The 72,089-nt window shown below is 42.5% G+C and overlaps 3 long non-coding RNA genes across 3 annotated transcripts; 2 read left to right on the forward strand and 1 right to left on the reverse strand.

Moving 5' to 3' along the window:
* Nucleotides 1-313: 313 nt before the first annotated feature.
* On the forward strand, nt 314-3,677 carry LOC308593391. The gene is made up of 2 exons (XR_014010941.1): nt 314-995; nt 3,430-3,677. It is a non-coding gene; the product is annotated as an uncharacterized lncRNA (long non-coding RNA).
* LOC308593392 lies at nt 3,427-8,882 on the reverse strand. The gene is made up of 3 exons (XR_014010942.1): nt 8,593-8,882; nt 4,009-4,109; nt 3,427-3,567 (listed from the first exon to the last, which is right to left on the reverse strand). It is a non-coding gene; the product is annotated as an uncharacterized lncRNA (long non-coding RNA).
* A 10,643-nt stretch (nt 8,883-19,525) lies between these two features.
* LOC308594056 lies at nt 19,526-58,513 on the forward strand. The gene is made up of 4 exons (XR_014011274.1): nt 19,526-19,845; nt 22,166-22,287; nt 53,564-53,633; nt 58,496-58,513. It is a non-coding gene; the product is annotated as an uncharacterized lncRNA (long non-coding RNA).
* Nucleotides 58,514-72,089: the final 13,576 nt, after the last annotated feature.

The raw sequence follows: 72,089 nt of genomic DNA on the forward strand, positions 1-72,089 counted from the left end.
GATGTAAAAAAAGGACTGGGTTTCACTCTCCATCACTTCATTTCATGGGAAAATTTAAATGGGATGCCATTTTTCAGTGTGAACCCCAGAGGTGGGATGGAAGGGGGCAATATTAATCCCTCTTCCCAGAGGAATCCCTGAGTGCACCCCTTTGTTTTCCCCATATCATTAAAAAAAATCATTATTTTTTTAAATCAGGAAAAATAAGTCAGCGGAGATGGAAGGAGGCATACCCAGCACTGCAGTGGGGTCATAGGAAAGCTAGCATGTCAAGAAGGGCCCTGAATCATAGATTCTGTGGGCTAGATTTCACAATTTCATGCTACTTTTGAAGGTAAATGAGAGAACGGTAATCACCAAGCTGCAATCTGAAGTGGTACATTCCAGGAATGGGTAAAACCAAATGGGATTGTCTCAGTTTCCGGATTGGGCTGAAAATCTGGCCTAGGCTGCAAGACTGTTCTTATCTTTTTGGGGGTGTTAATTTTATGCATGTTTTAGTCCCATGGTGTTCAGTGGGAATATTTCCAAGTAAGCATGTACCGGATGGCAGCCTTGGCAGGTGTAGATTAATCTTCTTAGATGCAATGGTTTTTCTGCAGGTAACATCATTGATTTGAATAGGTTTCATTCCCCTTGCAGTGGGTGAGAAGGCAGGGTTGGTGCTCAGCAGAGTGGAGGTGGCCAATTTGTCCCCGAGCAATAGAAAACTCATCTCAGCCACGCGCCAGAGAGGAGGAAAACTGCTCAGCTTCCTGAGGGAACCTTGGTAAAGAGGGGTGCTGAATGGGCATGCCAAACATTCAAGGCATGGCCAAGTCAACTGCATTTTATTTCTCTAAGCTCTTGCTATCCTGGAAGACAGGGAAGGACTTCAGTGCAGCAGGGTGAAAAGCAGGGCTTGCTTTGGAAAGTATAATTTGAATCCAGGAACATGACTTAACCTTCAGCTGTGGGTGAAGAAGGTGGCAATATCGTTTCAAGCCTGAGCCTGTGTGAGTCACCCAAAATAAGACGCTGCTTGCCAGAGCCGGTGGTGCAGATGTTTTACGATATAATTGTGCATGCTACTGACTGGTCCTTGGTGGAACTTATATAGGTCCCTGCAGTTGCTGTTATTCCTAGCATTAATGAGGAACATATAATTAGTACTGTTGAGAGTGTATTAACTTATGGTCTGTGTGTGTGGTTTGGGAGCTGCACGGTCAGGGAAAAAACAATGCTGTCCAGGGTTGTAAAGACTGTGGAGAAAATAACTGGGTGCACTCTTCCGACCTTGGATCAAATCTATGCTTCCAGGTGTCATAAGAAAGTTGCAGAGATAGTGCAGGATAGTACACACCCCAAAAATGATCTCTTTCAGCTTCTGCCTTCTGGAAGGAGGTACAGGGTTATAAAGACTAGGACTAGCTGCCTGAGAAACAGTTTTTATCCAAATGCGATTTTGGTTTTAAATGCAGTGTGAGGTAGTCTCTATGGGAGTATATTGTATTTAATTATGGGGTATCAGAGTTTTTAGGAGGTTAACCAGGCTGGGATAGCTGGGATAGCAGGCTTGTTGGTGTTTGAATGTCTGATGTAGATTTTTTTCAATTTCGTTGTTCTGTATGGGACAGTGACAATAAAGATTATCGTATCGTATTGTAGACTACACATGCATGCAGCCCATCCTCTGCTGAAGGACAGAATTGAATTGGAGGGGAATAGTAGCAGCACAAGTGTTGTAAATATTGCAGATATCATGCAGGATAATTCCTACATCGGGAGTAGGATATTGGTTTCACAGTCACTGTGCACACATTGCTCTATTGCTTGTAGGAGCATTGGTGGTGTGTATTTCAGGAAGTAAAATTTTGGACACAGACGTTGTTAAGCTTTTTTGGGGAATCACAGACATTTTGCCAATTTCCCACCACCACCCCGGACGTTATTCCGGATGTATAGTAATCCTGTGTAGGCAGTGTGTAAGCAATGATAGCATATACACACACAGATATGGATTCCCAGATTAAACAGAAGAGTGTCTTTGCATTACAGCGTGCACAACATTTAAATTCCTGCCAGTCTGATCACATCCAGGGTGAACTGTCATGAGCAGAATATCAGTCTCTGGAGGATCCAATATGGGCTTGTGCATGTAGAACAGGGGTCAGCAACCTTTTTCAGCCATTCAGCCACTGTCCCTCAGACCGTGTGGTGGGCCGGACTATATTTTGGAAAAAAATAATGAACGAATTCCCATGCCCCACAAATAACCCCAGAGATGCATTTTAAATAAAAGGACACATTCTACTCATGTGAAAACACACTGATTCCAGGGCCGGATTGAGAAGGTGATTGGGTCGCATCCAGCCCACAGGCCTTAGGTTGCCTACCCCTGATGTAGAAGCACCCAGCTTAGATTCATCACATAGGAGGTGGAAGTAGTTGGCTTTCACACAACAGCCTCAGCTTATAGCAAGACAGCTAGAAGTTGGACAAGTGCATCTGGAAAAAATAAGAGCTGTAAATAAAGGCCATATATCGTAACTACCAGACTCTGAAATAGTTTCATGGATGAGCTCGTCAGCAAACAGTGGCCTTGCAAAAGACCATAGGTAGGAGGGTGTCTGAACATAGTCGCATGTAGGTAATGCCAATTCATGTCAGTGGGATGGGAGACTGGTTCTCTGGTGTACCAAGTGGTTCCAAGGGCCAAATCAGATGCAACATTTGTCATCTGGTACAGAATGGATGCCATTTTTTTTTCTAAAAAGAAATAGCTAATTTGGGCCCAAGACATGGGAAGAGGGTGGGTGGGACTTTAATCTTTTGTCCATGCCAATATGAACTACCCCCATGCTTGTTATGTGCAATGTTATGTTATGTGCTATGAAGGATAGCTTCAACTGATGCCAATATATGGAAATTCTGAGTGGGATGGTGGCAAGGGCAAAGAGTTGAATTTCTCCACATATCATGGACCTGATCTGGCTCCCACCAGGAAATTTTCTTAAAATAATCTGCCAAGCCATGATGAGGTTATGGATGATTAAGTAGGATACAAATCCTGATAAAAAAATAAGAAAGAAAGAAGGCCAAACCACGTCAAAAATGTTATGTCTAGTTGACTCAAGGTTGTATGTGGCTTTGTGATGAAATCCACAGTTGGTAAATAAATATTTCAAAACTTCAGGATCATAGAGGGTTACATAAATGTTTGTATTTGAGCCAAACATAGATATTCAAGTACAGACATATCCAAGTGCAAGACTGTTATTAATGAAATTACAGATAAATTGCTAGATAAATTACTATTCATTACTTCTGTAGGCATGTTTTAAAAATTTCCCAGATTAAATCCCAAGAACAAGTGATTTCTCCAGTTGCTTGACATAAGATATAAGTGAAGTCAAAGTTGAAAGTATCTCTTTTTTCATTCCTCTACAGGGCCAATGTAGTGCATCACCAGCTCTTCTATGCAAGCCTTTTAGAAGAGGTACACAAGACTGCCACCTTGCTGAAGTTCAGCAGGCCTGGGTCTAATCCAGTTTCTGGAGGGAAGACCAAATGGGACCTACATGCACACTGTCTTGTACTTTGTGATGGATGAAAAGTGGGATATGAATGTAAAAAATAAAATGAAATGACTCTTCCTTAAAATCACAATAAAACCATCAACATGTGCAATGAAATAATCATGTTTCTGCCCAAGCTGAATTCTTTGAAGTCTGCTTTATTTAATTTTTTTTTAAAAAAATAATAATAATACCCAGATCTTCCTCCAGATTGGAGCACTGGAGAGCTTACAACACAACATACAATATCAACAGTATTACAAAATGTAATTGATTCCAATAGGAGAGTTAAGCTAATGCATTAAAATAGCTCCCATCAAAGTGAGTGGCCCTTCAAAGGGCTTAGCTTTGGCTGGATCCTGCTCAGGATTTTAAATATAAAACCAGCTAATTCTCCCAAGGCTTTATGAAAGAGCAAAGTTATGAACTTGACATATGTTTGCAAACTCACATTTGTTGCGTTCATACATTACATTTTTAAGTGCACAGTTGCCCTGTTCCAACAAGTGTGAAGGCCATGCAGTCATCTGGTAGAGATAGCAAGAACAGATGCTGAAAGGCAGAGAATGGGCAGTAAATCAAAATGCCAAGAACTGGAATTGGAAAGTAAGAATGGTCAGTGGCAGGTCTTTCAGAACCCTGGACAGGTCTCTTCAAACAGGTCCTATGGGGAAAACAATTTGTCCTAATGCATACTGGATGTAAACTGTACACCGTATTTTTGCTCTATAAGACTCACTTTTTCCCTCCTAAAAAGTAAGGGGAAATGTGTGCGCGTCTTATGGAGCGAATGCAGGCTGCGCAACTATCCCAGAAGCCAGAACAGCAAGAGGGATTGCTGCTTTCACTGCGCAGCAATCCCTCTTGCTGTTCTGGCTTCTGAGATTCAGAATATTTTTTTTCTTGTTTTCCTCCTCCAAAAACTAGGTGCATCTTGTGGTCTGGTGTGCCTTATAGAAAAATACGGCAATTCCTGACTTGGTCTTCCAAGCCCAAATCTTTTGCTAGAGAATGGAAATATTTAAATGAATAGCCACTTGGTTGTCAGTGCAACTCCATTAATTGAGCTGTGGTAAACAGGTTTGACCTGTGAGGTCTTTGAGGGCAAGGATGCTGGTTCCTCAGTACAGTATGTGCAACATGGGGCATAGCTGTCAACTTTTCCCTTTTTTAAGGGAAATTCCCTTATTCCGAATAGGATTCCTTACAAGAAAAGGGAACAGTTGACAGCTATGACATGGGGACTGCTGCTCCTGAGGATCCTGGTTTGGGGTAGGATCTTAGTTTTAGTCTTAATCTTAGTCTTTAGTCTTAGATTTAAATAGTTTTTGTTTACTGGGTGCAAGCTCAGTGCCAGGGTCCACAATGAGTGCTTCTGTGAGTTGTGCTCCTGATTCACTTGGCCCCGATCCTTCTAAGTCAATTTCCAAGGCACAACTCGTGTCAGCATCTTGGGTGCAGTGTGTGAGGCAGAACTCAGGTCATCACTTAATGGGGACCCGATGCTCAGGTCCAAGTCAAAGATAAGCCCCAAAGTATTTCTGCAAAAGTGTTTCCCTGTTGCCGGCTATCAACTTGTCATTTAACACCTCCATTTTTGTAGACGAATAGCACCAGTTTCTGTACACTGATGAGCTTGTTGGGGAGATGGATGTTGAGTCGAGCCTTCTTTTCTTATTTCAAACATACCATGAGCTGAAGGAAAGGCATTACTCCCTGCAGTAAGGTAGATCTCAGACCAACTATGCAATGCGGCCGCACAGAACACGAATCCTACTGTCAGAAGTGCTACTAATTATTCTAATCACTTTTGCATGGCTTCAGCAAATCCACTTTCCCCACTCCCCTTTCAGAAGCCATAAGACCAATGCTCCCATTAACCCGTTTCCTGGAACAATGCAGAGCTGGCAAATAAGCCCCATTATTATTCCGTTCCAGAGGAAATATAAATGATTTACATTTATATGCCAGCGTTTCCCTCCTTGTTGCCCCAGTAAGAGCTGTGAAATGATTTATAAGGATGCCGAAGTGCTGGCACAGATGTTATACAGCTTGAGCCTGTTTGCCTTGCACAGTGTGAGAGGCCATTCTGAGAGCGTGCCAAGGCACAGGTAGGCTATGAAATGACACTTGTGCCAGAGGCATCCGCGCAGTTGCAACACGAGACCAGCAGGGATCTTGATGGTTGTGAAAATATTTTGGCACTCTTCCTTTGAGGAGGGTGTTTCGGTGCAGGGCAAATGGAGGGGGGGGAGGGAGGATGCTTAGTTCTCATAATTAGCTGCCTCATTTAAATTCCTAATGGACTTCTGGTTCACGAAAACCATTCTGCTGTAGAACAGTAGGCAGCATTGTTGGGCCCTTCCTGAGGTTTCCTTTCATCAAAAGGAAGGTGAAAAGCTGATTATGCAATGGCTGCCTCCATGTCTCCTGCTGGGAGGAGGCCGATGGTACCAGGAAGATAGCAATTTTTGACAGGAAAGAAATATAGCAATTTTTGACGAGGAAAGCAAGGGCCTCAGACTGTTGCAGAGGTGCCATGAATGGTGCAATAAAGACTCTCCTCGCTGCAAGAGAGGGGAGTGGTTGTGACCGGGAGCCGGACTCCGCTTCAAGCAGGGGGCGTTAGCCCCCTGCCTCCCCCTCACCTGGCTGGCGCCCACGCCCAGGCACCCAACCAGGTGCCTTCAAGGGGGCGTGTACAGAAGCCTAAATTGCTGTGGCGCCAGCCTCCCGGTCTCACTTTTCGTCGTCCCGTCGCGAGTCACTCACCCTCCACTCCCTTAGAGCAGGGTTTCAGTTTTCTTTTGGCCTTGCTATGGACCTTAGGTTGGTCGCCCTGGTTGTCCGGGGGGCCTGGTAGGAATTTTTCCATTTGGCATTAGGCTTTTTGGTTTTTTCGCCTACCTCGTAGCAATCGTCACAACTTTCATGGTATTGGTGGGTAGGTTAGGCATTGGAATAATGTGTTGTGGTGTCGAAGGGCTAGGTGTGGCCATCGCCTACGCCTTCAATTTTTGGGTATTCCGTTAAAGGAATCTGGCGGTCGTGTATTCTGTCCGATGCCTGCGTGGCGGGAGGCCATGGCAAGACCCTTGGTGACTTCAGAGGAGAGCTTATAGTTGGATTAGCATCAACAGGCTCCACCTACTGGTGAATAAACCCCCTTGTTTTAGACTCACCCCTCTCCGAGTGGGTGGAGTCAACTGATGTAATCCAATGCCTAAGCCAATACCTTTTCACTTGCTGTAATCAATAAAGTTGTGGCCTTTTCTTGCCCATTAACCTTATATCACGTGTCCTTGTGTTTCATTCCCCTATGCGGGGATCGGGTCCTCGAACCACAACAAGTGTAAATGTTATCTTATAGTGCGGTGGCTTGGAATCTTATAGTGCAGGGGCCTAGCTGTCAACTTTTCCCTTTTCTTGTGAGGAATCCTATTCAGAATAAGGGAATTTCCCTTAAAAAGGGGGGAAGTTGACAGCTAGGGGCTAGGGGCCAAATACTTAACCTCTCTACCTGGTGCTTTGGTCTCTTCCCATCACACCCCCCTTCGCAGTCACATCCACTTTCCCCAGGCCACAGCCAAACCCAACCCTTACTTCTTACCCTTCCTGAGTGTTTTTGCCTGTCTAGAACATGTCCTTGGACTCTGATCATGCTTCTCACATGAAGCGTGGATGTGCGAGTGTGTAGAAATGTGCCTACTGTATGAAAGTAAAATGTCTATTTGTTCCTCCAGCCTCAAAATTGGCCGGTTTTTGCACCTGGAGAAAGCAAATATCCCATGGGTTGCATTCATTGGAGTGCCCTTGTACACGAAGAGCCTGAGCACAGTGTCTGGATTTAAAGAGCAAATTAGAGACTAGTGACTCTGTATATTGGTGTTCATTTCCCCCATGGGTCTCCCAAATAGACTATCTTTCTCATTCGGCTCAGAGAGATCTCAGTGCACCGGTTCGTAAGCAACCCAGGCATTTTAGTGCACTTAGATTTTTCTCCCAGGAGCTGCTCTTGGCTCGCACTGCACTCCCTTTATCTCAGCTTTAATCTTAAACAGCATGATTTGGGTCTTGTTTACATGTGGGCATGCGCACTCCTCACATGTGATTCCTAAGCTGACAGCTACCTTTTTGGCAAACTGAAAAAAATGTGCCCGAGCCCAAGTCTCACTATTCCTTGCATCTGCATATTTAATTATTCATTTTGCATTTTATTAGAGTGCTACCTGATCCATTTTTTAAAATTGTAGTTGCAGTGTACCAAAAATAAAAAGTAACAAAATAAAGAATGCTTGACCACTTCTGATAACTGGCTACTGGCTTAAAAAATAACCAGCAGCAGAAATGTGGGGCAAGAGAAGTATCTGTCTGTCTGTCTGTCTGTCTGTCTGTCTGTCTATCTATCTATATAAATCTAGTCCCCTTTTACCAGCCCTAATGGCATTTATAATAATTATTAATATTTATTGGAACTGTCTTTCGTCACCTTATATATTAAATATTCAGAACTCTGCTGTGGTGCTGAACGCCATTTCATCAGGTGGCTTTGCCTTAAATCATTCCCTGTTTAATTTTGTAGCTGGATTCTGCCCATCCACAGCCTCTCATTTACCTCCTTTTCCAGAATGACTCACAACACAAGACAAAACAGCTTGATGCCTTACCATAGTTTTCTTTTTCTAGCTGGTACCACAAGAGCAGGGAAATCCATTAAGAAAAATGTAAGCTCTCTTTCTCCTCCCCAACCCCGGCCACTTCTCCTCCTTCTAAAGCTGCATTTCAGGGAGAATTGGGCTGGCTGGCTGGGAATGGTTTTCTTTCAAAAACCATTAACCTGAGCTTGCGCCAGGGTTGCCACAAGTATGCATTGCTTCCCATCTCCCGTTCAAGACATGTTTCTGGTTTTGATTCTTTGTCTGCAGCGTTCCACGACAGATGGTGTTTTAATAAAGTCCAGTAGGAATATTACTGTGAGTAAACAATCCAGGGCATGCCAATTTTATAATTGCTGGGTACCGACGCAGCCTCTTACCTGCTGAATCCAAATTGGGAAGGAACCAACTGTGCACACACATATACCTACTAGAGGCAGCCAAATTCGCAGCTGTGGTATGCTCCAGCCCTGTGCTTCACCACGGAAGGTAAATTGCAGCTCCAATCAGGCGCCTTGGCACTGGGTGTGAGGAACTACTGCCATCTGGCTTGTCATCAAAGCGCGGTCACTGAGTTTTGGGGAGATGGAATGACTTGCTTTTAAAAAACAAAACCAAAAAAAACAAAACAAAACAAAAACCCAACCTTGACGAGCAGGGAGATTGCTATCTCCACCATTATAGATTCATTTTAAAATAACATTCTTGGCTTTCCTTGCTGATTATGGAACTGGGATTTTCTACTTTAAGTCATTCCCACGCCCTATGGGGGAAATGAGAGTCTAAACCTGTTATATGCTAATTAAGGATTCACACCCACATGACTTGTCAAAAAGATAAATCTTGCTCATTTGTTTTCATCATTAGCAGGGTTTTTCTTTTTTTTGAAAAAGAAAAGAGCACAAGGAGTATGTCCTTAATATAATATTGATCCAATAAGAAATGTTTCAAAAGATGCTTAGGTTTCATTTTCATCATCGAAAAGCAAAAAAGCAAAAAAGAAAGAAAAAAAAGGCAACAGTTACTCTTCATTCTTAGAATTTATTTCTGTGGCTTTAAGGGGAAAAAAGGGTTCTCATGAAGGCTTGGCAGCAAGGGCCCCATCAGAAAATATATAAAGAACCAGAGAAATAGAGATAATTTTAGTTTGAGCTGCAGATAATTAATGTAATTTCTATATCACTTTCATGAACGTGACAGAAGCCAAACGTCTTTGGTTGAACAAGCGACATTTGTTCTCTAATGTCTGTATTCGGGAACAGACCACCTCTAAGGAGTAAAATCTCAAACAAAATAAAATAAAATAGATGGGTGCTAGTGGAAATTATAATATTGGGTGTGTCAGGTGGAATGATTCTTGGTTTCTTTTCACCCACTTCTGTCAGTTTATATATTTTGCCAGGACACTTTCATATTTATCTCTGCAAGTGTAAGATATATAACTTGGGTCGGGAATGAGGATGTGGAATAAGTGAAAGGTGGGATTGTCATGATTCCAATAAATAAAATAAAACCATACATTGTTACTAAACAGTCTATACAGATGCCTCTTCAGTCAGCTAGCCTACAAGATTGTATAATTTTTGACCAAAGCCACTACCCAAAATTCCCCTACAGTACCATTTGAAATTAATGTGAGAATTCCTCTTCAGTTGAAGCATGGAAAGAATTTGGAGTTAAACCAAAAGCACTTCTTGAACGTGAGCAATAGTGCCTTGTTGGCAGGGAGAATGGCTATCTTAGTTTCCTGGTAGGTGGATCACTCTTGTTTATCAAGAAGGGTAAGCATGGTGCAAACATACTGGCAGGACTGACAGGCTGTTGATGCATTTGCACCACCCTGCCTCACCCTTCGCCTTCCAGTAAGCAGCCACAACCCACCTGCAGGGCGCAAGTGTGATGTCTCAGCCCCACCATGGCCAGCTGCTTTTGAAGATTAGTGAAGTTCCTGGAGGAGGGAAACTTTTGCACATTCCTTAGATGCTCTACCTAGTTAGTATTGTTGACACTGAAAGGCATCCAGGGTTTTAGAAAGGGAAGTTCCCCAGCTGGGAATTAAACAGATCTTTTGAATTGCAAGTATGTCCTCTCCTACTGAGTTATCCCTCCCACCCAAAAAAACATGTTTACTGGAGTAGGGCCATGCGGACCCCATCCCTGCAAAACCCCTTCCTTAGGCAAAATGTGAAGAATTTCAAGGGCAACTAAAGAGCCAATAAGACTGGTGAGTACAATATGTTCTGAATTCTATGTTGCTTCCTAAAAGCAACAGAAGTTATCTCCGTAATCTTGGCTAGCCAAGGCTATGATCCATCCTTTCTTTGCACTGAGGGCAGAGATGGAAGCCGAGAAGGCACCTCAGCAAAGGATGAGTGATGAGAGATACAGTGGTACCTTGGGTTAAGTACTTAATTCATTCCGGAGGTCCATTCTTAACCTGAAACTGTTCTTAACCTGAAGCAGCACTTTAGCTAATGGAGCCTCCTGCTGCCGCCACACCGCCGGAGCCCGATTTCTGTTCTCATCCTGAAGCAAAGTTCTTAACCCGAGGTACTATTTTTGGGTTAGCGGAGTCTGTAACCTGAAGCATATGTAACCCGAGGTACCACTGTAGTAGGAAAGGGAGGAAAGAGGAAAGGGAATTTGGGAATTTGGGAAGAACAAAAGCTATGAAGAGATGCAGGGTGGGAGGAAAGCATGAAAGAATGAAAGCTCCAAAGAGACTTTGGACTCTTTTGAACCTTGTGGAAGTTCAAAACAGAATTGTATTATTTATTCACAGCAGAGTGCTACATCACCGGATAGCACATTACCTCATGGGACCAGCTCAGCATAACATGATTTATTTGCAGATATGTAGTACACATCTCCCCTTCAAATATTGCAGATGGACACCTGCACACACAATAAATAAAAAAGGAAACACATATGTCATGCAAAGTGTGAATCAGCCCACTGAGTTTTCAAATGCAGAATTAAATTACAACGGGCTCTGGCTCTCTTCAGTAGAGACTGTCCATCTCAATGAACTGTAGCAGATGCTTAACAACATCTAAAAATTCCCCTGGAAAGAGAGGTTACCATTATTTAACACCAGCTAAGAGAGCTTCCATAACTCACAGAGGATCTGCCAGATCCAATCCTTTTTTGTTGTTGTTGCTAGAATGCCATTTACAAGAAGTGCCTTAATTATTCTCCAGAGCAGAATTGATACTTAAATAAGACTTTTTTATTATTATTTCTAAAAGAAGTGGATGTTATACTACTTTTCCTTTCAGAATTCTCTCCAACATCACTGTCAAATGGAAGTTGCTGGTTTTAATGGTCATTCAAACAACTCTGCTGACTTCTGAGATTTCTTTACTGGGGGGGGGGTCATCTTTGTGATATTACAGGATAGGCCTACCCACACATAATCTCATGCATCTCTATCATGTCCCCTGTTACTCGCCATTTTTTCTAAACTAGAAAGCCTCAGAAGGTTGTAGCCTTTCCTCACAGGGCAATTATTCCAATCCCTTGATAGCTTTTGTTGCCATTTTCTAACTCTGTATAAGGCTTTCCAGACAAGTGTGTCCCTTAGCATGTATGCTCCAGACAGGGCTGGAGAGGCCATTAGATGGCAGCACACAGGACAGGCCAAGCAGTCTGCCTCAGGAGGGAAGTAAGCAGTTCTGAGGGAACTTGTCCCAGTCCGATTGGCCCCTTCACATCACCTGGCTTCTCAGGCCCAGAGCATTATGGATGGTTGTGTCAAACTCTCAGCTGGAAAGATCTGTAGTTCCCTTCACTTGATGTTGCAGATATCAAATGATGTGAGCTATTTATAAGTCATAAACAATTGGCCAGTAACAGAATACTGGAATAAATGGGCAGTTTCCCTTCTCTTATAGCAGTCTTTGCACATCCCTGTTGCTTCAGATATTTCCCTTAGAAGGCTGTGTTATAACCTGATAGATTTTCTTTGCCAGGAAGCTGCTCTTGACAATCTGGCTAACAGGCAGTTTTCTTAATTTCACTTCATTATTCTTAATTATGAAACCTTGCCCCACCTAAAATGCTAAATTGCAAGCCTGCAATTATTACTACAAGCACAGTTCTGAATTAATGACTCTTATGTATGGAAATGTGGAGTTTTGCACATGGGTGTTTCAGGAAGAGCAGCATTGATTTCGAAATCCCATGTACTGACTCGGAGAAGGCTGCATGCTCCTCTTGAAATGAGCTTTCCCCCCCGAGTGTGCATAGGATTTCAGCAGTGAAGGCATACTTGGATTTACAGTTGCGGCTCCCACAAATATGTGGCCTGGGAGAACTGCTAATTTACTCCCACACAACCTAAGGAGATTAACATAAAAACACCAGCAATACTCTACCCTTTGCATCTACTTCCATCTCATAAATCAAGGAGACTCACTAAGCAAGACTGTTTTCCATGCGTAAATAGCAACCACCACCATGACTGCAGAAGTTGCCATGGACTAAATGCATGTACAGGCTGGTTCGCAATCTGCTGCCTTCAAACAATCCTGTATGCTTGATCATGCCAAGTTAAAAGAGCAGCTGGTTTGCATTTGGAAACGAGCCCTTTAAAAATGTAATCTTCCTCATGACGGGCCTTCCTCATTCAAGGGTCCCACTGGTTTGGTATTACATCTAGTGATGGATGAATCCCATCCTTCCTGTCCACACACACACACACACACGCACACACACACACACACACACACACGCACACACTCCATGCTGCATGCAAGTAGGATTTTGCTGGTTCTCTTTGCCCCCCACGATACACAATTTTTGCACTATTCATGCATCAATGTGAATTTGGAGAAAGGCATTCCTTAATACATCATACTCTAGAAAATCCATGCCCACGAGCATTTGGTGTTTTGCATTTGCGTTCTAAGTGAATAATGCGCACTATGATGACACTGTCATTTATTTCTTCTCCCACCCTTCATTCAAGGAATTTGCCGTATTTGAGCTTCCAGTTGTTTTCCCATTCAGAGAAAACCTGAGACCTGTTTCAGAAATGTTTCTGCCTAATGCGCCTTCAGATCAGCTCCATGACACCTGTGCCATGATAACTTCATTTCTTACTGTCTTATGTGTTGCAGATCCCAAGATAGGCAACATTTTTTGATGGCAGTAGTCAATGAAATCAACACAATCATGCAAGAAAGAGTACTATGTGCTTCATGTTTTGCTCCACTACCTTTGTTTCAAAATGATGCTAAAAACAACAATAAGAATACATTTTCATTTGGGAAGCTGTGAGACTACTTATCAGCACATATTGGAAGGATATTGATAACCTGACAATGGATCAACGTGATGCCAAAATCTGGCAACACGCTCTGCTAGAAGAACTTACACCTCAAGTTAAAGCAAGGAATAGACTGAGAGACAATGACAGTTTTGTTCAGATCAGGTTCTGTTTTAGACAGGATGTGAAGGAATTAGGTTTTGCTTTCATGGACTGCTTGGACGGACCTTGTTTTATGGAATGATATGGCAATGCAAATCTTTCTTGTCTGCTTGTCTGGAGAGTATAGGGTTATCTCGTGATGCCTGATCTGCCCTGGGGCTCAGATGGAAGGGCAGTACAACACCATTGTGGACGTGAAAAATGGCAGATCTCTTGTCTGAGGGCAGGAAAATGAAAAAGCTCCAAACTTCACAGAGCCTCTAACCAGAGGGGCAGGGCACGTGGTTGGCAGCAGGCAGATAGACAAATGATATAAAAACGGTAGTGAGCCTGAAGGCAAGCAGATCAAGGTGGATCTCAGCATGATAAGGAAAAGCTGGCAGAGAGTCAAAGAAAGAATAAAAGGCTGCTACTTGAGAGTAACAGTCTGGTAAGGAGAACTCAGGGGAAGTGGGTGGTGTTTTAATCAACTTTATTTTGCATCATTGAGGAATTGGCTAGATATCTTTTCCTTAATCCTCCCTATTTTCCCATCTTAATAAACTTTTTTACTTGTTTAAAAAAGCTGTGTCGTCTCAGGTCCTCCCAAACATCCTTACACCTGGAAGCCCAATGCTACCTTGAGAAGTTTCAGTTACACCCCAGAGAAGTATTTAGATTCATTGATGAAGGACATCATAAGAGAAGTAATCTCCCCCTTTATCTGCTGGTGTCAGAGTGTACCCCTCTCTTGCACCCTCTTTTTCTCCAGGGGTACGATATCTGATGTAACCAGATCTCCCTTCCAGACCTAGGGTGGCTGAGACACACAGAGCAACAACAGAAGACCTCCAGGCACTTGTGTCCATATCTGGACAAGCTTGTTTGCTGGACCAATGGAACCAACTGCAACAATGTTTTGTGTAACTATGTGATGGGTTTGCAGCAGACCTGGGACAAAATGAGCTTCTCCAGGCCTCTCTATCTGGGTCTCAAGAATCTCCCAATGTGACGCCCCTTCCCCAGGCTATTCTTAAGTGCTTTTCGTAGCTGAATTTTGTCTCTGAATTGTGATGTCTCTTGCTTCCCTAGATGGAGAGAAACCTCTAGACCAGGCTTCCTCAAGCTCGGACCTCCAGATGTTTTTGGCCTACAACTCCCATGATCCCTAGCTAGCAGAGCCAGTGGTCAGGGATGATGGGAATTGTAGTCTCAAAACATCTGGAGGGCCAAGGTTGAGGAAGCCTGGTCTAGACTATTACATGGCTGGAATGTTTCCTACAGCACAAGGGTAAGAGTTACATCTGCTGCTCCACCCACTTTTACCTCTGCCCCCAGTGATCACTGACATTTGGCCCCTGGAAAGCTGCTCATGAAGAATGCACCCTTGGGCTGAGAAAGGTCCCCACTCCTGGTCTGTAGACTCACGTAACTGGATATGACGACAAGCTGTTCCTGAAGGGGAGAGTGAATGTTACATTGCTTTGTTAAAGGTTTGTTGTCTATCTGATCTTTCTTCTGAAAAAGCAATAACAGTTGTTGTTCTTGTTTACAAAAGTGACTCTCAGAGCAGAACTAGATGTTCAACATAGGGCCACTGAAAATGGAAATGCCACAATAAATTATCTCCATAACTTCAGTTGCTTGCATTTGCCCAACTCTGCCAGTGATAGCCATTGATGTGAAGAGAAGAGAGGATATATGCAGTGCTTAAAAGTTGTGGGAAAGGGGGAAAACTCAACAATGGGTTTTCCATGCTTTTCAGCATCCTCATGGTGATCATTCATCACATGTTCGTTTTGCTAAGAGAGAGATGCTTCCCATAGGCGCCGACTCCATGGGGCTTGAGGGGGCCCGGGCCCCCTCAAAAATTCGTTTGGGGGGGCTCTGCCCCCCCCAATAATCTCTGGCGCCCCTCCAGCAGAGCGCCATCGCCGCCCCTCCCCCAGCCCAAAATGCACAGGGTCGGGCTGCATGCCTCCTGCCCTCCCTCCCGAGCAAAAGCTCCACCCAATTTCCTTCGGAGCTGATTAATAGGCGCAGCACGCTCTCCCCTATTCGCTCACGAGGAGGCGGCGCCACTTTATTTGTATATTCATGAGCTTATTTATTATTCATGAGCTTTCCCCCCCCCCCAATATTTTTTATAAGTCCGCGTCCCTGATGCTTCCTGGTGTTGCTAAGCTTTGCGAGTGGAGGGGGTACCCAACTACATGTTCTCAAATGTTCTCAAACTTGCCAACAATATTATTTCTGCAAGAATAATATATTTTAACATCTTACACACGTCATGATTCCGGCTGCACTTTTCCCATGTCAAAAATATGCAATTGTTCTTGTCCCAAGAATCCTGGTTTCTTCCGCGGTACTTTGTAAGGAACACAGTGCACTGACACAACAGTGACACAACACATTCAGCAGAGCATCAGACCCTTCACATTAAATCCCATCCCATCACATCAACTGACATGATTGGCGGAACCTGACATCTCATGCCACAATGGGAAATATCAGCCTGTGCTGCGAGGTACAAAGGCATATTTTCATTCCAGGATGGAATGAAATTGAGAGAGGTTTACTGTCCACAACAGCTCATAATGAAAATATTTCAGCTCGGCTGATAGTCACAATTGGTGAGAGGGATGCATCCAATTTACTTACATTATATTTGTTGCTTAATGATTCAAGGAGCTCTGTACTAAGGTAAACAAGAGGTGCTGTGGCAGATCTGCGACTAAAAGTGACTCACGTAACAGCCTCCTCTTTCACATGGTAAAAGAGAAAGCATTATATGAGGCCTTCACAACCCAAGTTTCCCCACCTATGTCTTTCTTCATTGGTTTCAGAGAACTTACCATATATCAATACTTAACCATTTTCAAACAGAATGTGATGTGTGCTTGCTTTCTCATTCTGTGGAAGCATCAGCCTTACTACCATCAATTCCTTCCTTTTATTCTGGTTCTTTCAAATATACTGATATGATAAAGATGGGATCCAGCACCGAGGAAATTCTGGCGGTTCCTGCACTGTGAGAAGTGATGTTACAGGGAACCAAACAGAGGGCCTTATCAGTGGTGGCGCCAGCCCTGTGGAACGCCCTCCCATCAGATGTTCAGGAGATGATATAGGATATAAGATTGTGATGCAATGTTTTTAATCCATAATGCAGTAATATTTTAAATTTACTTGCCTCACCACCTGTGACAGATCCATACTTTCAACGATTAGATGAAACAATACTATACTTTTAATATAAAAAATGGCAATCTTAACACTTCAAAGACTGATATATTTTTTGAAAAAGTCAGTCAATGTGAAAAGTCAATTAGGACTTTGCAACCAAATACCAACTGAAAAAATTGGGGGTCTAAGTATTTGAACTATGGGCTAGAATATTTCCCCGTGAGCATCACAAGGCTTTTTATTAAGTTAAAAAAACTTTGGCTATCTTATAAGATTAAGTGAAGTATGTAGCACCTCCCTTCCAAAAATTTCAGAGAAATGTCTTCCTCTCACATAATCTTTGGAAGGGTTTTGTTTCACCTCTACCTGCACAATGGATGGTTCATAAAGCCAATTTTAAAATCTGCAGTCTGGCTAACATTTGCAACTTTCTGCTTTAGCAGGTTGCTTTCAGCTGCTCCTTGTGATATCAAGGAAATCCGGTTGATTGTTAAAATGCAAATGCTATGACTGGAAAATGCTACCAGGGAAATAAGAAAAGCACATTCCAGTTGAACTTTATAAACAAGCCGGCTAAACCAATGTTAGACGGCCTTGTATCATGTACCAAAAAGTCGCCAACGGATATGATTGCATTAGTGCATATGAAAATAAGTTTTATTGTGATCATCCAACATTACAAGCATGCCTGGCAGCTTCTCATTCATAGTAGCTTTTGGTAATCCTTTAATTTATTTCTTACTTTATATGCTGGCACTGTCGTCCGTAGGAATGTTTTCTCTCTCTTCCCGATGCACATTTTTGTGACGATTGGTAATTTTAAAAGTTTTTGGCTGGCAGTCCTAGCTGGCCATTTCAGCGGCTCATCCCATGGACCTCGAGCCATCTGTTAAACCCAGTCCTGGATGCTCAGAATAACTATAGGAGAGGAGAGCAGAGCAGCTGGAGCGAGGCAAGTCAGCTGGAAATGCAGGAGCTGCTCTGGGTGTCGGGATAGTTGTATTTCAATCCAGAATGAGAAAATGATGCCTTCTTTCCAGACCTGGCCTTGCAAATTCAGTTAAGTCCCCCTCCCTGGCCTCTCAACATGATCTTGTCTAATGAATGTACTTAGCTGTACATTTATATAATACATTTATATAATAAATATAGGCACACCATACATTTATATGATAAATAAAGCCACACTATACAGCATTTGTATTTTTAACTTGCTTTCTCCATGTGTCTCTTTGTATGGGTTGGGAATTCTCATAAGATTCTTGAAGACCTGTTTTTTTAAAGTTAACCAATCCACACTATTTGTCTTTTGGGTGGAAATCTAGATAACCCTTAATGGGGATCAGTGGAGAAATGCCGAGCATCAGTTTTTCCTTTCAATATTTCCAGACTTTTAGCAAAGAGTTGATAGGGTTTTTAAATATACTTTTTACATACATACATACATACATACATACATACATACATACATACATTTGTATCCTGCCCTTCCATATGCTCAAACCATGCTTACAGCAGCTTACAACATGGAAAAAATATTACAAACTTCCCACACAACCCAAAATTCAGCTATCCTTCAAAACTACAATATTCCACTCCACTAATGCATATATTAAGGAGGAAATGTGGATAGAATTGAATATCTTAATATACTGATGAAAAATAACATACAAAAAGTAACATATTAAGTGAACATTGCATACAAAAAATGTGTTTATTAATGCTGGTTAATTGTCACAAGGACTTTTTTTATTTTTTAAATGCAAACCGGGAATGCGGATAACTAAACTGTAGCTTGAAAAGATGAGAAACCGAGATAAGTCAAGATTGACTCATTGCCAGGGCAGCACTGGGTTGGAAAGGCTGTCCCTACAGTTGTTGGGAAACAAGCACTCAATTGAGCAAGAAGCAGAGATGAAGGTTAAAATGTAACACTATTTTATTTGCAAACGAGGGTGAGTGTTAGTGAACTCGCAAGCTGTTTCACCATGAAACTGGTGAAATGAGATATGCGGCTCATGCACAGAGAGAAGGGATACATGGCTGCGAATGACATTCATCAATGATGAGGGAGCATGTCAGTTTCAACTGCTGTATCTTCTATTTCCAAGTGCCTCTCTTTGTTTATCCTTCAGATACAATCTATAAAGCAACTGCTCATCTCTTTGGTCCTGGGCAGCACATAGGAATACAGGAGTCAGTCCTGAAATTTAGTTTGTCATTTGCCTTCTCAAAAAGAGATGTGATTTATGTTTATGGTAAAATATTTGAAATGTCGTTTAAGAGGAAACAAATGGCACTCAGGTTTCAGGGAAAGAAAGTGTGTGTGGGGGGGGGGAGAATAAAAGAGGGAACGCGGAACTTTTGAAAAACGCATCTTTGTCTTCTCACACTCAAAGTCACATATTTTTAATTCTAATTGTAAAAATTATCTGTCTCTCAGCATGTCTTGCCCAGTCTCTTTTCCTTCAAGGAGATTCATCAACTATGTTAATGATGACACCAGATTTTAATATATACATTAAACATTTAAGTTATAATACGTTAACATGACATAAGATGTGAATAATAACAATGTTTTATATATGAAGCAAAAACATATTTTATGTTGGGAATGGGCTAGAATACTTGGCAAGTGACTTATATCCATAACAATTTCATTTAAATATTGCTTTTGCATCCCATCTATCTTAGATGCAATTTTATAGTCCCTTTTTAAAAATTCATTTTGGCATGACCTCTTTGAGGCTGCAGCTTAGTGCCTCTAGCCTACATATTCAATTGCACTTGTACTTGTTCCTGTTCAATTACATTTCAAAGTGCAGGAGCCAGTAAGTGCCCAGACATGAACTGCATTTACTATTCTGGGACTCTTCACAAATTATAACTTGCATTCGGTTATGCACAGAAATGCAGGCAGAAAGCCGAAAGGGAACCCATCACTTCATTCAAAATATGGCCTGTCCGATTTGACTTAGAGGTTGCACAGTTTGGAAATATACCTCCGCAAGCTGCAGCGTTCTGGAAATCTGTCTGGGTGAGTGAGTGTGGATTTTGAATAAATGTAGACTAGGATACAGCAAATGAATGCTTTCTCGAATGGCTGAGTCCCTGCATAGCTTAGGTATGCACCTCCGCCTCCTCTGCCCAATCTGTGCCTTGAAGCTAGCTCCGTTCTTTAAGATCTGCTCATCGTGGCTTGGATCGAGTTCCTGTGGTCTCCCACTGGAGGAAGTGGAGGCAGGCAGGGGGAGCTGAGTTGGTTTTGAACAATCCCTTCGTCCTGATGCAACCCTCTGGAAATTTGTTCTGGGTGATTGTGGCACCTTCTGGAGCAGCACAGGAGAGGTGGTGCAAATGGACCGAAGGAGGAATGGACAAAAATGGCCTCCTTCATACCTTCAAGCAGAAGCTTCCACTGTATAATAATAATAATAATAATAATAATAATAATAATAATAATAATAATAATAATTTATTATTTGTACCCTGCCCATCTGGCTGGGTTTCCCCAGCCACTCTGGGCGGCTTCCACAAAGACCAAAAATACACTAAGATGTCACACATTAAAAACTTCCCTGAACAGGGCTGCCTTAAGATGTCTTCTGAATGTCAGGTAGTTGTTTATCTCTTTGACATCTGATGGGAGGGCGTTCCACAGGGTGAGAAGGCCCTCTGCCTGGTTCTCTGTAGCTTTGCTTCTCGCAATGAGGGAACCGCCAGAAGGCCCTCAGCGCTGGACCTTAGCGTCCGGGAAGAACAATGGGGGTGGAGACGCTCCTTCAGGTATACTGGGCCGAGGCCGTTTAGGGCTTTAAAGGTCAACACCAACACTTTGAATTGTGCTCGGAAACGTACTGGGAGCCAATGTAGGGAGCCAACTGCAATGTATTGCAGTTCCCTGCACGAATGGACAGAACTTTCTGTTAGTGGTAGGCCTATGTAGAACCCAACCCATGGTCTTGCTCCATGTGAACCATAAGTTAATTCTGAAGTCTTGTAGACACATATCTTTCCACCCATGCTTTCCCTGACCCATAAGATTGGATCCTGTTTTTATAATAACTGCTTCACTGACTTTTATGTTGTATCTCTGTCTTTAATGACACTGCATGGTTTTAATGTTGTGGTTTTGCCTACCACTCAAGAGACTTTCCAAATACTAGGTGGCTTAGAAGTGCCTTATAAAGAAACAAACCAATAAAACGGCTCGTGGTCTTTTATGGTTTAAAATTTAGCTGAAACAGAAAGACTACTGGGAAAGAAGGTACTAGGCATTATATTGTAGACTGGGAAGTCTTCTGTACTCCCACTCAGCCAACCTTGGTTTCGGATTGGCTCAATATATAAATGGTTGATTTCCTATTCACCATGATAGCATTATGAATCTTAGGTCAAAAGACTGAATGTAGTCCTTCAGGTCTAATTATCTGGCCCTCAAGACTCTCCCTGGGTCAAACCACGATCTTTGGTCTCGCTCTTTGCCCTCCGTAAGTCCTTCTGAGTGGCTGGAATGCGTCTGTGAATTATGCATCTTGCTTGCTTAGATGAACGGTGAAGAGGTGTGTGTGTGTGTGTGTGTGTGTGTGTGTGTGTGTGTGTGTGAAAGCTGGCCCACCCATTAGGCAGGGAGAGGCAGCTGCCTCAGGTTCCAGAAGTGCAAGAGATGGTGCCCTGCCCACCCCACCACCTCTACCACCACTGGAACACCCTCCACTCTTGCTGAGTTACAGCGAGAGGGGGGCTTTCCCACACACAATGTTGCCACTCGTCTTCCCTGCCCCTAGGGCAGAGAAAACGAGCAGCAAGGCCTTGCAGAATGCTTCTTTCTTGCTGAGTTCACTGAGAGGGGCTGCATTCCAGCAGTGGCAAATGTGGTGGGGGCAGGGTGTGGTACATTTCTGTTTCATCTCAGGTGGTGAAATGGGACGGGCCACCTTTAGTGTATGACTACATTCCGGTCACCTTTGGCCTTTGTGTGACTGGAATGTAGCCTACTATACAATGATAAGTGTCACATCCTTTGTCCTGCCCACATTTGCCTCTGGACCTACCCACCACTAACAAATATCTCCCAGAAGGTTCCCCCGTAAGAGAATTCCATAGGCTGGAAAATTTCTCAGTCTCCAACCTAAGTGGTAGACATGGGTACAGAATATTAAAACTGCAATCAGGTAAGGCACAAGGCTAAGACCCATTCTGCAAAAAACCAAGACCAAACTTTCCCACCATTTGTTATTTGAAAGGTATTAGATATTTAGATGTGAAACATGTGCCAGGTAGATTAAATTTCATACCTGCCTTAAAAAGTTTTTATTCATTCAGTACAAAACCTTTTTTTTATTTTCTGTGAACAGCTCTTCATACTCTGTTCTAGAACAGGCTTGGGCAGAAGATGAACAAATAATAGATGACTTGTGTGTGTGACCAGGGGAACCAAAGACCTTTTCATCCTGAGAAGGAGGAGAAGGAGAAGGTGGTAGGTTTTGACAGGTTGTTTAGATCTTGCAGTTGGAGCAGGCAGCATAACCAATTCTGAGTCTTGTAGGCCTTCAAAGAAATCTAAAATAGTCGTGCCAATATCAAAGATTGAGTTGTCAGCTTGAATATCATTCATTATCATTTCTGTTTATATCAAACGCCTTTGGCTAAAGACAGATGTTAGTTGAAAGTAGAATGTGAGGTGCATTGTTGTCCATAGTGAATACACCCATCACTCTTGATCTCTTTTATTTATGCTTTGTGAAGTACACAAGATGGGGGGAGGGGGAGAATAGGCATCCTATATATTAAATATAAAGATGTTGCCCATACTGAGACAGACTCTTGGTCCGTGGTCTCAGGCAGAGATCTCTTCCAGCCTTGTTGCCGTGGTTTCTTTAGCAGAAATGCTGGAGAATCTGGAATGTGCTTTCTGCCAAGGTGCCATGGTTCACCTCCAATATACAGCCACATAGTTGGAGGGCTCTTTGCCCTGCATTCTACCAGTGCAATGATATTAATCATTAAAACATGTCTTCCTGATATCGCAGCACATGCAATTCCTCATAAAATAAAGAACAGTTGACTTTGTGGTGTAAAGGGTGATGTTAGTTAATCTGAGCATGAACAGTGAGATTTTCAGAGATTTTGCCTATTTTGGCTGGCATTCATTGTTTAAAATGCAATGTTTGGAAGAAATGTCCCATAATGCAAGGAAAATAGCACACCAGGAAGACAATGGAGATCAGGAGAAGGTTGGCGTCCCCTCAAGACTTCAGGCAAATTCATGGAGCCAAAGGAAGTCTCCAGAACAAAGATGCTGGAGGCAGTTAGTTGAATCCTTTGTTAAATGGATGAATGGGGAAAAAAATATTCCTAGGATGGTTTCAGGAAAGCAGTTTTCAGGCTGAGGTTCAACACCCCCCCCCCCACACACACAAACAGAAACCTATTTCTCTGTGAGAACACAGAGTGTAAAGAGCAATTTATTTCACTTTAGACAAGTAGGGTTCAACAACAACAACAACAATAACAACAACAGCAACAACAACAACAGCAATTTATTTGTACCCCGTCCATCTGGCTGGGTTTCCCCAGCCACTTTGGGCGGCTTCCAACAAAGATTAAAAATACATTAAAATGTCACACATTAAAAACTTCCCTGAACAGGGCTGCCTTCAGATGTCTTCTAAATATCAGGTAGTTGTTTATCTCTTTGACATCTGATGAGAGAGTGTTCTACAGGGCGGGTGCCACTACTGAGAGGTTCCCTGTAGCTTTGCTTCTTGCAGTGAGGGACCCGCCAGAAGGCTCTCGGCGCTGGACCTTGGCAGAACGATGTGGGTGGAGACGCTCCTTCAGGTATACTGGGCCGAGTCATTGCTGTCAAACTGCGGTCAGTTAGGTTGGCAAGCACATGGGATGGGGCCTACTCGGTGGTGGCACTGTGGTTGCAGAATTCCTTTCTTATGGAACCATGAAAGGTTGAGTTCAGCACAGGCCTATAACCATGCCTTGAAGACTCAATTGTTACAGTCCGCCTTTTCTTTATACACTGTGCTACTGATTTCTGAGTCTTTGGTATGAGTAAACCATACATTTAAAGGGCATCACTTCTCTAAAATAATCATGGAAACTGTAGTTTACTCCTCACAGAGCTATGCATCATCCAAAATAGGAAAAGTGTGGGGCACAGATTGAAATAAAATTTGCATTTCCTAATCTTGATTTTATACATGCAAATTTAGAAATAATTACTATAATTTAAATAGAAATACCACACACCTCGCCATAGCAGGGTAGACAGTGATGCAAGGATCTGTGTGCTTGCTCAGTCTAGAGTCCAGGAGCTGTCAATGGGCAGCTTCAAGATCCCTGCTGCTCTCCCTTCTTTATCTTCAGATAGGACTTGGACAGAGGATGGTCACTGGACACCACTTGAAATTGAGAATCACCTTCTGTAATGTAACCCCTATGGCCAACATGCAATTCCCTGCAATGTAGGCTGGAATGGCACAGGGCAGGAAGAATTTCATCCCCCTATAGGAAAAAGAAGGAAACATGTAGGCAAGGGAATAATTCTCCCTTGTCTCCAGCTGTACATTCTTCTGGTAGTTCTCCCAACCCTTCCCCAAGCCAGAGGAAGGAGACAGGAAGCCTCATTGTGTAAGCAGAAGTCATTGCACATGCTTCAATTGATAAGGCTGCTTAGGTGAATACAGAAAATTCCAGTAGCTGAAGACTGACAAAACTTTCTTATTTTGTTTTAATGTCTGCAGCAATATTTTTAGCCCAATAGCCATGCAAACAAAAGCAAATTACAAAGAAATCAAACTGGTCCATATGAAGTGCTTTATTATTATTATTATTAGTAGTAGTAGTAGTTGCAGTACCATATTGAATGGTATTCAGCTGAGGTTTACTCAGAACAGACCCACTAAAATTAACAAATACGACTAAGGGCTCTCCTACACTTGTCTCTTGCCTAGAAAACATGGGTCCAAGTGTTTTTCCCCTTGTCCTGCTCCTTTCCCAGGGAAAACCCACTCTTTAGCACTAAATCAAAGTGAAACGTCAATCCAGAAAAACCCCCGAACTACTGTTTGCTCTGATTGAGTGCTAAAGAGCAGTTTTCCCTAGGGGAAAGCAGCGGGCCAAGAGGAAGTGTTCATGAGCCCTAAGTTAGGTTACTTAATTTCAATGGGCTTGGTTTACTCTGAGTCAAACTTAGTTGAATGCCCCGCTTTGACTCTTGAATGAGACAATGACTTTAGAAACCATGGGGACTGAAATCCCCCCCCCCCGCTTTACCTCCTCTCTTTTTGTGAATAATTTATGCGTCGGAATGGCTTCATCGCCGACTGTTCTCCTAGCCATTAAACTGAAATAGAACTTACAGAAAATGGGGCTCCAGAAGAGAAGGTCAGCCTATGGAAATACTGCTATTGCTTTTGCGCCATTATTAACACCTCCTGACACGCGGTGCTCAGAGAGGGGAAAAGCTAATCTGTAGACCAAAATGATATGGTGATCTAAGGATTGATTCCAATGTGTGCTCAGGAGGTGAATATCATTACAAGAAAGTGGAAGTAAGAAAAGCGCATGGAAATGGGGAGAGAGTGTGACGGAAATAAGTTCTTTAAGTCGACACGAGAACAAACTCTTCGCAGGCTGCTTGGGAGACCCACTGCCTGGAATCTACAGGGTGGCCTCGTAGTTCCAGTGTTCCAGGCAGCATGCCGATCTGTCTGCATTAGAAATCATCTTGGTTTCTGAAGAACAGCCAATCAGATTTGTCTTTCATTTTTTAAAATAAAAGAATGCACTTGGGTTAAGTGTTAAAGTGAAAAAGTGTTTTCGTCCGAAGAGATGTGTGCTGCAACATGTTCAGTGTGTTAGCCATTATTGTCTATTTGAAGCACATTTATCTCTCAGAACATTTTATCATCTCACCCCTATGGTTTTCGGGCTGAATTGTTTCCATGCTCGGCGGAGATGTTTTGAAGCAAGCAAATAAAATTAATCCCACTCTCGTGATTTCTAAGTTCATATGTCAAGATTTTCATTCCCCCAAGGTGAGTCAAGTTATTTCCCCCCCAAAATTGATGGCTAACAACCTGAAAATAAAAGATGGCGGCAAATGGTTGACATGTCCACAAACGGTAATTTGAATCTGCCAGGCTCATTATTATTTATTGTTACATTTTTATTCTCCAAAGACTGTGTGCATGTAGATGTCCCATTTTATCCCCAAAACAATAGTTTCAGGTGACTGTGAATGACAGTGAAATCTGTGCCTAGAAGCTTGAGATACTTGAGATGTCCAAGTATGCAGGTGCAGGATTGCAACCTTACATGTATCTGTTTACTCAGATGCATGTCTCACTGAGTTCAGTGGGGCTTATTCTCAGGTAAATTTGTATAGGACTGTACCTTTCTGTACAATCTTACCCTTTCTACTTAGACATACAGCAAGTTCAGCAAAATTTAGTCCAAGATAAATTTATATAGACTTGCAGCCTGAGAGAGTCATCCAAAGTCATTGAGCTGAGTAGCGAGTTTCATGGTTCAGCATAGATTTGAATTGAGACACATAACTACCGTATTTCTCACTCTATAAGACGCACCAGACCACAAGACGCACCTAGTTTTTGGAGGAGGAAAACAAGAAAAAAAATATTCTGAATCTCAGAAGCCAGAACAGCAAGAGGGATTGCTGCACAGTGAAAGCAGTGACCCCTCTTGCTGTTCTGGCTTCTGGGATAGCTGCGCAACCTGCATTCGCTCCATAAGACACACACACATTTCCCCTTACTTTTTAGGAGGGAAAAAGTGAGTCTTATAGAGCAAAAATTACAGTATGTTATGCTGACTCACAAAAAAAAGAACATATCGGTTTTGTTCAATGTACACAATTCAAATATACCAATTAGCCCTTAACTCATGATGTCATAATAATGCCTAACATTTGTGTCAGGAATGGGGAAGCTATGGACTTCTAGAAGTTGTTGGGCTTCCATCAGCCCCAGCCAACATGGCCAAAGATCAGGGATGATGGGAGGCGTATTATGAGAATACCTGGAGGGCCACAGGTTCCCCATCTCTGCTCTCTGCCATCTATATGCTCATTGAAGAAAACAAAACTTTGGGTTGGAGGAGCTACCATATTTCCTACTTATTCTTAATAAGGAAATAGGAAATATATGGAAAAGGAGGGGGAATCTCCAGAGCAGTGTTTGCATTAAGGCAGTGCTGCAGATACATTCACAATAGTTGCTAGTTCTCAGAAAATGTGTAGCCGACCTACTCACATATAGAAGTATTCAGGATCTGTACAGTGGTACCTCGGGTTACAGACGCTTCAGGTTACAGACACTTCAGGTTACAGACTCCACTAACCCAGAAATAGTACCTCAAGTTAAGAGCTTTGCTTCAGGATGAGAACAGAAATCATGTCGGCAGCAGTGGGAGGCCCCATTAGCTAAAGTGGTACCTCAGGTTAAGAACAGTTTCAGATTAAGAACGGACCTCCAGAACAAATTAAGTTCTCAACCCGAGGTACCACTGTAGTTTTGTTAATTCATTTTTGCTTGGTCTTTAGGTACATGAACCACTAATCACAAAGCAGTTTTCTACTTTGCAGCCATAAAGCGGGGGGACAGGGGACGGACTGATTTAAGGAGCTGCTGGGGTTTGAAGATCTTTCATATCTGTCTGTAAGGCCTCCACCTGTTGAGGTGAGGAAGGGTGAAATTGACACGTTGCTACCAGGTGGTGAGATGAAGAATGAAACCGACGCATTGTTATGGAAATAACCAGTCACAAATTGTGTGGCTGCCACACACTGGGCTGTACCCAGTGCTAGCCCTACTCAAAGTAGACCCACTGATGTTAATGGCTATGGCTAACTTAGGTTCATTTATGTCAGTAAGTCTCTTCTGAGAAGAAGTAGCACTGAATACATTTCACTGTCTCTGAATGAAGGCTGATATCCTACACCTACTTACATGGTAGTAAAGCCCACTGAACCCAATTCTGGACAGACTTCTATAGGATTGAACTAACTTTCTTTTCTGGCATTGGTTTTAAATGAAACCTGTTCTTCTGAAGATCCTCCTGCATAATAATAATGATTACAATTTTCTGAATGCTGTTCCTTATGTAGCCACAGTGACACCACCCACACAGAAGAGGAACATGGGGAGTTGGAGGGGGCAGGGTTTACGGGGGGGGGGGGGACTTTAGAAAAAGCCCTAAACTGGATTGCTCAACAACAACAAACACACAAACAAAAAACAACAGGCATCCCTCGGAGGGCTGAGTGTGCTCCGTGGGCACAAAATGTTGTCGGTCCCACTAGTAAAGAGTATATTTGTTAAAGCAACTACCTTAAGTCATAACAGCAAGGAATAAAAGGATTATGAGATAACCTGACAGCTTTCTAGTTCTGATTTAGATGTCAAATAAAACTTCTGAGCCAAGATAAATGAGATGCACTTAAAGGCAAAAGGTATGAGCCAGTGAAATACCACTTCAATAAAATATTCCTGCATCATTGGCTAGCATGTTGCTCTCTGCTGTGTTTTTCGTGTATTGCAGGGCTAAAGAACCTTACTCAGCTTGAGGGCCATATTTCCAAGAGCCACATGCCAGTGGTGGGTGGGGCTGTTCTACCACTGTAGATTAGGCTTGTTTCTACACACATTCATATGTCCCTCTCTAAGCTCCATCTAGGCAACTAGGGTCTCAGCTATACAGCTGCAAATAAAAAGTTCTAAGTGTGTTGTAAAGGGCAATATACAACTGTGACACTAGATGGCAACAGTGAGCTATGACAAATTCAATGTATTTTTCAAAACGTTTTTTTAAAAAGCATTTTCACATCGTGTTTTTTTTGTGTGTGTGTAGGACAGATGGTCCGTGTTAAAGGATACACTTCAGCCAGGCAAAAGCACTCGAGGTAGGATCTGTGAGGGGTGTTTTTATGAAAGCCTGGAATGTGCTCTTGAATTCTGATAATTCATCTTGCTTGCTTGGAAATAATTTTTTTGATTTTTTTTTAAAGTGAGGTGCCAGCAATCATATATTGATAAAAGTGCAGTGGGTGCCAACGGAAAATGGTGGCCATGGACAGCAAAAATGAGCTGCCCCCCACCCAAAAGACCTGGCTTCACCCTATCTGAATGTTTCCCTCCAAAATTATGATTCCTTCCTTCCTTCTTCCTGATAACAATGGTGTCTACTATTATTATTAATAATAGTAGTAATAACAATGAGGGAGTGGGTGTTATAACTTCCCTGAGCCTGTGCTTTCAGCGGGTTCAGCATGGACTGGTTCCCCATCCCAGCATAATCAAGGTTCTCTTATTCTGCATTAAGATACTTGCATGGCTCATACACTTCACCCATATGCACTTTGCCTGAATATAAATGGAAGGATCTGATCTGACTGTCCATGCCAATTTGTTCCCTTCCTCCATTCACCTAAATGAGAAACCTGGTGTTCCTGGTGGATACATTAGAGGTTTTGCTTGTAGAGCTGATTTCATGACCTGTGGTGCATGCTTTTTTGATGAATTAATGTTTTACTCATAATTAGGAATTTTCTCTGTGCACTGGTACTTCTGAATCAATTTATCATTTCCCCCCCCCCTCCAAAAAAGGGTAAGATGACTTAGAAATGAATGATTTAGAAATGCTCATAAGGGACTAAAAACCTGTAGGTCCCCTTGATTTTGAGGTATCTCAAGGACAGTATTTTTAACCTCTCTGATCACTGTTGACTTTATTGAGCTCCATTTCTAAGATACAGCATAATCAAGGTTCGGTTTTGATAAATGAGTTTCATTTAATGAGTCTACAGGAAAGCTAAATGACAGCAAACACACACACACACACGAGAAGAGAGAGAGAGCGAGCATCTTTTGGAGCCTTTATCCAGTTACTGTAAATCATGCCATTCAGGCAAGCTGGGGTGATGTTAACTGCCAAATTTCATTTAAGATGTACCTTTATTTGCTCTGACAAGCCACTCAAAATACTTCCAGATTTCCATAAATGAACTCCAGAAAAACATTAAATTAGAACCGTTTGTGGCAGGTCCTCATTACATCCTGAAGAGTATACAAATTAAACTATTTTTATTAGGAAATTGGAAAGAAGGAAATGTTAATAAAAGCAATGGTTTAAAGGCACTGAAATATTTACTTTTTATTTGAGAGAACCCATTAGTGATTTTGGGTCCCATGCCACATTTTTAATCCATTCCCCAAACCTATCATCCAATAGAAAAAGAAAGGTTCATATTAAAGCAACATTCATGCCCCCCCCCCCACATTTAGATAGCACTTGATTCCATTTCTTGACGTTTCCACACCTGATAATTTCTGATAAAAGCCACTTCTGGAAATTTAGCAGAATCTCGTAGAAGTTTAGTGCTGCTTTCTGTGTTAATTGCTTCCAGAAAAAAAACAAAAACAAAATCTGCTTGCCACTCTGTTGACTCAGAAAATCATGGCACTTTTTGCAAAGTAAGGTTTCTGCTGTTTTCATGGATCCTGCCATATATGACAAAATTTGGGGTGGTATTCTAGCATACAGTTCTTCCCTGCCATTTTCATGGGCGGGGGATCAGAAACACATTTGCATAGAAAGGGTGGTGGTGTGCCTGATGACAGCCGCTGTTGTGTCACACCAGACCCACTGAGGTGACTGAGGTGACCATGAGGTGGCGGCCTGTGGTTCAAGAAGCCACAACAGAAACCAGGACAGAAGCTAGCATTGTAGGCAGGAGAACTAACAGAATAATCCCCACATCTGAATGCACACACACACCCCTCAGTGGCAGAGGAAACCTCTTGGGCACCTGGGGCGGTGCGCCCAGGGGCGGGGCTGCCCACCCATAGGGATGGCCCATCCCTATGGACACCATACGCCCCATCCCACCCACTGTCTGCCCGCTGCCTCCCTCCCCAGCTATAAGGCAGCTGAGGCCCCACAGTGGTCCCTGTCCACTGTGGGCGCTGCACGTCCCGTCCCTATGGGTGTGGTGGCAATACGCCCAGGGGGGATTTTGTCACACACACCCCGGGATGACACTTGGGACGGGCCGCCTCCACCGCACCCCCCTTTCTCTGCCACTGACACCCCTCTCTCTGTTCGCATCTGTATTGCATTGACCTCCCTACCACCTCACCCTTCCCTGCCATCTCTCCTGGTCAACAGCAGCAACCCACCTGCTGAGAAGCTAGCGTAGCATCCACCCCACCTGGTGAAGTCACTTCTGGTGAGGACCAGCTCTTACTCAAAGAGGTAATGTAGGTCAGCGAAGGTCCACTCACTCCACCACCGCCCAATAGATACACCCAAAGAGCCTCTGAGCAGAGGGGCAAAACTGTAGCTACAGCACAGAAGATTCCAGTTTCAGAGCTGTTGGCTTTAGGAAACAAGTGTACTGACTGCATTACAGCCACATTTAAACAGGTTTGGACCTTGACATCTGGCATGATAACTGATGCTTACAATCTTGCATTTGGATTACGTGTGCAAAAAAATACAATGGGCAGGATGCACACCAGGAACGTTCAAGGACTTCCCATTGAGCAACAGGGCTCCCTCCCCCATCCTCTCTATGATTTCCTTATGCAAGTCAGTGGACAGAGACCTCCATTGTATCTCCAAATTTCCATGGCAGGGTCAGAAGGCTAACTCTCACCAATGACCCTCAGGGTATTAGAGTGTTTACTGTATGTGACATTTCCCCTGTCCCAGTCTTTCCTGGCTATTTTGCCATGATCTCTTTCCCTATGCAGGTCAACGCCGTGATCTCTTTCAGGGGACAAGATTTGACACCCACTAACTTTGAGTAGGTACCTGTATAAATATAGGTTTGATAGTGATGGTTTTGCACCCCCTTGGCTCAACGCCCTGTGCAGAAGAACCACTAACCTAATCTATAATAATAATAATTTATTATTTGTACCCCACCCATCTGGATGGGTTTCCCCAGCCACTCTGGGCAGCTTCCAACAAAGATTAAAAATACATTAAAATGTCACACATTAAAAACTTCCCTAAACAGGGCTGCCTTCAGATGTCTTCTAAATGTCAGGTAGTTGTTTATCTCTTTGACATCTGGTGGGAGGGTGTTCTACAGGGTGGGCGCTGCTACTGAGAAGGCCCTCTGCCTGGTTCCCATGTAGCTTTGCTTCTCGCAGTGAGGGAACCGCCAGAAGGCCCTCGGCACTGGACCTCAGTGTCCAGGCAGAATGATGGGGGTGGAGACACTCCTTCAGGTATACTGGACCGAGGCCGTTTAGGGCTTTAAAGGTCATCACCAACACTTTGAATTGTGCTCGGAAACGTACTTGGAGCCAATGTAAGTCTTTTGGGACAGGTGTTATATGGTCTCAGCAGCCGTTCCCAGTCACCAGTCTAGCTGCTTCATTCTGGATTAATTGTAGCCAGATCTAAACTGGCACTGTCTCTTTTTCTCAAAGAGTATAGGCAGTATTCCCAGAAACCCATGAGGGGATAATCCCACCCGCCAATGACCCTTGGGTAACAGAGTCATTGCTTGGAGGGTGACTTTTCTTCCAGTCCAGTCCTTTTTTCCACCCTGTGATTTTTATTGTACATCCCCTAAAATGGTAGTCTGGCCTTGCCAGAGAACCATTGCAGCTATCAAATTCTGACAGAAAACGAAAAAGATATAGATTTTTCCTTTGTTTAAAATGGATCAAAATGTAAAAATGCCCTGCATAGAAACTCCTGAATGTCTCTGCATGGACACCCCTGGATGTTCCCTCTTCATAGGGAACTCTGGGAAATGTAATTCTGGGAGGAGAATACAGTCCTCCTTAACAACTCAACCAAAAGACGTTCCCAGAATATTTGGGGGGAGGAGCCAATACTGTTTAAAGTGGTACATAGCACTTTAAATGTATGGTGTGACCTCAGAATAAGGCGTATTCTGATTTGGGATGAGACTCAGTCTGACTCAGAATATATTCATTTGATTTTTGCATTGGTGGTTCTGGGCCAGGGGTCGCCAAACTGGCACCCTCCAGATGGTTTTGGACTATCATGCACATCTGCCCAAGCTAGTAGAGCTGCGCTGATTGGGGATGATGAGCTTTGTGGTCCAAAACATCTGGTAGGGGGCAACAGGTTGGCAATGGATGTTCTGAACTGGGTCCATCTCAACACTACCAACTGCAGCAAGTTCCCTGAATGAATCTCAGTTTGCTCATGTTTCACAGCTTTCAGGTGTGCTAATCTTACACGTGTGGCATGTGAACAACAATAGGTTCTCCAGCTGAAAAAAAATATACCAATCCCTTTGCACTGGAGCTCCCAGATCCACTGAGTTCATAAACCTGGGAACCATGTTCATGTTGAGGCATGTAATGAAGAGATATAAGACAAAATGATACTTCAAACAGAGCAAGATGAATCCAATGGCAACTCTGAGTGTTCTGTGTGGCTTTGAATATGGAAATCTCTAGCCAGACCTTACCATATTGGCATTCTCAGAATGTGGTTGGTGCATATTCGTGTTGGCGTGTCGATATCCATTCGGACCGGGCCTTTGCAGAAGTCAGTTGTGCTACCCACACAGACAGGGCTTTAGGATTTCTCAGGCTGAGCACTTCTGTGCAAAATTGGGAATGCCCATATGGAGGTCACGTTGCATAAATGTGGCTCTTTTATGTCAGGCGAAGGCCCAGGGCAATTACAGATTGCTCAAAAAATTGCATTTATGGCATACAACATTACTCAATTCTCATGTGACTTGGTTTGAAGAGGGAAAATGAAAAGTGGTATTTATCAGCTTGATAATAAATTTCTCTCTCTCTCTCTTCCTCCCTTTATTCCTTTGTAAGCCTGGTGGATATTCTGGGGTGAGCAAAATGCACACACACAAAAATGGTATTTTCTTTAAATGGCTTGGTTAATGGTTTCCTACCCTCTTAGACGGCCATGTGCTCTGATTGCTCTGCGTTCCTCTTCTCCTTGTTCTGCAGACCAGATTGGTTACATTAAATGCTTATGTTAATGTTCCATCAATTAGCTTTTTCTTTCTTTACATTTTGTTTTTCATTGTTTTGCTTTGGCTTTGTTTTTACTCCCTGTATAATTAAAATGTTTAACGTTTTTCCTTCCTGTGGTCAGGACACATTCACTTAAAGCTATTTTATTCTAAATCAAGACAGAGGGCAAATGGAAGCAATTAGAATTAAGGGCTAGTTTATCCTCCCACCCACCCCCTCCTTCCACCCCATAATGCAGTGATGTCTCTTCTGTAAATTACACTATCATTGCTGCTTCATCCTCCAGATCCCCCTATATGAGATTATATATATATATACATTCACAAGAAGGCTAGCCAATGCAACATCATCTGCAATGGGAGTGAGGGGGCCGTAGACAGAAATCTCTGCTTCTCGACACAACAATTCATTTGCAATGTCCATTCCAGTTTAACCAGATTGAGTTGGTGATATAACTAATTCCAGAAGAGCTTGTCATTGCGGGGGACGAGGGCAATGTAGCAATGCTTCAGTAGGTGGCGCTTCAACACAGCTCACCTGGTACACTGGCTCAGCTTGTACACAAAAATCTTGTAAGAATACTCTCGCATGGTTTCTAAGCCTCCTTCAAGAGAGAATATACTGCCAGATTGTGAGCTCTGGTCTCTAAACCGACAAAATGTTGGGACATTGTTCCTTGCAACTCAAGGAACTTCTCCATACCTTGGTTTCACTTGTTATCATTGTATAACTCTTATTTTTGGAGGAGGAGGAGAATAAAAAGAATCAGACTCTGCACTGCTGATGTGCGTTTGTTTATTTATTTATAAAAAAGCATTATTTTTCCAATGGGACATTTGAGACTGGAACTAGATGTGTCAGGAGATGGAAATGAGCAGACTGAGATGAGATATGTTAGACATCTTCAAATATCTCAAGGGCTGTCACATGGAAGATGGAGCAAGCTTGGTTTCTCCTGCTCTGGGGGGGGGGTGATGGTGGGGTAGGACTGGAACCAATGGTTTCAAGTTACAAGAAAGGAGATTCCAACAAAACCTCATGAAGAACTTTCCGACAGTAGGAGCTGTTTGACAGTGGAATGGTCTCCCTCAGGAGCCTTTTAAGCAGAGGTTGGGTGGCCATCTGTCATGGATGCTTTAGCTGAGATCCCTGCATTGCAGGGGGTCCACATGGGACCAAAGAGAGCCTGGTGGGGCCCATCACAGCTGTAGGAAGGCCTGGCGGGGCACACTGCAGGCTACAGAATATTGAGGGGGCCTGTCTTGAAAATTGGGGGCGACTTGGACCACCCCTGATGGCATTGTGACGTTAACATATGAGAGTGCTGGAGGTGAAATAGTTAAACAGGTTACCCAATCAGGACCCAGGGGGTGGAGTCAGAGGGACTATAAAACCAGCTCTGGGAGGGGCAAAGGGAGGAGTTCGTTGGGGGTTGGTTGGAGTGGGAGTGAATTGGGATAGAGTTTGTGGGTAGGTTGAGTTAATGTAGCGAAATAAGCTGAGTCAGGAATAGTTCGGGGCTAGGAAGACAAGTAAATATCTGAGAGGTGGTTTAGTGAGTGAGAGCAGGTAGCAGAAGTTATAAGTCTGGATAGGCACCCCATGATTGTAATTGACCGATACCATTTATGAAACCACACGCTTGTTAAAATGCAATAAATAAACAAAAGTTTATGTTCCAATTTAACCACGACTGGATTCAGCATTGTACCAGGTAGGGCCTGGGTGGTGGCAGAGAGAAATAAAGTGGTGGCACAGGGATCAATAGACGGTGAAATGTCCGGGGACCCTGTGTGATCGCCACAGGAGTCCCCGGCTGCAATCCTATACCCACTTTCCTGGAAGGGATCCCTATTGAACACAATAGGACTTCGCACCGGCAAGTGTAGGATTGCTAACGCACATATGCGCGAATACTGGCCTTAATTACTGTGAAGTGCAACAATGATGATCAGCAGAGAACTTTGAGGCTGAAGTTCCAGGAGTGGAAGTTAATGGCACGGAAAGGGAAGTAAAACTGTTCCTCTCTCTTCCTCTTTCCTTTTGCTGCGGGTGTCAGCTTCATAATACTGGCAAGGAGAAACATTCCCAATGGCTGCCATTTCCCCCGGAGACAGGGCTATATGGTGAAAATGGCAGTCACCATTTTCATTCGCCAAAAAATCTCTGGGACCAATGCTATGTCAGCAGTGTATTTCCAGATGCATCTGGGGAGGAAATGATTACAGAGAGAATTCACCTTCACCTTCATTTTACCCTCATTTTATCTGCCACCTGACTCACTGGTGGCAGGGGGCCATTTTGGCTCGGCCTGAATTTTAATTAGGAAAAAGGGTTGTTGGGGGGAAAGGAACGCACATTCCTTACATTATCAGGTGAGGATATAGGGTTGTATATAATATTAGTCATACTCAGAGTCAAGTCACTGAAATTAATGGACCCAAGTGAGTCATGTCTAGGGCTGCCATATTTCAATTTGAGATCCTGGTAATGTCCAGGGAAATCCGGGAGTAAGGCACGCCTAGTCGTGTCCATTAATTTCAATGGTTCTGTTCTGCATAGGACTAGCATGAGATACAACCCACAGTTATAGTGGGAGAAGTGCTGGATCCTGATATGTTTAGGGCATGGGTAGGCAAACTAAGGCCCGGGGGCTGGATCCGGCCCAATCACCTTCTAAATCCGGACTGCGGACGGTCTGGGAATCAGTATGTTTTTACATGAGTAGAATGTGTCCTTTTATTTAAAATACATCTCTGGGTGTTTTTACATGAGTAGAATGTGTCCTTTTATTTAAAATGCATCTCTGGGTCATTTGTGGGGCCTGCCTGGTGTTTTTACATGAGTAGAATGTGTGCTTTTATTTAAAATGCATCTGGGTTATTTGAGGGGCATAGGAATTCGTTCATATTCTTTTTTGAAAATATAGTCCAGCCCCCCACAAGGTCTGAGGGACAGTGGACCAGCCCCCTGCTGAAAGCGTTTGCTGACCCCTGGCTTAGGTAGAGGCCTGCCTTCCTTAGAATCTGATTCCCCATATCACTGAAGGCCCTGGGTGCTTGAATGCATTCTTACCATTGCCACAATACCAACAACACAAAAGCAACAAACAATCCCTAAAGGCAGGCGGGACCCAAATCTTTTTCTGGCTGCAAACTGGAACAGTAGCTTGAACTACGTATACCTGGAAGGTTGGGGGGAAAGCCAGTGCAGACAGATTCCGGAGCAGTCATAATACGCTGCTTTGTATGCCCAGTAGCTCACCTCTGCTTTAGTTTGCAATAAGTGCAGCTTCTCAACAGTCTTCAAAATCAGCGCTGCACATTAGAATAGTTAAGCCTGGAGGTTAGGAAGGCAGGATTGACAGCTGCTAGGTATGAATCAGAGAGAGCGGTGGGGTGGGGGTGGGGAGCCACAGTCTTTTCACAGCAGATGCTTTGTAATGAAGTATACAGTGGGAAGAATTTGAACATTACTCATGAATACTCTCTTTGCAAAAGCAAAGGTCCCCCCCCTCTTTTTAAAAAAACAACAACAACAGCAACACCTTGCCATCTTGATTATTTGCTCTTATTTTTCATTCTGTCTTCTTGACGGAGCCATTACAGATTTTAAGCAAACATCAATCCAAAATCCAATTTTTAAAGATGTGCATTTCTCTATATAACTCACTTAAATGTTCTAATTATTTTTTTTCTTGGGGAAAAATTGTGCGTCTTCTTTGTGATGGCTTGTTCTCTTCATACCTTTTTTTTGTGTGTGTGTCCTTTCCCCCATTTATGGGGTTGGGAGTAGGGGGAGGCTGAACTCTCGGGTTTGCGCTTAGAATATATTGATATCTCTTGCTTCATTGATTTTTTATTAAAGTCCTGAGGTTTGAATTAATGATTGTCAACAGCAGCTTTTGGGGTTGTTCGTTATTTGTTGTAGCTTTAAATGATAGCTTTTAAAGATGCCTTGTGTTTTTCTTTGCACAGTGGTTTGCAGAAGCCAAAGTATTTAAACACACACACACACACAAAACCCCCCATCTTCTCATAAAGGCTTAGCAGTTAGCGCTACTATATGCCAACATAAAAAAGGCAGTGTAAAGTCAAGCTGCCGTTGCTACTGTTAACTGTGCCTGCATCTTGGCATCTGTCAATGAAAAGAACGTCCGATCCAGGCATCCCTGCTGAGGTGAGATATGGCTGCGTCCCCAACAGTGAGGCGTGCGATAGCAGTGCCAAAATCACAGCAACAGTCTGGTTCAGGTCTGTCTTAATGAAGGTCCAGCGTGGGGCTAAATGAGTTTCTTCTGCTGCTGGGTTAGGGGCTAATGACACTAGTTCTCCCTAGGCTCACCACTGCTGCTGGCGTTTCTCTCTTTCTTTTTTCTTTGGTCCGGGCATATGGCGGTAAGCTAACTGTGGTGCTGATGGGATTTCTGTTGTGTTTTGTTTTGGATTACCCCCCCCCACACACACACATTCTGGAACTTGCCTTCATTCTCAGCTTGCAACATCAGGCCATATCCACCAGTTGTCATTTTGCTTTTGTTCTTAAAATGTTTGTCTGCGTGTGTATTGGATGAATATGTTAACTTCAAGTTTTCCCAGTTTCTAATTTATGCCCAGTTCAGTTCTCTGCATTTCCACAGTGCTTTGTGATCATTTACAAAAAGTCCTTGTTGCATTTGACCACGCTTCTTATAAAAATCAATTTCGTTTGTATACCTATCTGGATATTTTGTTGGCTTATGTTGATTCAAATGTTTAAATGTGGATGGATGTATTGGTGGTGAATTGCATACACAGTGTGAGCTGATAGATTTCTTTTATTCTGTTTCTCTTTCTTTGTAATCAAAATAAAATAAAATAATAATAATTGTTCGTGAAAATTCGCCAGTATTTTAATGCAAATTTCTTCTCATGTACACAAGCTTGTATGCAATGTTACTTCATATACACATATTTGCGAAGCAATTTCCCCTAATAGAATTCATTTTTCCATGTTATTTTCACTTATGCGCACACACAAATATCTATGTGCACAGTTCACTGTAGTATATGCATTTTGTTCACATTACTTGGCTGGAGATGTGCATTGCAAAATTCGGAGAAAAGTGAATTTCGAAGGATGACTGTGCTTCAGTTTGCATACTGTTTAGGAAAGAGTAAATGAGGTCAGTTCCTTTAAATGTGAACTAAATTTAAATTAACCCCCTCATCCCTAGTGTGTGTGCATTTGTGAACTGTAACTAAGCTTCCTGTGACTGTGTTGTTAACACAGCTCTTCCAGTTGAGGCATGGAGGCCAGGTTAATCAGTAAATGCAAACTTTTCAAAAAACAAAAAACCCTAGCATCAAGTCAAAGTGCCTTTGCTACTGTTACATTGCCTTCTTGGCATCTGTCAATGAAGAGCTTGCTAAGCTATCCCTAGGGAATCACGAGACATGCCTGCTTCTATCTCGCTACATCCTAACACGGTGAGTTTAAGCCATTGATGCACAAAAGTGAGCGGGGTTTTTTGAGGGGAGGGCAATGCTAACCTGCTTCTCTATAACAGGCACATAATCAATCATAGCACACTGTCCTTTCGAAAGCGCAAAAGCATCTTGCACACACTCAGAAATATAATGCAAGGCATTTCACAAGAATCAAGATCGTTGGTTAGCCATTGGATATGTGATTCAACCACAATGGAAGTCATCCCAGGGAAATGCTATCCAGCTGGTTCAACTAGGCTAGGATCCATATTCCAAAGTTCTGTATATGTCCTTCTGCTTACAAACTGTGTTGCTTCAGGCTTCTCATTCCAACTACTGTGTCACATATACCGTAATTTTCCGTGTATAACACGCCCCCGTGTATAAGATGCCCCCTATTTTGGGGGCTCAAAATTAAGAAAATGGGGGGGGGAGATTGCCCCCGTGTATAAGACTACCCCCTTGTTAACACTCTATTTTAGTAAAAAAACAAACAAAAAACCAACCTAGTCTTATACACTGAAAAGTATGGTATGTGTCCAATCAAACACTCTTTTGAGGATAAGGGAACCCTCTAGAGTGGCACAGAATATTGGGCTAGGCAGTGTAGCTGGAAAGGAAGGATTGAGAGTACCACCTAAGTATACAAAAGTGCCTTAGGGTGCCATTCTCTACACACTTACTGAGATTAAGGGCGGATCTAAACACAGGGGGGGGGGGAATGCTATAAATAAGTAAAAAAATAGAATGTTTTAACAAAAGAAAAAATCTCTATGGAAAACCACGTTTTGAAATTTCCTGCTCTCTGATGCCATCTGGTGTTGCATGTCTATAGTGCATTCAAGTCACTGTTGCTTTACTAATGTAGTAAGACTCTTTCAACTGAGTTTACACGGGTAAGACCACACAGCTGGGCATGTCAAGGTGAGTCCTGAACCCTGGCCACAGTCTTCTAGAAAGGCATTCTTGTTCACATATAAAACAACCCTGTGTTATTGGAGTTGCCTCTCTGTTTTGTCACATATCAGCAGATGTGATAATTCTACCATGTGATTAGAACTTCAGAAGTTCTTATATCGAGTCAAACCTTTGATCTATCTATAATGATTGGCGCCCCATCCCCACCTGGAGTTGCAAGGGATAAAACCCAGGAGCAGATTTGGGGCAGATGTTCTACTACTGAGCTATGGCCTTTCCAAACTTGAAGCCATTTTCATTCTTCCCATCCCCAAATAATTGTCTAGAACGTGGGGCCTTGAGATGCATTGTACCAATGTAATTTTAGTAAAATGAAAATAATAATAATAATAAATTTTATTTATATCCCGCCCTCCCCAGCCGAAGCTGGGCTCAGGGCGGCTAACAACAATCAAATAATCAAACAGTCAAATAGTCACACAATCTAAAAATATTTCATTATAGAAATTAATTAAATCAAATTGATGGCAACCAATTAAGCAAAATTCTGTGCAGGTTGCCAGAGGAGGGAGTCAGGCTGCACCCTGACCAAAGGCCTGGCGGAACAACTCTGTCTTGCAGGCCCTGCGGAAAGATGTCAGGTCCCGCAGGGCCCTAGTCTCTTGTGACAGAGCATTCCACCAGATTGGAGCCGCAGCCGAGAAGGCCCTGGCTCTAGTTGAGGCCAGCCTAACCTCTCTGAGGCCTGGGACCTTGAGGATGTTATTATTTGCAGACTGTAGGTTTCTCTGTAGGGCATACCAGGAGAGGCGGTCCCGTAGGTACGAGGGTCCTAGGCCATATAGGGCTTTAAAGGTTAAAACCAGCACCTTAAACCTGATCCTGTACTCCACCGGGAGCCAGTGCAGCTGGTATAGTACCGGATGAATGTGATCTCGCAGCGAAGACCCCATAAGGAGTCTCGCCGTGGCATTCTGCACCTGCTGGAGTTTCTGGGTCAGTCTCAAGGGCAGCCCCACGTAGAGCAAGTTACAATAATCCAGTCTGGAGGTGACCGTCGCATGGATCACAGTGGCTAGGTCAGGGCGAGAGAGATAAGGGGCCAACTGCTTAGCTTGGCGGAGATGAAAAAATGCCGCCTTTGTTATAGCTGTAATCTGCGCCTCCATAGAGAGGGAGGTATCGAAGATTACACCCAAACTCTTAACGGACGGTGCTGGCACTAATTGCACCCCCGCAAGAGATGGGAGTTGCCCCCTCGATCCCATATCGTCCGCCCCCCAGCCAGAGGACCTCTGTCTTCAAAGGATTTAACTTCAACCGGCTCCCACGTAACCATCCAGCCACAGCTTCCAGACATCTGGTCAGTGTATCTGGGGCCGAGTCAGGATGGCCATCCATCAACAGATAGAGTTGGGTGTCATCAGCATACTGGTGGCAACCCAGCCCAAAACTCCGGACAAGCTGGGCGAGGGGGCGCATAAAGATGTTAAAAAGTTTTTAGGATAAGTTATTTGCTTTGGCAAGCTGATATAAAATACTCTCAGTTTCTATTTTGATTTCAGAATAAATATTCTGAATTCCTTTAACGTGTGATCAAATAATAGACTTCAAAAATTCAAAATAATAATAGTTCGAAAGGGATTCAGAGCTTCCTGGGCTCAACAGAATGATGCTGTCCATGTAGGACATGGCAACTGCTTCTGCATAAAGGGCTCCTCCAATAGAAACAATCTAATTTAGATCGTATCACCAAGACATTTATAAACAGAATCTCATGAAGCACTCACTAATGCATGTGTTGGTTTAATCCAAAATGTGGTTTAATTTTAAAAGGCTAAATTGAACCGGCTTTCTTAAAAAACAAATCAAAAACCTCGGGAACGGAGCCTGACTCTGTACTCTTGTTTTCTGCAGAGAGTGCAACATTAAAGGTGATAGCATCTTTTCAATCAAAGGCCTTGAATGCGATGCAAGATCAGATAGGTTCAGAAGCAGCTGGCAAAATAACGGTTTCATTCCAGGGAATCAGGAGCATGGCTGTGGTCAAACTTGAGTCGGTGACCTTCTTCCAGTGAGCATGCCATCCTAGCTACATAAAAGCTAATTATCTGCTGCAGTGTATTGATATGGGCAACTGAAATACTTTATTGTCACTTGTAGAACTTGTATACAGTGAGATTACATATTAGTAACCAGCATGAGTTTGACTAAACTGCGGGAGGAAGACAGGAGTGCCTGGCGTGCTCTGGTCCATGGGGTCATGAAGAGTCGGACATGACTAAACGACTAAACAACAATAACATATTAGTAACTATTGTATGTTTGATTGGTTTATTGCTGTTTTATCATGAACAGGGTACATATATCAGGGTGCACCGTGAAGGGAGGGAACCAACTGCTCCTTTAGACCATCCTAGATATGGATTCAATAATATCCAGCTTTCTATTGGAGAGGAGGAAGGGAGCTGTTGCATGCTGTTGTACAGTGACATATACAGGCAACTCCCCATTTACATGGGGGCTATGTTCCAAGGCACCACACCTTTATGTGAAATTGTTTATATCGGGAATGGCCCTTGAAAAAGCCTCTAAGCCTCTGGAAACTCTTTTAAAAAACCGACAGCCCTTACCAGATGAACATTAATGGTGACAATTGTGGCTCTCAGCACAACTGGCTAAGGAACAAAGTGGCTGTGGTTGCCTATCTAGGAGAACCAAGCCACTATGAAAAACCACCAGTTGGAAAGCAACGCTGCATATAAAAGGAAGTTCTGTGCTGTTGATCAATGATCCACTTAAGAAGTACAAAATAATATGTGATCATCTCTGTGGAAGCTCATCATTCTGCTCTTTAGTTTTCTTTTAACTTGGTCCCACAACTGTGGGTGCCCAGGGCTGTGGGTGCCATGCAGCGTACTTGGCCCTGGCACTGAAATTTGTGGGTGCCTGGCCCCTTCATGGGGAATTTTATGGGCGCTCGGGAACCCAGGGCCCCAGGGAGTTGGCACTTATGACAGTGTTAGTAATAGGAGTACTGGATGTAATTTAATCACACTCCAGTGTCATCATCTGTTTAATAGGTCTCATAAATAGGGATGGATAAATCTGCCAATTTCGGTTGCTCATTCTCCCCCTCTTAAGTACAGATCTCCACATTTCCACATCAGTTTGCAATTCTTTCTTTTTTTTAAAAGTCCTCACCAGCATTTCAGTGCAAATTTCTTCTAATATACACATTTTGCTATGCAAACTGTACACATTTTTGCAAAGCCATATTCCCTAATATGATTCAGTTTGGTATGTTATTTCCCATAATATATATGCATTTCAATGCACATTTAATCATAGCATACACTATTGCTTGGCTAGAGAACTGTGTTGCAAAATTCAGAGACATGTAAATTAGGTAGGTTCACCTGTAAATGGAAAACTTCATTGAATTCCTACTCCCCTCCATCCTTACTGGTATAGTACCCATTCCCCGTAATGTGTGTATACAGATTCTTGAGGTGTTTCTCCCCCTCTGGAAATGTGCTTCAGGTGGAAGATCACATTCCATTTGTGCCGTCTGAACCTTCACAGTACTTAATCTCATTTGCCCTCTACAAAGTGTGTCTACTGAATTTAGCATTTTAGTGCAGGGCTGTGGCATCTTTCTCAGAGCAAGGTCCATATCTTGGGGTGGGGGACCAGAAGCCGCAGTGGGTGGAGCAATGGATGTTAATTTCATGTTACCTTTGTGCAGTAGGCAGGTTTCTACAGATGCTCACACATCCTGTGCTAGCCTTCATCCAAACTAGGAAGAGGCATTGTCATGATTCCAAAGCACTTAGGGTATGAAGTAAGGTGGTGTGTGGCCTGAGAGTTCTGAGGGCCAGGTGGAAAGGCTTGTGGGGCCACACTTGGTGCATGAGCCTAGTCCTGATTTAGGCAGTGAGGTTGTACAGGACACTAAAAATGGTATGAAATTACCTTCTCCCACCAAGTCCCTTATTTTGCAAACCTAAAGCATCGGAGTGCAGCTCTTCAGTAGAGTAGGGCTAGAGATTACTGAGCTGTCATCAGCTTTTTTCTTTTCTTTTCTTTTTTCTTTGCTACCATTCCATCCTTCTTTGACCTTCAACAAGCCATTTAACCTTTTCACATGTTTCCTCCATCCAGAAAACGTTAATATTTAAGTCAATTAGATATGAATGGTTAATTATCTGCATGCAAGGCCTTCTGAGATTTAACCAGCAGACGTTTATAAAATGAAGCCGGGAAGCAATGTTGCATCGCTAAATGTCCTCGCTTGAAAAAGAAAAAGAAAATTACTGGAACATTTTTATATTCACGGAGTGACGTTGCTTAGATCTTGCTGTATTGCTCAGCAAGAGCCAACAAGTTTATGTGGCATAAAACTTTCAGCTGCCACACTCTAAAGCAGCGATGATTGATAATAATAACTGCCTTTAACACACACCCTGCTTCTAAATTCAGAATTCTATCAGACAAAATTGCATCGTTCCTGTTTTGATACACTGATATTTAATTAAGATTCCAGCTGGTTGAGGATTCCTTTTCTCTTTCTTCCTATTTATTAATTTTTTTAAAGAAAGAAAAGATCAGGAGGCTGATTTCATCCAAACAAGTTGGAACATTCTCTTTGAGGAATGTCCAACCCTGTTCTTCCCAGTTTGGTGGGGCAAGGTCACCACTTACTGAAAAAGCTCAAATTAGCATGAACCCGACCTCCCTGAAGAGTTCACTCAGGTGCAAGTTCCTTCAAGTCACTTCACATCCCAGCATCCTATTCAGAACTTTAGCAGCACATGCAAAGATGTAAATATGGGTTGGTGGCTAGCAAACTAGACAGGTCTCACGTACACTGTGGACTTCTTGACTGAGTGGCCTTCAGTTTCAACTTCCCACTTTCAACAACTGTGAACTAATCCTGACACACAACTACGATAAAGGTTATGACAGACTTTGCAAGTGGAAAGGAGCAAGCAGTGGTAAGCAGAAGCAGCAAATTGAAACTAAGAGTTTGGTGTGGATATAGGGGTCTCTATTTTGGAGAAACAGCCATCTGTCATGGATGCTTTAGCTGAAATTCCCAAATTGCAGGGGGTTGGATGAGATGACCCTTGGGCCCCTTCCAACTCTAAGATTCTATGATTCTATGAATCTCAAGGGCCATAACCCTCCTCTGTTTTCACAAATCTAGCCCCTCACTGCTGCCTACTTCCTCTGGGCTCTTCCTTCTCTGCCTCACCAGCTCTTTATAATGTGAGTGGGCAGCATTATCTTGGAAGATGTTCAGCAGAGCCAGTTCTGGGATGACTTCTAATTCCTGCTTAGTTATTTTGCATATTTCTTATATGACTGATGTCCAGAAGAGTTGGCTTTGGGGGCATTCCCACCACATGTGGAGGTATGTGCCTGTGGAGGTGCATCCTCTCCAGCATTTTGGTGAGGTTCCTGGGCGTATCAGCGCTAGTTTCCGTGGTGTTAGGTACCATCTGTAAGTGAGTTTCAGGATGAGTTCTTTTCTTTTAGCTGAGATGGATTTAAAGAGATGTTTAGACCACATTCTACTCCATTGGGTGAGGTTAATTTCATAGCCTTTGTCATCATCCCATTGTTTTTTTATTACATTGAGGGGTTTGTGGGATTTTGGAGCATTATTTTGTATATTGTGGATACCATCCCTTTGTTGTTAGGGGGAGGTTTTCAAAGGTTGTCAAGGGCCTAGTTGCTGCTGCTTTTACTACTGGATTGTTCGAGAAGGCATGTGACTGGTGGTGTGTTAGCCAGGGCATTTGGGTGTCCCCTAGTTTGCCTTGTAATTCTTGTGTCAATGTGGATTTGTTATTTTGGTAGAAGGCTGCTAGGCGGTTTAAGCCTTTGCCTTGCCAGGTTTTTATCTGGACGTTTTGTGCTGCGTGGTGGAAGAATGAGTGGTGAGCCAGCGGGATTAGTGGGCATAGGGTTGGGGACAGTTTGCCGGCTTCTGTATAGTGTATAGTGTTGCGGGGATTTCCCTTAGTTTGTTTGGGAGGAATGGGTATGCTGTGGTGGATATATTTTCGATTATGCCTCTCTCCAGGTGTACCCATTGTTTTGTATCATCTTCTAGAATGTATGGGATTATGTGGCACACTTGGCTGGCGATGTAGTATAGTTCTGTGTTGGGGATTCCCTACCCTCCTTCTGATGAGGGTAGTTGTAGGTATTTGGGGTTTATTCTTTTGTGTGTGTGAGAGAGAAGATAAACAAGTTTAATTTTGTCTGCCATTTGCGGAGTTGGGATGATGCCCCATATTAAACAGCAGCACATGTTGTAGTGAGGCTGTCCCACTTACTTGACCACCGTCTGGTTGAGTCTTTGCAGCAAACTGGGATGGAGAGTGGAAAGGACATGCTGGCATGGTGCATACGTGCCAGCAGAGCCAATGCGGCATTCCTGCCAGTATGTTTGCACTGCACTGACCTTGCCACTGCTGCATCGCTTCCTCTCTTTATCCTCATCTGCTGCAGCGACTTAGCTGGAAGGAGGTCACTATACTGTCCATTGCTGCCCTTAAGATTGCCTTTATCTATTTTAACACTGCATGGAACACCTAGGCACAGATAACAGATTTTACTGATTTTGCAGTCCTGGAAAGCTTTAGGGAACTACTTGACCTGGCACTTAAGACAAGGATGGAGTATGCTATTTCTGCTATTGAGGCCCTTACCCTAAAATTGTGTGGGGATAGGATGTTCTCGTCTATACTAATTTAAAGTTGGTCAACACACTGGAGAGGGACAGGATTGTGTAAGGTAAAAATTATGCTATGTGCTTGACTGGTTTCCTCTGATGAGCAAGACCTGCCCTGCTGTGACACTTCCCATTCCCCCAGTTTTGCGTAATGGTAGAATAAAAAACTACAGACTGGATGTGACTTGACGGTGATTGAATGTAATTTATGTGGTAATCTAAAGCCATTACTTTAAAACTGCAAATGCACCCCAGGATAACCAACAGAACGACATTGTTCCTTTGACGACATTGGTCTCCATCGACTAGATATGTTAATATTTGGATTCTGGAGTTTTAGCTAAGATATGTAGTAACCACATGAGAAGACCAAATTTTATTTTATTTGTTCATTTTGGCAATTGATATCTGTTAGCTGTTTTCATTTTCGTTCCAGATAAAACATTGGAATATTTCTTTCTTTACTAGATCGTAAGTGTTGATTTTCTTTCTTTCTTCTTTGTGATTGTTTGCAGCTGGGACCCATTTAGGGAAAGCACAATTTTTATTGCATTATTGAGATTAGAGCAAACAAACCCTTCTCACTACAGTAGGCTGTAATTACATTAATTTTATTTATTGGTATGCTAAAAAAAAAAAAAAAAAAACCTTGAAAATTGCCCCTTATTTTGATCCTTGTTTTAAGTTCTTCATATTAGGCAAGACACTTCCAAAACACAAATGGTGCAATGAGATAACTTTTGGAAGAGTCCGCCAGAGCCCACAGATGGAGAAAAATAGGTGAATTTAATCTTGGCTCTCAGGACCAAGAATGGGAAAGGCCCATCGGCCAGGTGTTGTCCTTGGAGGTTTCCCATCTTATTGAATTCCGGATAGGAATGTGACTTGAGGAGGGTTTGGACCAGGCCTGGTGAGGGTTGTAGCCAGGGGTGGGATTTGTGTGGTCTGGAGAGAGTTCTGAGATTGGCCTGGAGGACTATATTTAGGCACAGGTCTAAGGCTCCCGCTAGGTTATGTTTCGTATAGCTCATACTGCAGTTTTGTGCTACATGCAGCAAGTCAGCAAAATAGACCAACCTCCCAACAGCTCTCCCATGGATAGCAGAGATGTTCATGAAAGCTGGGGATTAATAATAACAATAATAACAATAATATTTTTTATTTATACTCCGCCCTCCCCAGCCAAAGCCGGGCTCAGGGCGGCTAACAAGCAATAATAAAAACTAGTTGAATGACTACAACTTAAAAACAAGATTAAAATACAACATTAAAATATTGAAACATTAAAATATTAAAATGCAGCCTCATCACAGGAGGAGAAAGGAAAAAGAAAAAAGAAAGAGGGGGAGGGAATCAAATTGACTCCAAGCCAAAGGCCAGGTGGAACAACTCTGTCTTACAGGCCCTGCGGAAAGAAATCAGATCCTGCAGGGCCCTGGTCTCATGAGGCAGAGCGTTCCACCAGGCTGGAGCCAGTGTTGAAAAGGCCCTGGCTCTAGTTGAGGCTAATCTAACATCTAACTAGGGTGTTGCTATTTAGGTTCAGTGCACTGACAGTGCCGTTGTGGGGAAGCCACACCTGACCTGACAAATATGTATAGAACATTCTTACAGCAGTGCAACACTTTCCAGAAGGGAAACACTAAGAACAGGCTGAATACTAGCTTCTTCAGTCTGAAGCTGCCATTAAAGTTGAATAGCACACATTTCCTGCTTCGACTAGATCCTGATAACTGTGGCATTTAATTTATGCACAAGCATGTCCCACTCTGGATTAAGGGGTTAGTGTTTATGAATGCATTAGTGTTCCTTTCTAATTTTATGGCATGTGCTTTTGAAATAGCGAGACATCCCACTGTATTACTTAACGTTTGCTTTTAATCACTTTACATATAATCTTGATTTTATTTTAGGCTTTAAATTGGATTGCAGTGGGGAAAGGCTTTGTGCCAAAGTTTTGTCACTTGTCTGTTATGCCTCATCGTTTTATAATCTTTTGGTTATGTGATCATTTGCTGCAAATCCAGAAAATTACATTGTAGGAAAACATTAGGCAAAATGCTTTGGCATCCAAATTCACTTTGGGTAAGTTGAGTCAATTAATTTTAACACTACACACTATTATATGCATTGATTTCTACCGTTGTCCAATTGATTTTTATACATATCATTTATGTTCAAATTAAAATAGAGGAGTAGAAAAGTAATATTAATGATATAGTCAAGTTAATAAATATTTTACATAGAATCCAATGAAAGTAAGAAAGAAAGCATTAAGTCTGCCATTCTTTTAGGGATGGCAGAAAGAAATGAATTTGGTTTGCATTTAGAGGCAAACCTATCTGATTTGCATTTCCTGAAACAATACACAACTGAAACGGAGCCATCCTTCAAAATTTGCACTTCTCCAAATTTTGCAGTGTGGTTTTTCAGCCAAGCAATGTGTACAAAATGCATATACTAAGGTAAAGTGTGCATAAAAATGCACATATTAGTGAAAATAACATGCAAATTTGCATTATGTAAGGTGAAATTTATTTGCGAAAATGTGTATATTTGTCAAAACTGCATACAAAAATGTGCATATTAAAATAAATTAGTGCTAAAATTCCGATGAGGATTCTTTTTTTCCCTTTCACAATTTGTTAACTGATGTGGAGAACTGAACTTAAGAATAGCAAAAATGAGAAATGGAGGGAAATCAAAACCGACAGATTGACACATCTCTAAATCCTATGCATGTTTACCAGAGTGAAAGTCCATGGAACTCACCGCATGAGATTGCCCTGTTGACCTATAAAACAAAAATATTGCTTTTGCTTAAAATAAACAAGCTCCCACACCACAAATAATATTCTTTTAAATATCCCCACACACAAACAAATTGTTGCTTCTAGCATGGATATTTGGGGATAGAATAGAGATCTCTCCATTGACTTGCATAGGTTCACAGGTTTTAAAGCCCTTCCCCAAATTTCTGTGACTGGAGTGCCCTTGGAAAATAATTCACTGTGATTGACTTCAACAGATGAAAATGATGAATGCATCTGGGGAATTAAGATATTGTGTGTGTGTAGACTCACACATATCCCAAAAGCTTCTGGTATAAGCCTTACACCACTTGCTTTGGAGCTGTCTCAAGGAAGTTGTTTGGACTTTTTCCAGACTGCCACAAATGGGTTAGAAGATTCCATCTCATGTCAGCTACAGGCCAGATGTCTAGCCCTTTAATCAGACCAGAAGACTGACTTCACATTGAATGTTTCCAGTAGCTTCAATACAATTTAAAGTCTTTCATACTTGGGGTTTATAAAGTCTCCATTCTGTATTATGAAAAATGGCACATTTTTTATGATCTCTGAGTAATACAGATCTTGCAGTAATACAGCATATATAGACACGCTTAGCTGTACACAAGATCAAATCTTGTGGAGGGAGGAGAAAAATGAAAATTACTTTAGGGTTTTCAGTAATGAATCTTTCCCAGGGAATCGTTATGCTGGCCTTCTCTAAAAAAGACACAATTTATATCAATACCACACTGTATGTATTAGCCAGGTTTCGGGACAGAACAGTGACAAGTTAACCAACCACTTTTTTTAATAACATTTGCTGCCCTTTATGATGTTAACAAATCTATTTTTCAAATTTCAGTCATTTAAAATATGAAGGAAAAACCATTTGTTCATATGATAAAATGCAGCTGCTGTGTCTGAATCAGACTACTTTTTTTGTTAATTTGATTATTCTGAGATGATTGATAAGATTAATTAACTCTAGCTTGATTCAGTGATCTTCACAGAACCAACGTGCGCACTCTTCTCTGTTATCACTTGTATAAGATCATACAGGAGTCTGTGGGAAATACAGCATTCTTCATTCCGCTCCCCGCCCCTCACTCCCACCATCCCACACTATCTCTGAGATACAATGATAATCAATATTGTACTCCTTTTAAAATATCCATTAAAAGCAAGTAATGTTTTGTTATTTGGAAGGCCTCATGCATAAAGAAGGCCCGTGAAAGCTTATTCCACAAGACTCTTGGTTTTTCAGTGCAAAACACAAATGCAGATTATAGTAAAACTATGTTGTTATACGTACACTAGTGATCAGTACAGTGGTACCTTGGATCTCAAACTTAATCCATTCCGGAAGTCCGTTCCAAAACCAAAGCATTCCAAAACCAAGGCACGCTTTCCCATTGACAGTAATGGAAAATGGACCAATACGTTCCAGACTTTTAAAAATAACCCCTAAAACGGCAATATAACATGAATTTTACTATCTAACGAGACCACCGATCTATAAAAATGAAATCAATAAACAATGTACTGCAGCCACACAATCAATCAATCAATCAATCAATCAGTAGCTGAACTGGGTTCCACACAGTCACAAAAACAAAACAAAAAAGTGCCGCAAAAACAAAAATGCAAAATAAATAGCAAAAACAGACAGACCTCAGTGTCACACTCAAAATGTAAGTGTGGCACTCAAAACAGAAGTGTGGCACTTAAACAGGAAGCATAACATTCAAAACGGAAATGTAATACTCAAAACGGAGCACGTTCAGCTTCCGAAAAAGGTTTGCAAACCGGAACACTTACTTCCAGGTTTGCAATGTTTGGATTCCAAGTTGTTTGAGTACCAAGGTGTCTGAGAACCAAGGTACCACTATATCAGCTAGCAGGCTAATACAGGGTGAAAAATGGGAGAAGAAATGTACCACTTCCTTCTGTTTCCATTGTCACAGAAGACTCAGAGGACACACCAGTCAGGGTAGAAGACAAGAACTTCATTGTTTCCTTCCCACAAGAACAGGAAACTTCAGACTCCATCCAGATACAACCAAGTCTAATGCCAACTAGTGAATAACATATACATAGTGACAGCATCCACACAAACATTGTATGTGGTGGAGACAAAATGTAGGGGCTGAGAGATGAAGTTTCTGCTGAAAGACAACCCACATGTCACAAAAACTAAAAATCTTTTTCATGCCGAAAAATGCTCTCTATGATTATTTCCCCACTTGCTCCAGACACACAACTTTACTCAGAACTTTATCAAGAGGTAGAGTTGGTTTGTGTTGGTCTTTAAACTGGCACATGGCACTCACTTGAAGGCTTAAAAACATATTCAACTGTAGCCCCAAAGATAGCTGAAACAGTGGGTATATATATTTTTATGACAGGTTTAAAAGTTTCACAAAGCAGGATCCTCATTTCACGTCCCTCTTAATGTGATTCGGAATTCATGGAGAAGCAAGTTGCAATGCCCAATATGAAGTCAATTAGGTCATTCTGCTGAAGATTGCAAAATCTTAAGCAGACATGCTATGTTAAATGATTTATCATACTGGATTTATTTTTATTATTTTTAAAAAAAAATGTTTCCAAAGGAACCACATTTCCATCCCTCTAGTGCAGGGCAAGGAATGCTACATCTGCATAGATTACTTTTTTTGTAAACTCCTGCACAATGCAGCCAGCATTTGCATGTGAAAAGTCATCAAAATGGGAGGGAAATCTGCCTACCTCAGTCATTTTTAAATAACTCAGGCCATTAATTGTTAACCTTTGTTTCTCCTACTTCCACAGTCATAAATTAGTTTTATAGATTAGGCAAATGTGAACTTTTAAAATTGCTTCTGTGGTGCTTTTTTTTTTTTAACCCATCAACAGGCAAAGCTTGGGTGTTCTATTTTTCTTGTACCTTGCTTCTAAATTGTTGCCATACAAATTAGCCTAGTTAGTAATTGTTAAAACCAACTCAAAGGTTCACAGCACATGAGATTAAAATGATCTTAGAGCAATTGATGTCCGCAATGCAAGGTACTAAACCATTTGTTTGGGGAAGAAAGAGCATGCCTTGGAAAAAAAACAATGGTTTTATACCAAGCTATCACTTTGAAAGACAAAACTGTAAATAGGACTCCAGGGGTGAGACAGAAACAACAGCCAACAGCAGCACCTTATAACTTCCTTCAAGTGGTACCTGAAATCTCATTGTCACTTTGATCTCCTTGCTTATAGAGATTGGAAGCAGTGGCGTAGTGTGGGGGGTGCAGGGGGGGCCGGCCGCACCTGGCGCAACATCTGGGGGGGGGGCGCGCTCGCACTCGCAGCTCTCTGCCCCTACCTGGCTCACTCACTCTCTCTCACTGCAGTGCTGGCTGTGCGAATCTGATCCAAGCCGCCGGGTCACCACCCACTGTGGAGGGGGGGGTGCCAGGCGTGCGGTGCGGAGAGAGAGCGAGGGACTATCTGGGGGAGGGACAGTGCAGCGGCTGCCCAGTGCAGCACTGAGCGCGGGAGAGAACCACACCAGACCAGCCCAGGCAGCAGCAAGAAGAAGCTGGCAGCGGCGGCAGGTTAGGGGTTAGGGGGCGCAAATTACTTGCCTTGCCCCGGGTTAGGGGGCGCAAATTACTTGCCTTGCCCCGGGTGCTGACAACCCACGCTACGCCGCTGGGTGGAAGCCCACTGTGATCCTTTTAAGTCATGAAATAATCATAGGTTGTCTCTTCTCTTTTCTGATAGGTAAAATGTTATGCCTTTTCTTTTTCTTTCTTTTGTTTAAAAAAAGATTCACAGTTGAAGGAGGTATGACAAGTACATCGGGGTGGGACAGATTCCGTCTCCATGGCCAACATTTTGTGAGTAGCAACAGCAAAACAACTTGATTGAGTTCTCCCGATTCATGGCTTCCTTTTCAAATGATTCATCTTCTGTTTTTGTCTGTATGAGGATCACTGTTGCTTCTAATATCTTCTTCTTTTAAGCATGGTCCAAATAATGTCCTCAAATTATAGTGGTGATGTAATATAATGGTATGATTGCAAACCATAGCTGAAACATTGATAGGTAGATATATAGAGAGATAGGTTGGTTGCAAGTATATTCTACCCTTCTTCTAAGGAGCTGCAGGTGAACTTCATGCTTACCCAATTCAATTTTATCCTGACAACAATCCTGTGATGTCTGTTGGGCACAACAATCCTGTGAGGTAGGTTAGGCTGAATGAAAGAATCAACAACAACAGAAGTAGAGCGTCCACATCAAGGGAACTAAAAGAACCACTTTATTTTGCCTTGGCCAGACCACACCTGGAATACTGTCTTCAGTTCTGGGCACCACAATTTAAGAAGGATGTTGACAAGCTGAAACATGTGCAGAGGAGGGCAACCAAGATGATCAAGGGTCTGGAAACCAAGCCTTATGAGGAGCGTTTTCAGGAGCTGGGTATATTTAGCCTGAAGAAGAGGAGACTGAGAGGAGATATGATAGCCATCTTCAACAATCTCAAGGACTGTCACATGGAAGAGGGAACAAGCTTGCTTTCTCCTGCTCTGGAACTGATGGCTTTAAGTTACAAGAAAGAAGATTCCAACTAAACATCAGGAAAACCCTTCTGTCAGTCAGAGCTATTCAACAGTGAAACAGACTCCCTCGGAAGGCAGGTGAACCTTCCTTGGAGGTTTTTAAGCAGAGGTTGGATGGCCATCTGTCATGGATACTTTAGCTGAGATTCCTGCATTGCAAAGGGTTGGCTTAGAAAACCCCTGGGGTCCCTTCCAACTCTACAATTTTATTAAAGTGAATGGTTCAAGGTGACCCAGTTGGCTTCATGGTTTAGTGGGGTTTTTCATGACGTCTCTCCAGTCCTGGTATGAGAGACAATGCCAAGGTGTCTGTCTCAGAGTGAGAGTCTCCTGGTGGAGGGGAGCATGTTCACCCTAGGGGAGAAGTGTCGGGGGTGACTCCTGGCATTGGGAAGTCAGGTTAGCAATGCAACCTCACTTTCACCACCCCACTGCCTGCTACTGCAGGAGACCCTGCTTAATAGGGGTGGGCTGAGGCATGAATAACTGAGGGGGGAGAGGGATCTCCTGCGCTGGAGTCCTCCCTAGTTAGCAGAATCCACCCAGCTCCCAGGACAGTGGTTTTTGTGGGGCTGAAGTGGGGAGGCTGTCTGGGGATGAATGGGTCAGGGATGTCAGCTTCTGCCATCCCTTTCTGTGGGCTTTCATCTAGAGCCACCACACCCCAATCTCTGCAATGGGTGGTTCATTCCTCTCAATTCTTTAATGTTAGAAAATATGTGAGAGCCAGTGTGGTGTAGTGGTTAGAATGTTGGACCTAGGACCTGAGAGACCAGGGTTTGAATCCACACTCTGCTTTGAAGCTTTCACTGGGTGACTTTGGGACATTCATTGCCTCTCCACCTAACCTACCTCCCAGGGTTGTTGTGGAGATTAAATGAGGATGGAATAAACCTTTGGCCAGGGGGCAGTCTGACCTATTTTCCTTTGTATAAGAACAAGCATGAAGGAGGCTTCCCAGCCTGTTCACAGGTCCTTATATGATCAGTGAAAACAGTTGGTCCTGGCAAGTATTAACTGCTCTCAATCTTAACCTGATAACTGCCATTTGTCCAGATTTTAATTTGTCTGAATTAATCTTAAAATGTATTTTAATTAATTGATTCCTGTTTTTATGTGTACTATGTTATTTGTATGATGTTAGCCGCTCTGAGCCTGGCTTCGGCTGGGGAGGGTGGGGTACACATAAATATTATTATTATTATTATTATTATTATTATTATTATTATTATTATTATGCTCCTATGCTCCTTGGAGGAACTGGTGGACCATAAATACAATAAATAAATAAACAAATTATTGAGGTCCCCCCCCAAAGGAGGGCACACACCTGAGAATTTGATAGTGCTTTAGCCCCTCTGATTACCACAGAATAAATGGTACTTTCCTTGCCATGGGGATTTTGCCAGCCTACATGCATGGCTACTGTTTCCAGGATTTCACCTTGTGGCTGCCATCACAAATATAATGACTGTCCTACCAGTTTCTAATCTGTTAGAAGCAAATTCGAGTTAGAAATTATCAGGTGTATTTAAAAATAAAATTAAAATTAAAAAAAAAATCTATTTATGCGTATGCTCATTCCACTCTTTTCTTTCATAAAATTGCTTCATTTCAAATATTGGTGACTTTGCTTTCCATGTCCGTGACAAATACAATCTAATTAATTTCTCATTAAAATATTTAATTCTTTTCCATTTGACTGCAATTTTTCAGTAATTTCATAGACCAATCCCAGTTAATTCAGTGTGAAACCTTTGCCTTCATTTCCCCCCCCCCCTTGCCACAAAGTGTCTGGGTGTATTTATTTAGCACTTAGCCTCTTTTCCTTGGTAGTTCAATGGCAATCAAAACATTCTTGCTTTTTACCATTGTACAGAGCATTGTATGTTCAATTAAAATCTATGCAATCCCATCCCTGCCCAGAGCAACCCCATCTTTTCCCCACTTCCACAAACACACAGAAATCTCTCTAAAAGCCTTTGCATGCTGTACTAATTCATCTGCTTTCCACTTTCCTATCTTTGTTCAGAGCTTGCCGCAGCGGAGTTGATCAGCTCCCATTTCAAATACGCATTGATTTGGCTTTACAGTACGTCAGTCTAGGAAATTTGACAAAAACACTGTTTATCTGGCTCATGCTGAGGACTCTCAGCCTCCAACGGCGTTGAATACAGCATGTATCACCACCAAAAAGGGGAATGCATGGGAGCCACGCTGAGCGGAAGATGGCAAGAGGGAGGAGAAGAGCAGAGGAAAGACTTCATATGTAGCCTGGGAGAAGAATGGGAACAGACAATATTGCTGCCAAGAACATCTTTTGTAGTGCATCGTTCCTGACAGGACTATAGGAGTGGATTTGTTTTCCAGGATCGCCAGTGTCACCTGTTGTAGGATACATTGCTAGTGAGTAAACCCTGTCTATTATTTATAACTTTCTTACAATACCCTACAGAAGTTTCTGACGTTTCCAGCACCCAGCAACTAGAATTCTGTGTTTACCAGGGGTGTGGCTCCACTTTGGACCCTCTCCAGCTACTGGACCAAAGGGCCCACTTTGGAGGTGCTAAGACTACCTCTAAATGGAAGCCAGTCCTCTGCAAGGCAGTCTGAACAGAAGTGTGGGGAAGATGCATGCTCTGGCATTAGCCCCCCTGTCCTATGAAGTTGTGAAGCTTTGGGATCAGGCCACATCAGTTAGAGCCCCAATGCGCACCTTAACACCCTCTGTGCATGCCAAGGGGAGAGAGTGCTGTCTTCAATAATACTTGCTTGTGTGTGTGCTGTACCCCAGAAATGGATGGTGGAGGAGGACCCGAACTCCTGCCAAGGATCCCTCAAGAGGTTAGCGCTGACTTTCTCCTGCCACATCGAACAGTGAACTCCATGAAGCACAGACAATCAGCAGCAATTTAAAGTTGAATTGGGAGTTCCTCCTCAATTATTATTATTATTTATTGAATTTATATACTGCCCGATACCCAGAGGTCTCAGGGCAGTTCACAGAAAAGATCGCAATATATAAAATCAAAATACAAACAATAACACTCTCCCCCAAAGAGCCATATTTTAAAAGGGTATAGGATGTCGATCAGGTGAACCAAATGCCTGGTTAAAAAAGAACGTTTTTGCCTGGCACCTAAAGCTGTATAATGAAGGTGCCAGGCGAACTTCCCTGGGGAGAGCATTCCACAGATGGGGAGCCACTGCAGAGAAGCCCCATTCTCTTGTTGCTACCCTCTGGACCTCATGTGGAGGAGGCCTCAAAGAAGGGCCTCAGAAATGATTTCAGGGTCTGGGTAGGTTCATATGGAAAGAGGTGGTCTTGAGTCTCAGGCAGGACACCAAAGGATGCAAAAAGAGCTATATAATGGGGAAAACAACAGAATTTCTAAAGGTTCCCCCACCCCACAGTCATCACAACAGACACTCACCTATCAACAGGCTAGGCATGCTGGGTTCTGCCCCACACTGCAGCGGCCTGGCATGTGTGTGTGTGTGTGTGATGTCCTAGATTTCCTATGTGGCCCTGCATAGATGGCGCACCTGCAACTGGCAGTGGTTCACTGAATAACCATAACCTGATGCTGAAAAGATAGTGTTTTGGTTCAAATCTGTGGCCCAGAAGTTGGACTGCAACAAAACCCACCACCCCTGGGAGTTTGAATCCAACAACATCTGGAGGATCACATAGGTTGCAAACCCCTGTGTTACATGACACCTCTCCTACAAAAAGAAACCTGGGCATTTTACAAGATTAACTTGGTTAACAGTGGACGGAATTTAAAACCTGCGATGTATAGAGTTATTATAATACAACTGCAGAATGGTTATAAGTTTATCTAACCTAAATCGAGATGGAAGGAAGCCAATGTGTAACGTCTGTAAATTTGTTTCTTTTATGTTAATATGTGTTAATCTGATATCTATTTTCTATTTTTTTTTCTTTTCTTTTTTTTCTATTTCTTTATTTTTACCTTTTAAATGTCTGTATGTTTTGGCTGATGTAGTTTGCAAGAATTTAATAAAATTTACTATAAAAAAACACACAAAAACAAGATTAACTTGGTGATAAGTACCTATCTGAATCATTTAAACCTACATCAATAGCTTATGGAACGGTTATCTTCTTCCAGGTTAATTTTCTATGGCTGTCCCAGATGCCTTCTTGAGTATCTGCTTCTGTGGGGAAGATTCCACCCGGGTGGCGAGTACAGCCAGGTAGGTGTTCTCAAAGGAACTCCACCCAAATGCCTCAAGAGGCAGATAAATCTATTCATCACTCACCTTTCTGACTCAGCATGCAGTTCAAAGGGACAGCCAAGGTTGCGGCCCTATAGGAAAGTCTCTTTAGCTCCTCTTTTAATGAGATAAGGGTTTTTGCTATGCTCTGGAGTCTGCGATTCAAATGCTCTCTTTCCTGACTCAATTAATGGGACCACACTCACTCCATCTGTAATGTAGAAGCTCTCTCAGGGGTAATTTGCCTAAAGGAGGCAGGTTGAGAAGCTTACACCTTTAAATATAATGCAGTAAGGGAGAATTATAATTATTGCATGCATTAACTCTGTGCACACGTCCCAAATTATACAGAACATGAATCAAATGGGGGTGGGAAATGGAATAAGGAGAAGCTCATCATTGAATGAAATATGCCTTTAAACCTCTTGGTGTTATATATTTATATTCTACCCTTCACCCAAGGAGTTCAAGGCAGCACATGTGGTTCTCTTTCCCACTTTTTATCGCACAACACACCTGAGAGGTAGGTTTGGCTGATATAAGGTGAATGATGTAACACCATCCAATGATCTTAGGGATTTGAATATGAGTCCACCAAGTCTGACACTTTATTCTCTATTCCATACTGGCTCTCTAGAATTCTGGTACAGTGGTGCCTCGCAAGACGAAATTAATTCGTTCTGCGAGTTTTTTCGTCTTGCGAATTTTTCGTCTTGCGAAGCACGGTCAAGTCGCAACTGCACCTCTTCAAGCGGTTTTAAGAAAAAGGAAACAAACTTGCAAGACGTTTTTATCTTGCGAAGCAAGCCCATAGGGAAATTTGTCTTGCGAAGCAACTCAAAAAACGAAAAACTCTTTCGTCTTGCGAGTTTTTCGTCTTCCGAGGCATTCGTCTTGCGAGGTACCACTGTACTGATCTGCTCTTTACAAACCAAGTCTTTCCTCCTCCAGTTGACAGGTTTGTGAAAATCTCCACATCTTTGTGAAGTTTCCTGGAGGAGCATGCATCCCGGCTATATGCCTGCTGGAGAATGATTGTAGGAAGTCAAGTCCAGCGATATGGAAGTAATTGTAGGATAATAAGTCTTATGAAAACTTTGGAACAACTGATCTTTTCTCTACTTACCACTGGGTGACCTCCCTTGTGTTTAAAAAGGCACGATGAAAGAATTGCACACTTTCTACTTCTAATGATTTCCTCAGTAATCGAGGAGAGGAAGTCATTAAGCATAGCAAGATCAGGGAAGAAATTTGCTTCAGACTTCGGTTCTCATGGGCTGAATGTAAACATTAACATCAAGATCCCCCTTCCTACCAGAGTTTGGGCAGCAATCAGGCCAACTGCAGTGGCTAAAGTTTTAGCAGTTGTTCCATAAATTGTAGACACATGAAGCAAATTATAATCGAGACTTCCTGGGTCATAATCCCACCAGTTTTTAGTTTTTCGTTTTTGTACTGTTCAAGATCTACAGCAGGTATAGGCAAACTCGGCCCTCCAGATGTTTTGGGACTACAATTCCCATCATCCCTGACCACTGGTCATGTTAGCTAGGGATCATGGGAGTTGTAGTCCCAAAAACATCTGGAGGGCTGAGTTGGCCTATGCCTGATCTACAGGGTTGGAGCACCATTGGATGCGATTAAGAGCTGCATAACAAACAGAAATGAGACAGGTGCAATTTTCCTCACCACACAAATGTTTCAGACCCCATCTGCACTACGCAGCATCATACCACTTCAAATAGTCATGGCTTCCTGCAAAGAATCCTGGGAACTGTAGTTTGTTAAGGGCACTGAGAGTTATTAGGAGACCCCTATTCCTCTTACAGAGCTACACTTCTCAGAGTGGTTAAACAATCAAGTCCAATTCCCAGGGAACAGGGTTCACCTAAAAATGGTGTTAAGGCTGTTAAAATGGTACAAGGGCGCTTTAAATGTTCGGTGTAGATGTGGCCTCAGCTGTGAAGCCTAGGAGCTAGAAGAGGACAGTGGGTATTGGCACACAAACAAAACCCCTGCGAGCCCCTCTCCATAGGCTTTTCTACTTGTGGGTGACACTGAAAAAGAAACAGCAATCCACTTCTAATGAGAACAGTGTTCATTTAAGCTTCCACCTGATGAAGATCAATTAATCAGCTTTGGAGATGTCACTGAAACCTTCAAGCTCTCGTGACAATGACAACAAATTGACTAGAAATTGACATACCGCAGTGCAGCTACTTGCCAAAGTAGATAACAATAGCATGGGAAATATGGCAATCTGAGTCAATGAATGCATGTGGCTTTGAATTTCAAATAGGCTCCCAGCTGCAGCAAGTTTACTCAAGCAAATGTATACCAAGCACAGTTACTCTTTTGAAAGTTCTTTAGATGAACAAAATCAACATAAGCAGAAATGTTACATGTGATTAAAAAGAAAACTTAGGGTGCATATATAGCCACACCTGTATTAGTCAGGAATACCCTTCCTGCAGGAACAAGCTCAGGAGAAACTACAGTTGTACCTTGGAAGTCGGAGGGAATCTGTTCTAGAAGTCCGTTCAACTTCCAAACTGTTCAGAAACCAAAGCGGGCCTTCTGATTGGCTGCAGGAAGCTCCTGCAGCCAATCGGAAGCCGCAGAAGCTCCATCGGATGTTCAGGTTCCAAAGAATGTTTGCAAACTGGAACAATCACTTTGCGGTGTTCAGGAGCCAAAACGTCCAAGTACTAAGGCATTTGGGATCCAACGTACAACTGTACTTCTATTTTTCCAGAGATAAAGGAGTGTGCTTTGCAGAGGGGAAAAAAAATCCCATGAAGAAAATGGAAGGTGACACTTGAGTGCCATTATTAAGAATTAAAGATAGGCCTGTATTGCCACATGAAAGGGCTTTGTGTCTGCATGCACATGCATGTTTGTGTCATGGATATATGATTGTGTGCCAGTCTGGCCTCACCCACTTTATGGTCTGCCGCTTCCCGCTACTGGAATTTCCCAACAGCTTCTCATCAGCATCAGTACTGCCCCCTCAATCCCCAAAGGTTTCCCACCCCTGGTGTACAAAATCAGCAAAGTAGCACAAAACTCAAAAACATCGCAGTAGATTACGCAAGTTACGGTAAATATCACACCGCTCCAGGAAAGTGTAGTGCATAATTTTAAATTTCAAGGTATTGTTTTGTTTTCATTTGCTATGGACAATAGAATATGCTAAACGTGGAAGGAGCGTATTGCCACACACTTGGCGGAACAGACTATGAGATGTAGTAAAAAATATATATCTGTACATTTGCATCACAATAAGGCCCTGCCCAAAAGCTAATAAAAAGAAAGGGAGATGTTCCACTGGCTTTTGGATCAAGCTCATTTCTGCTATTTGGGCAATCTGACTCAGTTCAGCCTTGCATTAGTAACTCAGACAGGGCAGATGAGTGATCTAGGTGCAGCTGTTGTGAGTTCTAAACAACTTATGTCAGACTCACGACATCTTTCACAAGATGAGCAGAGATTGCCTTTTCTCTTTTCCATAATTATATTTTGATTCATTTCCATTCACAGAACAATTTACAATAACAATGTAATGTAAAATCAAAAATGAACAGAGGCTACATTTAAATAAACCCATTACTGTATTTTAGATTGTTCTGAAATACGCTTCAGCGTCTAATTTTCCAATGCTGTATCTCTATATTACGAACTCAGCATCAGTCCTGATGTGTCAAGCATCTCTACTGTAGATCAAAAAGTTGGGCATTCTTTTACCATGTAGAACTACATTTTGAGAATTACCAGCAAATACTTTATTTGTTTGCATGCTATAAGTCAGGAAATGTTAGAAGGAAATCTTCAGGATTCTTTCCTCTGATATGATGGGTGAGTTTCCACATGCTGAGGAGAACACACACTTTCTGCAACTATGGATTCACTGATGAAATAACACCAGACTTCTTGTTTGTTTGAAGGCTCTCTTTTTACTGCATTGGGAATGAAAGCCATCCCATTTGAGCCTGAAGGAGAATTTTACTCGATCCACATTTTTAAAGAACCAAGCTAATTTGCAGCTTTTTTTGTAGGGACCATGAGAGTCATCTAGTCCAACCCCCTGCAAGTCAGGAATATGCAGCTGTCCCATATTGCAAAATACTGGAAGACCCAAGATTTGCCCACACTGGAAGAATGGCAGATGCAACTGATAGAATACATGGAGCTTGCAGAGATGACCGGCAGAATCCGAGACCTGGGAGAAGAGACGATGGAAGAGGACTGGAAAAAAATTAAAGACTATTTACAAAAACACTACAAATTGTATGAATGTTAGAAGGGTGTAAGTTTGAAACTAACAGGGCTGCAGTAACTTGGCCTTATGATATAAGAAAATAAGTTGGTAAAGATATTTAATTTTTGAAATATAATATATAAGAAAAGTTATGAATTGAAACAAGGTAATAAATTGCTGTCGATAATCTATGAACTGAGAACGCAGAGAAGGGAGATGTGAGGAAGTCTTAAGAGGATGAAAATATGATTAGCCAACAACTGTATTTTATTCTTTTTTTCTTTTTTCTTATCTATTTTCTGTATAATTCTTTTCTATATTTCTGTGGTGATGGAATTGTGTATGTTGGGTGTTTTTTCTTTTGGTGTTATGTAAAGAAAACCGCAATAAATATCTTTTTTAAAAAAAGGAATATGCAGCTGTCCTATACGGGGATCGAACACGCAACCTTGGCATTAGCAGCACCATGCTCTAACCATTATACAGTTATGGAGTCAAAAAGTACACTTGGTACACTGACATGGTCAGGGATCAGAGATGTGTGGGACCTGAAGTCCAGCCACATCTTGAGGGCCACAGGTTCTCCTCCAGAGATGTAGCACTAAGGAGATTGTTCTGTCAGCGCAAGCTTTGCTGCTTTCCTGAAGGAAAAATCTCCCCTCTCCTCCCCTTGTGTGCTGTTCTGGGGGTTCTCCTGACCCTGCAAAGCAGATTTGGAGAGGGGGCAGGAGGTTTGCAGTGGGGAGAGGAGAATAGACCCATTGTGCTAGAGAGCATTGTTGCAGTGTCTTCTAGAGCAACAATGCAGTTGAATACGGCTCCAAGTTTTTTCATTATTTTGTCTGGGCAACAATAGCCTCTGTATTAGGAAGACTAAAAACAGCTTCAAAATGGGCCAGGCAATCCCTCTTCATTGTCTGAATCTGGGGGGAAATGAAGAGTGACACAGAAACCAAGAAGAAAACCAGCTTCACGATGAACCAGAAAGTTTCACCTCCAATTTACGGGTCATTTATATTTCTTCATTTGGTCTTATGCAACTCTAAATTTCTCATTGATCACAGCTCTGCCCATTCATTGGCTAAAATCTCTGAAAGTTGGAAGCAGGGTCATATATCTCAGAAAGCAATTGATTTGATGTTTGCCTCCACATTTTGTTTCATAGCTTTCATTCCAAAAATGTTGGAGACTTACTTTTTTAAAAATGGAAACTCAGAGTCTGAGCCCCCTGTTGGCTCTGGGCCTGATGCAGCAGTGACCCCCTCTTGGTGGCTCTGCCTGTGGTGGTCTCCTTAATTTCATCCTCTGACCTGGAAAAGACAGCTTTCCTACTTAGACTTTCCTGTAGCTTGTCATTCTCACCATAAGGGGCCCATAATGCACTGCTCTGTGTTAATAAGGGCTAAATCAGCAATCATTAAAATACATGTAAAGAAAAACTTTAATAAAGTATAAATAAGAAAAAAAGGCCTGTGAATTGGACATTCTGCTTTATTACCCTCTGCATAGTTAAGCAAGATGAGGAATTATTTTTAATTTATACTTTAATTATTGAAGATGAATATTTTTGAATGTTAATAGGAAAGATATTGCAAATATCTGTCATAAGGGAACATACAACATGAAGTGTACAGATGGAAGCAAGGCTTTAATTAGTTTATGGGACAAGTTTAGCCAGGGAGATTCAGAAAGCTTCATGGTTTTCATTTTAATAGCAAAACTTTATGTATTAGAGTGGCTTGGTGAACACTGGAATAATCTGATATGCATATGAATAGGAGGGGTGTTTATTTTGGATTGCCTTAATATGAAACTACATTATCTGGATAACTGGATTTATCTTACTTGTTCTTATATTTCTGCCTCAGTTTAAAGCACAAGTAAGCATGATGAAGCCAGAAAGCACCGCACGGGTACAAAATCTGTTAATTACTGACAAAATCGTGGGTCAATATGTATTCAATACTATGACTTCTTTGAGAACTTAGTGTCCTCTGATTCCATGAATCATTTCACTATAGAAATAGAAAAACAATAGAACCAAAGTGACACACCTGACACTGTATTCAACTGCTACAGGTAATGACAAGCATGTCAGAGAGTTCTAGTGAAGATGGAAACAGGAGAAGAAATTGTGAATATTCGCTTATTCATCCCGATCCACTGAATGTAGTTTTCCTTGCTTTCATTCCACAAACAATACTCCCCCATTTGCATTGCGTTTCCTTCACATTGAAATGAATGAGGCAGAAAAACACAATGATGTTGTTGCTGGCATCCATCTGTCTCGAGAGACATTGGAGTGTGCCTCTGGTGGGTGAAGTCAAACGGCTGGAGAATCACAGCGCCTGTTGTGGCTGCAGAGACTGGTAACTTGTAACTGCTGCCATCTGTGTTGCTTTTGCTGCATTAGCAGCACCAAAGTGACCTCTCCAGGCATGGAGATATTGGGCTGTCCAAATGACAAGACCCCACTCTCAGCCTCACTGATGTGGACCAAAGGAAAGCAGAGCAATGCATTGGGCACCAGCTTGGCTGCAGGAGTTGCTGGAAGAAAGCGTACAAGACGTCTTAGGGACTCCACTCCGGATTTGTGTAGGGTTTACTCCTAAGCCTCCTAAGATGTCACACAAGGCAGAGAGTAAATGACAGTGTAATGTAGTCAATTAGTGGCATAAATTACATAAGCTATGTATTTTCTCCACAGTGGAGAGCTAGACAAATCATGTCATTTTTAAAGGAAGACAAACTACAGCACAATGGAAACAGTGCTGCATGCGACAAACATGGGACAGGCCAAGAAGTGATGCTGGTTACATCCCTAGCTAACGATGGAAGCATTTGGTGACCACGTCAGTGTAGGGGTGACTCCTCAGTTCTATCCATGAACTGGAAGATCAACTCATGGAAGTGTGGAGATTTAGGAATAGAAGAAACTGCCTTATACCAGCCCAGGCTGTTTATCCATCTATTTTGTTTGACAGCAGTGCTCCGGAGCAGAAGCTTTCCCCCACTACTGAATCCTTTTAACTGGGATTGCCAGAGGTTGAACCTCAAACCACTTGCAAACAAATCATATACTCTACAGCTAAGTTATAGGCCCTTGCTGTAAATTTATTTTGACTGACATTCCGCCTTATTCTGAGGACTTTGAGTAATTAAGAACAACTTCACTGTCATCACTGCCTCCTTGAAGAATGATCTATTGAAGTATCAAACTCCGAATAGAGAAGAAAATAGTGGTAGATTATCTACTTTGCATGAAGAAGGTTCCATGCTCACTTCCCAGCAGCTCCCAGCTAGGAGTTTCCTCCCTGAACCCCTGGAGAACTGCTACCAGTCACTGTAAACAATACTATACTGAGAAAAATGGGCCAATGGCAGCTTCCAATGCTCCTGACATCCTTCCTGACCAGACCAGCATAGGCCTGTGTTTCTAACTGCAGCAGGACTAAATGAGGCAGCTACCAAAGCATCCATGTGGAAAGAAATGCGAGAAGGGAGCACTGGCCTCTGTTTCCACTGCTTCTGACACCAGTGCCCTCGTAATAAGTGTAAAAAGTTTAGTCCGTCACCTGTGCAGGGAAAAGCTAATCCATTAGGGCCAAGCCGTCCTGAGAAGGTGCTGCGGTGCCTGGGGCAGTCTCCTGAGTTGGGCTTCTAGCAGCTGCGGCAAAACTGGGGAGTCTGGGATGGTCCTTGTTACAGAAATTAGATAGATCAGGAAGTAAACAAAGCTCACCTTTCATTCTCTTCTGGCTTTGAGATGGAAAGGTGGAGGAAAGGGCAAATTCTTCCTCTAATTACTTTATGGGTCAGTTCTCCTTATGTCAATGTTGGACACTTGCATTCTTTTTTTAAAAAAGAGAGGGAGAGAGAGAATGAAAATCACAAGCTTAGCCTACACTATCAAGATTTCAAGATTCTTCAAACATATTCCATGCACAGGGAAAGTTGCTTCCAATGAGACTCTCCCTAAGGTAAAGGTAAAGGTACCCCTGCCCGTACGGGCCAGTCGTGACCGACTCTGGGGTTGCACGCCCATCTCGCTTAAGAGGCCGGGGGCCAGCGCTGTCTGAAGACAGTTCTGGGTCACGTGGCCAGCGTGACGAAGCTGCTCTGGCGAGCTTGCACCAGCGCAGCACACGGAAACGCCGTTTACCTTCCCGCTAGTAAGCGGTCCCTATTTATCTACTTGCACTTAAGGGTGCTTTTGAACTGCTAGGTGGGCAGGAGCTGGGACCGAACGACGGGAGCTCACCCCGCCGTGGGGATTCGAACCGCCGACCATATGATTGGCAAGTCCTAGGCGCTGAGGTTTTATCCACAGCGCCACCTGCGTCCCGGCAAGACTCTTGCCGCGTCCCAGCAAGACTCTCCCTACCCTCTCCTTTAAAGTAGCATGCAGTATAGCTTCAGCAAAGTTGCAGACAGCTTTCTCCACATGATTTCTCCCACTCCATGTTTAATATTTAAGGCCTCGCCTTCTGTTTCAAATAGTTTATTCTCTGAAGTGTCTGCAGGGCACATGGAAGGGACGGCAAAGTAACAGATTGACAGCCCAGCATGGCCAAATTCTGTTTCTGTACGGAACAGGTAGGTGCACCTTTAACATCCATGTGGGGTTTTGCTTTGTTTTTTGATACAGGCCTCATCTCCATGCAGATCTGAAAGGACCGTTTTCTGTGGTAAGACGCAAAACAATCCATTATTATTATATTATTATATTATTATATTCATAATTAAGGAAAACTCATAGCTGTTATGTCCAAGAGGGCAAGTTGGACCTTTTCTTTAGTTTTTAGCTGTCTTCTAGTCAAATTTTGTGATAATATGTAGATTATATGTAGATGAAAACCCTCAGGAGCCAGTGTGGTGTAGTGGTTAAGAGCGGTAGTCTTGCAATCTGGGGAACCAGGTTTGCGTCTCCGCTCCTCCACATGCAGCTGCTGGATGACCTTGGGCTCTGAAGTCTCTCAGCCCCACTCACCTCACAGTGTGTTTGTTGTGGGGGAGGAAGGGAAAGGAGAATGTTAGCCACTTTGAGACTCCTTAGGGTAGTGATAAAGCGGGATATCAAATCCAAACTCTTCTTCTTCTTCTCAGGGTGTGGCTTGGCTCACTTATCTGAGTAATCTGGGAGTATATGTCAGTAGACACTTTGCTGTGGTGTACTTTCTCATTTTGGGTAGCATGGATGTGATCTCAGTTTCCTGTATATGTGTTGGCCCTCCATCCAATATAAAAAAAACAGAGTTTATGGTCGCTAATAATTAGCCAGGGAAGCTCATCCAGAGATGGAGTTCATTCTGTAGCTTTCCAATATTTTAAGTTAGGTTAGGCTAGAGCACCTGCTCCTTGGGGCAGGAACCTGAAGCCATAGCCCTGATGAAGGAATAGCCAAGACCAATGCTACAGCTTAGGTTTGGACAAGCTAATAACTGTCTATGTCAAAGCTATCTTTTATTGGCTCATATAAACTTATTCTGGTTTTACATATGACTAATATAAGGACTTATGCTTTCTCTGGTTCCAATTAGAGTGGTGGTATTACAGATGCATGTAAAATAAGAGTGTGGACACATTTTCAGGTCCTGCCCACCCATGAGGCGATCACTTCGGGTGGTAGGATCTCCAGGGTAGCTGATCCGACCTCCAAGGGATGCATCGCCTGTTGCCGTGGTGACAGCAATGGTTACAGAGTGATCCTTGGGGGACAGATCTACTGCCTCCTTGGCAGTCCCCCACAATGCTGCCTCTACAGGTGCTGCTGTTCTCTTCCCACCCTTAGGGAGGAAATGGTTGGGCCCTGGGGGTCTGCATTTGCCTGGTGTGATTCAGAGCAGCCCCCCATGACAGCCTGTCATTCCCACTTCAACTGACCTGTCAAAAGGACTCTATGAATTGAAAACAGAGATGTTGCACATGTCCTTTTTAACTCAGAAAATCCTTTAATAAAAACTATGAGGTTGATTTTATGCCCCCCTCACATGAACATCCTTGTTCCCAATATAGAGCTTCACTCGTTCCTGGGTGGGGTGTGTGAGTGCCATTTTGTGGCTTGCCTCAGGTGCCAAAATGTCTTGGGTTGGTCTTGCCTGTGGTCGCTGAACTAGGCCTCTCACCATCCCTGACAGTTAGCCCTGTTAGCTGGGGCTTATAGGAGTTGGAGTCGAACAACATCTGGTGGACACAAAGTCCCTCATCCCTCGTGTCAAATGACCAAAAAACAAAAACAAATTTCAGAGGTGCTACTGAGAGGCTCTGATGTATAGAATAGTTGACAGAGCCAAATTAGACATGGTGCTAAGTGCATCTTTACATTTAATAAGCAGGGTTTTTTTTTGGGGGGGGGACATAGCATTCAGAGGGAGGGTGGTTGCAGTTATTGGAATTAATCCATTTCCTACTCTGCTTGCATCCTGATGAAAACCACTCATTTGAAGGTGCTACCTACACCGACACCAAAACAAATGAGGGATTTTCCGAAAGGCTGCAGCAGAGGAGGAAGCGGTTAAATTTGTCCCCTCCACATTGCTGCAATCCCTGTCATTAAACATCCTCCTAGCTGAAGCTATTTAAAAAGAAAAGAAAGCCAGAGCGACCCTACATATTAGATGCAATGATGCAATTAATGTAACATCTAGTTTGACCCTCATTTGCTGTCAAGACTTTACATGAAGATGCATTATGGAAAGTGTCTTCAGGACAGGACATTCACATTCACAACGTTTGTAAATCCCAGACGATTATGTGGATTCTTCCTTAGGTTTACTGCGCCAGGGGTTGTTACTCGTTACTTGGCAAAGAGAGCAGAAGATCTTTGCCTCCTTAAACATTTCTGCTGATATTCCTTATTATTATTATTATTCTGTAGAAACGGAAACATAAGATTGGAGAGGGATTTTTTTTTAAAGGCCTTTTCTGTTTCTTAGAGAGATTCAGAAAGGACTTAAGAAGGAGACTTGAGTGATTTCTAAATCCTCTGAGGATTTAGGAGGCTATGGATAGAAAGGAAAGTTAAATATTGAATGCATTTAGTCCTCCAGACATGAAACTTGATCTGATAATCTAGTCCTTCTGGCCTTACCTGTGCAGCCTTGGGCAAACGTGTGACCTTGACACAGGGGGACCAACTAATATGAGCATCTTATTTTGAAAAGAATACCTCCTTTCCATTGATTCCTTGGCGTATATCTTCCACTAGGAGAGATGCAGCTTTTTCCAAGTCATCACATCCTAGCGGTTATTGTCACTTTGGACATCTGCACTCCTGTGTACGCTTAAGCTCTTTTCACACATTTCTCTAAACATGCCAACAGAGGTGGGATTGTATCCACTCCCTCTCTCACACACACATGTGTGATCGAAAAGTGTAATGTGTACAATCTGAACATGCAAAGGCTCTGTTTGTACTCTTAGCCTGAGGAATGGGTTCTGTTCATAGCGCTGGAGAATACATGTCTGCAGTTATCATGCACACAGGCTATTTCACACCTTCCACCAAATGTGGGCAAGGGGGTGCAGGATAGGAGCACTGTGCAGGCAAATCCCACCCCTTCCCTCTCTCTTCATCCCACATTCCGAGGAAGATATAAACAAGTGATATCTTTAATAGGAGAGTAAGATTAGTGGGACTTTTTTCTGAGTAGTGCTGATCTAATTTTTTTTGTTGAAATATGCATTTTCAAGACAGAGGTTGGTTTTTTTTAGTCAAGTGTATGCCAATTAGGGACGGGGAGGAATTTGGTTTTGTTTGCTTTGTTTTCACGAGAAACTACCAAAATCACACTTCTCAGACAGATATGTCATCAGAAACACAATTGTCCTTGAAATTTGCAGTTTTTGTGACATTTTCAGTTTTTGCTATGCAGTTGTCCAACCAAACAGTGTATAAAAATGCATGTGTTGGGGAAGGGGGAAAATGTGCATAAAATGGCATGTATTGGTGAAAATGACATATGAAATGCATTATATTAGGGGAAATTGCTTGCAAAATGTGCATATTAGTTAAGCGTGCATACAATAATGTGTATATTAGAAGAAATTCATGTTGAAATGCTAAGAAATTTTCATGAAGGTTTTAAAAATTAATTTATTTAAAGAAACAACCCACAAGCTGCTCTGGCAATGTGGAGAACTGAATTTAGGATTGGAAAAATGAGAAACTGATCCAAACGAGAAACTAATACAATTTACACCAAGTCTGAAACTCTTTGGCAGTTTTTCCATCTGAAACCTATTCTATAATATGTCCCCAAATTCAAAAGACATGAAATGATCTCATAACCTGCAATATTCCTTTCCTGCATAGAAAAATACATCCTTCTTTCAACCAGAACAATTAAAACTCTACCCTTATTGTCCTCAGCCTTCTGAGCATGCATGGCAGAGAGCTTAAGTTTTTCATTACATCTTTCAGAATGTGCACAAAGCATTCGATTTGTGGGACTTCACATAGACATTACATTATGGAACCATCTAGCTGAGCTGAATGGTTTGACAAGCAAATAACCACCGTTGCCCTCACATCTATGTGAGATTATTATTACCCTCACTGTGTATATTAATGAGTTTCCCATGAATGGCATTTAATAAAATATCCCGTATCTGTTCACCGTTCCTCCACTTTTCTTTCTCATTCTTGAAAATTAATTATGCAAGCCCATATTTAACCATGCTGAAAATGAGAATTGTGTGGAACCTTTCCAAATATTCATTACATATTTAATTGTTAAAATAATCAAGCCATTTATCAAGTATTCCAAAGCCCAATCATCCATCACCTCGGAACCACTCAAATCGGGGAGAGGGAGGGAGAGATGAAGAAAAGGACATTATGTGCATCCCACAGACATTCTCCATTTAATGGCTAAAAATGCTTATCAGTCACCCAAGCTACAACAAAAAGAGATCTAAATACCAGCAGTCTGGTCCAGAGATCCACAAGTATAATTGCACTTGTGGATCTCACCCACCACAGAAGGTCACAGGGAGGGGGAAAGGTAGCGCCTGCGCTTTCTTCTCTAACAGGATCTTCCAAGTCCAGCTCATCATAGAATCATGGAAAGCACTGAGGATGCCAGAGAATTCCAGTGAAAATGGAAATGGGAATTGCCAACGTTCACTTATTCATCCCATGTCTGGAACACAATTCAACTCAGAATATACGATTGGCATTCGCTGTTGTTGCTTTCAGTCTGCGAGCAACATGTAATTGATTACAAACA

This window comes from Podarcis bocagei (assembly GCF_964188305.1).
Source record: "Podarcis bocagei genome assembly, chromosome: 8".
In the NCBI taxonomy this organism is placed as follows: Eukaryota; Metazoa; Chordata; class Lepidosauria; order Squamata; family Lacertidae; genus Podarcis; species Podarcis bocagei.